The sequence below is a fragment of the Cydia strobilella genome, chromosome 25 (genome assembly GCF_947568885.1).
Source record: "Cydia strobilella chromosome 25, ilCydStro3.1, whole genome shotgun sequence".
Classification (NCBI taxonomy): Eukaryota; Metazoa; Arthropoda; class Insecta; order Lepidoptera; family Tortricidae; genus Cydia; species Cydia strobilella.
Window position 1 is genome coordinate 4,408,598 of NC_086065.1, and position 72,089 is coordinate 4,480,686.

General features: G+C 38.0%; 4 protein-coding genes and 1 non-coding gene across 6 annotated transcripts in view; 1 reads left to right on the top strand and 4 right to left on the bottom strand.

Moving 5' to 3' along the window:
• The first annotated feature begins 836 nt into the window (after window positions 1–836).
• On the top strand, window positions 837–1,997 carry LOC134752572 (cuticle protein 1-like). Its single transcript, XM_063688240.1, has 3 exons — window positions 837–880; window positions 1,355–1,545; window positions 1,892–1,997. The coding sequence occupies exons 1-3, from the start codon at window positions 866–868 to the stop codon at window positions 1,995–1,997; spliced, it is 312 nt and encodes a 103-aa protein (XP_063544310.1). The 5' UTR covers window positions 837–865.
• A 2,912-nt stretch (window positions 1,998–4,909) lies between these two features.
• On the bottom strand, window positions 4,910–6,995 carry LOC134752573 (uncharacterized). The gene is made up of 3 exons (XM_063688242.1): window positions 6,972–6,995; window positions 6,117–6,245; window positions 4,910–5,131 (listed from the first exon to the last, which is right to left on the bottom strand). Exons 1-3 carry the CDS (start codon window positions 6,993–6,995, stop codon window positions 4,910–4,912), a joined length of 375 nt encoding a protein of 124 aa, XP_063544312.1.
• Window positions 6,996–12,979: 5,984 nt separating this feature from the next.
• Window positions 12,980–25,754, bottom strand: LOC134752675 (glucose-6-phosphatase 3). Of its 2 annotated transcripts, XR_010128760.1 has the most exons (9): window positions 25,583–25,754; window positions 24,490–24,654; window positions 23,370–23,558; window positions 20,137–20,267; window positions 19,743–19,930; window positions 17,764–17,885; window positions 16,663–16,776; window positions 15,002–15,354; window positions 12,980–14,962 (listed from the first exon to the last, which is right to left on the bottom strand). XR_010128760.1 is itself a non-coding variant. In XM_063688351.1 (8 exons), exons 1-8 carry the CDS (start codon window positions 25,633–25,635, stop codon window positions 15,246–15,248), a joined length of 1,071 nt encoding a protein of 356 aa, XP_063544421.1. In that variant the 5' UTR covers window positions 25,636–25,754; the 3' UTR covers window positions 12,980–15,245. The 2 variants fall into 2 exon arrangements, 1 of the variants encoding a protein (XP_063544421.1); XM_063688351.1 differs by having other exon boundaries at window positions 12,980–15,354.
• Window positions 25,755–31,196: 5,442 nt separating this feature from the next.
• The window catches only part of LOC134752913 (WD repeat-containing protein 7), a 162,002-nt gene continuing 121,109 nt past the window's right edge, over window positions 31,197–72,089 (bottom strand). The window contains exons 22-35 of the mRNA XM_063688696.1: window positions 52,949–53,115; window positions 52,648–52,799; window positions 52,042–52,188; window positions 51,416–51,561; window positions 50,651–50,762; window positions 49,802–49,931; window positions 49,267–49,405; window positions 47,606–47,665; window positions 45,276–45,461; window positions 44,044–44,170; window positions 43,158–43,335; window positions 42,135–42,261; window positions 35,169–35,339; window positions 31,197–34,630 (exon numbers count right to left, since the gene is read on the bottom strand). Of these exons, the coding sequence (XP_063544766.1) occupies window positions 34,458–34,630; window positions 35,169–35,339; window positions 42,135–42,261; window positions 43,158–43,335; window positions 44,044–44,170; window positions 45,276–45,461; window positions 47,606–47,665; window positions 49,267–49,405; window positions 49,802–49,931; window positions 50,651–50,762; window positions 51,416–51,561; window positions 52,042–52,188; window positions 52,648–52,799; window positions 52,949–53,115 (2,015 nt within the window). The 3' untranslated portion in view covers window positions 31,197–34,457. The remainder of the gene's footprint in view (window positions 34,631–35,168; window positions 35,340–42,134; window positions 42,262–43,157; window positions 43,336–44,043; window positions 44,171–45,275; window positions 45,462–47,605; window positions 47,666–49,266; window positions 49,406–49,801; window positions 49,932–50,650; window positions 50,763–51,415; window positions 51,562–52,041; window positions 52,189–52,647; window positions 52,800–52,948; window positions 53,116–72,089) is intronic.
• Trnat-agu (transfer RNA threonine (anticodon AGU)) lies at window positions 49,516–49,588 on the bottom strand. The gene has a single exon. It is a non-coding gene; the product is annotated as a tRNA-Thr (tRNA).

Genomic DNA, 72,089 nt, shown 5'->3' on the forward strand with positions numbered 1-72,089 from the left:
TGTACCTTATACTATTGTAAATTGTATTGTTAAATGTAAGTACAAAGTTTCAGAGCAATCTAGCTAGTTGTTTTAGAATGGAGAATCGAGCTTGCTGGAGACTCTTAAATGAATACTTAGGGCCAGTTGCACCAACCACAATTAACAGACTGATCAACGTCAAGCAGCAGAGGACTATGAAATTTTCCATACAATAAAATTTAACGAACGCTAAAACGGTGACAGACGGTTTCGTGCAGCCGACCCTTAATCTGTCACTTTTAACGAAACTGTATACTTTAGTTAAGACCATATTTCCTATAAAGATATATTATCATAAATATTTATCAGTACGGTTTTTACTCACTATTATTTTTAACCGCCGCGGACACTCGTGCCTGAGGATGGATTCCCAAAGAATCCGAAACATGTCGCCAAAAGCGACTAAAAATAATAGTGAGTAGAAACCGTACTGATAAATATTTTGAAATATGTCTCACGATAGTTTAAGTGCGAATATATTATCATAATTTCGAAGTTCAACAACAATGAGAGAGCAAGACTAAAATAATTCTGCAGCGATTTTTGTAGCACAGACGTGCATTTCATAGAAGTTTGGCGTTTAAAATAACACGTGGCGTTTATAATAAGTTATCTTGGTCTGACTCTATGACATTATTACGCAAATAAAAACCATCTAATAAGACAAAAATGTAGTAACGGCAAACGACATAATTAATAAAAAACCTGCTTATCTAAAATTTGCTATCAATTAGGAGTACAAAGGTTTTAAACTATCATTCGAACGTCATCAGCAATATAAATAGCTCAATAATTGCGAAAGTCCAACAAGTCTCTCTCCAACAGTCGAGAAAACATTAGCACCATGTTCACTAAAGTGGTAAGTAAGATCATCCACACCCGCAATACTTACAAGTGTTTAAATGAAAAGAATAAGTAGTGTATCAGGTACCTGCTTTATTGCGGCAAAAACGAGCTAGTACAACACCATATACACAATAAAATGTACATTTGCTTTATATAAGTTCATGTGCATGTGCTCATCAGGGTCCCAGTATATTTCATATTTAAAGCTATATTAGCAACAGAGGTGACAGTATTGATGTGCAAACTTTTCACACTAATTTCGGGAACTTCACAAGTGGGTATGGGTACATATTGGTATGGGTATGGGTATCGACCTTTTCCCTTTCCAAAATGAAAGTTACTTAATTTCCTATAATGTTTTATGAAATTTCCGAGAAAGTTTAAAGCATTTTTTAACTCTCCGCAACTTGCACATAACTGACTATAACAAATCTAATGAGCATTAGTATTGGACGTTTACTAAGGTAAACCTAACCTCAATCTACAGTTGCTCGTCTGCGCCATCGTCGCCGTGGCCCTAGCCAACGACTTCCCCCACGGCATCCACCCCGCCATCTGCCCGAACTACCCGCTCTGCGACGCCGAAGTACTCGCCCGCTACACGCCGGACGGCATGCCCATCCCTGACTGGGACCTGCCGCTTGCCCGTTCGGCGGCTGCGGCGATGCCCGCTATTGAGTAAGTAAAAACCCAAACAATAGAATAGAATAAACTAAACTTAAGTTAAACAAGAAACATACAGAAGCAATTTGTTATTATTAAGCGTCACTTTATTATTATTAAGTCTCCAATAAGCTTAATGTGAAGGTACCTTCTAAAGAATCTCGACGCTGGACTTCCATGGAAACCCTTCCGATCCTCTCTATTGGTTTATCCTGGTTTCGTCTTTAGCTAAAACTTATATTTTGAATCTTTTTTTCATCATTTTCATATTTTTTTTATATCCAATATATTGTTTTAAATTGCTCATTTTCTATCTAGATTTTAATATAAAATTTAATATGTGTCATTATCCATATTGCAGAGCCCCCCGGTACCCCGCCGATTTCGACCCCGCCCTGTGCCCCAACTACCCGTACTGCTTCTATAACTACTGTGACGACATGCATCTAATTGTAGAAACGTGGTAGAAACCGTCAAAGTTCTCTAAGTTAACTTTACACTGACATGAATAGAGCAAAGTGAGAAAGTGTCATTACATATTTTTATAGGAATTTTGTTTTGACTCTAGTTTATACAAAATTTGGTAAGTGCACATTGCAGAGTATGGCTAAACATTGAAAAAACACCTTACCTCCCTAACCTACCTATTACTTCAAAGGTACAGTCAGCTGCAGAGAAAAGGCACCCCCCTGCATACAAAGTTCTGTAAATTAGTATGGACGTGGGATACCTTTTCTCTGCAGCTGACTGTACAAACATAGACAAATACTAGACTCTATAGTCTAGTCTAGTCTGTATTCTATAGGTATAATCCAGATTGCGTAACGCACAACCAATATTGTGTTCCGATTCAAACTAGTTACCTAAGGATCGACATTGTTCTAGATTTTCTAGAAATTTACTTGCGCTTTGAACACTACACCTTAATCGTTAGGCGATAAAAATGATATTACAGTGTAGACTCGCGAAATCCTTGATTGAAAGTGAGTTTTGGTTAGATAGGTATATATACATAGTTAAAATAGGGCGTGGCAGAACTAAAAAGGGTTACGTGCCTTTTCTAAACTGGTTCGTCTAAATTACACTACCGCTTTGTACAAAAGCTCGTTAAACACACACAACACACACACACCGAACACACACACATAACGAACACATGGCGCATAAGGCTACTCTGCGTGCGGCAGCACTTACAGATCGATTCACAAAAGCTGGCACGAATGGAATAAATTAGTGAATGAAAATAATATTATAAAATATAGGTATCTTAAAACTAAAAACACAATTTTTTATGGTTGCGATAACAACAAATACTAAAAAGTACGGAACCTTGGGCGAGTCCGACTCGCACTTGTCCGGTTTTTGTTACATCCTGTATAACTACCCAATTTCCGAAAATGGGAAGGACTAAAGACTACTGTTTTTAAATCTCTCGCTAAACGCAGCACCTCAATGTTATACGCCCAATTTGCCATAAAAGGCACACAGTGCAAATTAATTGAAGACAACGAAAAACCGTCCCAATAAATCACTTTCACAACACTGATAATAATTGACACCTTAATTCGCAAATATATAATTTACCGTTCATATCCTCAAAAATATACAAAAACCTGCCTACTTTCCTTACAATACGGTTGATAGGTAAGTTGAATAGCTGCAAGTTAGTAAAGTGGTTTGTTTTTGGCGGGAAATGTCATCCGTCCGCCATTTTTTTGCGATACGTTGTACGCAGCGCATCAGGTGGGTCCGACCTTGGGAAGGTCTCTTGACACGACAGGTTATCACTGATGGCATGATGCTAAACGTAACCATGTAAAACTGCCATAAAACTTAACCCTTAAATGGATGTTTTTTTTTTTCTTTTTGTTTACTGATTCTGCGAAAAATAATAAAAAAAATTAAAACATCGATTTTGACTGCTAAAACAGTGTTAGAAAATACGGGTTAATCATAATTTATGTAAATATACAATTATTGGTAAAAGACATGTAAATCGTCGGGTTTGGCTTAATATAAAAAATAATAGATAAAATATGTTTTACTGTATTTTTAATACTCAAATGTTTAAATTTATGTGTTTAATTTCTAAAAAAATACTACACACATTTTACGTGACAGCTACTTCATATAAAAAGAAAAAAATGACTGTCATAGGGTCCAGTAGTAGTAGTAGTAGTAGTAGTAGTAAACTCTTTATTGTACAAATATACATATTAAAAATTACATGGTACAAATAATAAGATGTACAAAGGCGAACTTATCCCTTTGAGGGATCTCTTCCAGTTAACCTTGTTCTTGTCTTGGTCCATCATTTGATTCGAGAGGTAAAGCCTGACCACAGATATATAATCAGGCGCCATATTGCGGAAATTCACTGGAACTATTTTTTTCATACTATACTGAACTGTCACCCTATACATGAAAATAACAGCGCCCTTTTGACAATGATCATATAATACTGGTCAGGCTTTATCTATAAAGACAATAATAAAATGCAAATGGTTTTGGTTCCTTACTACATAATGCCACCGCCCCATTTTACCAGCAGTCGGCGCTTCAATTACTTTATAGAGTATCGCTTCCTACATCGTTTTTTAATGGGATGGTGGGGATGGTATAATAAATTGGTTAAAGTTTTGTTATTAACTGGTCCGCATCGAGTGCATCTCATTTGGATTCGTTTTATTGCATTCATTGTTAATTATAGGTACAGTAGAATCCGCATATAATGACATCGAAGGGAAGTGACAAACACGTCATACTAAGCGAATGTCATATAAAACATAGTTGATTAACTTTTTATTTTTGTATTTATTTACATATTAACCTGAGGTTTTCATCAATTTTTGACAAGTTTTGAATCGTATCTCCTACTTTTGCACTACATATAGAATTATAAGACAAGCGGCTATCGGTTCTTCAATCTTTTATCTCCATTTTTGTGTATCGGATTGTGAAAAAAATGAATACTTATTTATTTATGATTGTTTTAAACATTGTCTAAAAAACACTTTTTTTGTATCTCGATTGCTGTGAAAGATCTTACTTATACGAAATCTACATATTTGGGTTCGTCTTAGACGTCTCTAGAAATTTGTCTAAGATTTTAATTTTAAACTAATTAACACAAAAGTTATGGCCAGAAAACCAGTTTTTTGGCCTAAAATTGTTCAATTTTGATGCCAAATATTTCGAAAACAATGAACTTTGAAATAAATATGGGATACTATATTGCTAAAATCCGTTGCTGTTAATATGATTAGCTACAAAAAACATTAGAAAACTAAGGGATTCAAATCGAAGGTCATTGGGGCATGGGATCCCCTTAATCTCAAATTCCTTTATGAGAGAATCTGAGTTTTATTCTACTAAACTACTAGTCTATAATAAAAGACACAGTGGGTTGCCGCTCCCCTAAATCTGGACACACTCTGTTCCTCTTTCTATTCTTCTTCCTTGTCACGCTCTCTATGAGCTGCATGCTGTGCTGCTCTAAAAGTAACCGTTTAAAATGGCCGAGGATTGCTGAAGTGCTGACGTGTCCTTCGGTAAGATTGTCAAGTTTCACGGCTATTGACGCACAGCTTTCTGAAGTCATCTGAGAAAACAATTTATTACTTAATTATTTATTTATTAGTTTAAGAAACAAACAGTATTTTATAGTTATTCATAACACTGGAAATTTTCTTTCTACAGTTTCCTTAATGAAAATATTATAACATCGTGTTTAATAAAGTTTCTACAGAGTAAAACAGAGCTATTTGTTCATACAAGAAAAAAAAATATAATAACAATAATGAATGAATAGTAGATTGTTAACCAAGGGATGAAAGGCATTCATTTCTGCCGAGGTAATTTGGCGCTCGAACGCAGTGAGAACGCCGATAATCCGAGGATAAAATTATGCATTTCACCCGAGTTAAACACTACTTTTCATTTCTTATATGAGGAACATAAAGCCCCCTCGACACTCGTGCGCGAATCGCGGCGCGAAGCCGCGAACTCGAGTGTGGAATCTAGTTCGCTAATCAGCGAAATCGACTCCACACTCGCGTTCGCGGCATCGCGCCGCGTAGTCTGGAGCGTGCTTAAAATACATGTGTTTTTTTTAAACATGGCTAAGCATAACTTTTTATAGCATTTCTTGAGGGTATTTTTAATTAACCATTTAGGTAAAAGTATTGGTATTTCTGGGAATGGAAAGTTAAATATGAGAATGGAAATTGTATAACAAATCCATTTATTTTATTTTATTTTATTCGGGATGCTTACTCGCTTCTTTGCTTCGGGATGATTTAAAATCAAACTTCAATTGCTTATGGTAAAAAAAAACGTACTTGGAAACGTGCTCTAGTGCAGAAACGTATCACGTTCTGCACATTTTTCAAAACAACAATGACCCTCTTAGCGCAGCGGGCCGAAAGTTGACGCTTTCCAAGCGGAAGGCAGAAGTAGTTATTTGTTTTACAAGGGGGCAAAGCTGTTATTCTAAAATTAAACCACGAGTGGCTCGAAATGTGGAATTCGGCGTTGCGAGGGTTTCAAGGTTCGGTCAAACATTCGAGGCGAACTACTATTTTTACCTTAGAAACCATAGGTTTGAAAACTTCTAGGTCTTTGGAATAGTCATGTTGCGTTTGCCTTGATTTCAACCAAGTATAGTTTCCTTCGTTCGGTTGGTGCATTATTGACTCCTTCATAAGAGACTCCACCTGTGGAACAATAGTATTTTGTGCAACAGGTACAATAGTGATTTTTAAAATTCAAGGACCGAAAGTTAAGGGAGGGGAACGTCAAATGTATAAATAAAAATAGCCATGTCAAATAAACGTCAGTCCATACATTGTGTATGACCATTGGCCGACTATTTTCGACAGAGGGAAACGCCTGTTAATGGCTACTCCGTTTGGTTATATGCTCTAAAATCGTTTAATTTAAATAATCACAATTACTTAGCAGTGGCGCTAGTGAGCATGTTGATGGGCTCTTAGAAAAGTTGTGCTTGGTCAATAAAAGTTTTTATTGGCTAAAATGAAGTTCGATATGTCAAAACACTTGCGCGGCTATAACTTATTTGACGTTGTTTGTCAACATGCGCGCTGCACAGTTACTCGCTCGCGGCACCATTTCTGTGGGGTATTTTTTTAGCTAGACCGTGCTCGTTGGAGGGTCTGCCATCTTGTGGCCTAAATCGAAAACACTTTTTTCCAAACCACATCGGTGGCAAACAAGCATACGGCCCGCCTAAAGGTAAGCAGTCGCCGTAGCGTATGGACGCCTGCAGCTCCTGAAGTGTTACATGCGCGTTGCCGAACTTTTAAAAACCTCTACAGTGTACACTCCTTTTTTGAAGAACCCCATACTGTAGACCCTGTAACTTGACATTGACACTTGGCGTTAAAGCTTGTGCTGCCCTACCTACAGTTAACGAACGCTACCTTGCGCGTTGTAGGTTCTGCCATCTTTATTTTATTTTATTTTCTTTATTTAGAAACAAACAGTCTCTTATATTAATAAGTTGTTACAATATAGGGTAATCAGACTAATAGACCTACAGTTTCCTTAAATAGAGTATGAAAACCATATGACTCACTAAACTAAACTACTACAATACTACTACATATACTAAACTAAACTACACTACTACATTAAACTACTGCACACACAAACATTACATACAATACAATGCACTAAATTAAACTAGAAATAGAAATTCTAAGTTGTCAAATCAATGTTACAAAAATACTCTTTCATTTTAACAAACAAAAATCAACAAAAATCTTATGGCGTAAATTAGAAATTTAAGCTAAACATTTGCATTTCGCGCCAATAAACAGGGGGATCCTGTCCTGTCCTACATGCACGTTCCCTATAGTTATTCCGGTTCGTTGGCTTAAACGGCCTCTATTTATTTTTCGAACAATTAAACACTTATTAGATTATTTTAAACCGGGTCACTCACGTATTATTAAGTCGAATAGCCCTCACACGCCGCGCCCTCGACCAGTGAAGACGTGTCGTGTCTCCGTGAAGACGGTCCTCGTAAATTGGACCGAAACATGTCGAGCTATTCGACTTAATAATACGTGAGTGACCCGGTTTAAAATAATCTAATATGTTTGTCTCACGGGAGTTTTATAGTTAAAATTAAACACTTACATATTGCAACAGGTCATTTTGAGAGAAACTGTTGATTTGTCCAACGGTGCTTTTGTCAAAAAACCTCATTGTGTTTTATTTAGCAGTTCAATTGTAGTTTTATTACTTTTTAATATTAAACCATGTATTTGCTCAATATGTCACCGAACGTGGGCTTTCCACCAAAATAATAAATCAAGTAATTCATAAAATAACTTCATAGATAAAATTCAAGTGGTTTTTAATTATACTTTATCATTCCATCCATCCCAAAGTTAATAAGCTTTTTCAATTTTGTACGATTTAATATTTATGTTATCAATAACAGATACCTAGTATTATGTTATCTCGGCCCCTATTAATATGATATGCTATTGCAGGAGTCATATTTTAGACCTTATTCGCACGAGAGCAATATTATATTAGAAAAAAGGGAATAAATAAATACTGCCGGATCACTTTTTAAATTGCTGTGTAAGCACACCTTTAATACTGCTATTTTCTTGTTTGCAGGAAGATACCTATGCCGATGGACCATATCCAGAGATTTTGAGAAAGAAGTATAAGGGCTTAGATATAATATTTTTCAAAAATTATGTTATTTTGAGCTATGAAAATACTTTGTCAATTAAACTAATAAAATTAGCGCTTTTACAACGCGCGTTAAAAAAGCGCTTGAATCAGCAGCACGCTAAATTCGATTTAACGACCAAGGCTTAAATCCGAAAATCCAACAACGCTTGATAAAAAGCTCCACTGCCATGGTGTGAATAAATAATAAATACACATGTATCCATTTGCGTTATTCAAACGCGCGTTGAAAAAGCGCTCGTGCGAATGAGGCCTTATAGTTCCGTTACAGGGAATTTAAGATATAAGTATAAGTAGGTCGTGGGTTCGAACCATGTACAAACCTCGGTTGTGATTTATTGAGCAGAAAAAAACCGTTCTCGAATAAAATATGAATAATTCACCTTAGAGGATATTGTAGTGTGTACACCTTACCTAGTGTCTACACCTTACCCACAAACACACACGCATAGGTGACTATAGTATTTAAGGCCATGTACGTGATATTTAACCCATTATACGTGTAAACTCCAACTTAGTCGTTTCCCTTAACGCCCAACCTCACATGGCGACCCTGCCAGGATCCAAACCAAACGGAGACGCCTTGTCTGTAATTTTCTGTACAAAAAAGTCTGCCGATTTCTGCGGGGGAGGGGAATGTTAAATGTATACGTAACGCAAAAATAGCCATGTCAGATAAACGTCAATCCATACATTTGCGTATTGACAGACTATTTTCGACAGAGGGGAACGCCTGTTAATGGCTACTCCGTTTGATTATATCCTCTAAGTAATTCACAGACAAAACTTTTTGCACTTACGTCCGAGTGTCTCCTTTTTATCGTAATGTATGTTTTTAAATTTTCCATGGATGAACATTATGCTGTCATTTAGGCAAAACCATGGCAAAACAGACGTCAAAATTAGAAGTGTCACAATAAATCAATTACTTAATGTAAACAATTTTAAAAACTAAAAATAAAATAAAAATGGACTAAGCTAATTCGAGCTTGTAAAAATAGACGAATTCCTCTTGAGCGAAACAATCATGATACAAAGTTGGATTAACTTATCGAAACTGTTTCCTTATGGAAATGGGGATCCTAGAAAAGTTATTTTTTAATCTCCGTCTCGTTTTAATACAATCGCTCTCATGCATAATGCCATTGTGCAGGTCTCAAAATCTATACGACCAAACCATTTCAAGAGGAACACAAAAAAACAATAGCAAAACAAGCTGCTCACAATTCGACCAGATCGTAAGCTCTATTTATGGCGATATACAACAAATCGGAGTGACGATGCCGTACGGGTATCAACGAAGCAGGTATCCTGTAAAAAAACAACCAGAAAATCATCGTAGCGTATTCACGAACGATATAGTCAATATGTCTCAAGTTCACTTCGACATCAATGGAAACAGACATTTATTTGCAAAAATTGCCTTGAGTATGGATTTAGGAGCTAACGATGCTACCACAAGCACGAATCTGAGCTATCGTAATAATGATGATGTTCGAGCATGCCTATCAAACCATAGAGGACGCTTAAATGTAGCGAAACGAGATTACAACAGCTCCACTGATGATTTTAGATATCAATACCCAGACCGAATTAAACGTCATCATGTTGACTTTACTCTAAACAGCCTAGATGAGGACGGAAGTCTTGTCCTAAACAATAATGGAACTATAAACACGTGTGACAGCTCATGTCCATCCCCTTCAGATGAGATGCTAACACCCTATCCAAACAAACCCAGTAAATTTGATTATTACGTAAGCCCTACCGATTCGAAACTAAGCAACAACAACAACTTTCGCCAAATACCGGAAAATATTAAACCATCTTGTTGTTGTGACCACTGCGTAAACCCATCTGAAGAGATAAAAAATAAAAGAGATGCATCTGTAAGCTCAAATAATAGTCTAGATGATTTTCGTTCAGATGACTCTAACAAATTTAAAAAAAAGTGGACAGAAAAAATTGCAATTAGAGAAGAATACAATTACAATTGCATTACGCCGTCCACTTCAAGCCTTCAGAATTCATCTACTCATCTTCATCCGAGTAATAAAGAAAATAAATATACAAATGACAAATACTGTAATAACTTTAGTTCCAATTCCTCAGATGAAGATAGCAAGTATCTTCAAAACTATCCGTGTAAAGAAATTATATATGATAGCAGAAATTATAATTCACATACTAATGAAAAAGAGAGTTCCTCTTGTGTCACTCCAATTTGTAAACACAACTTCCCTTCAAACAGTAGATCAATGCACAGGCATTTAATTTTTAACGAAGAGAGTGAAGACGAATTTTATCCAGAAAATGAAAGACGAAGGAATTCATACGACAGAGACTTCCCCAGTCAAATCCCAGGAATACTAAATAAGAGAACATGCCGTAGACCTTTTAAAGAAGTCAGAATCAGAGATGAAAACGACAGTTACTTAAACTCATCGCATATGGGATATCCACATGCACCTCCAAACACTGTTGCAATTGATAATGGTTTCAACCCAAACACGCCAAGACGTAAAGATTTCAAAATTGGTAGCAGTTCATTTATTCTATTTACATCAGACGATGATAAAGATTATCATATATTAACCCCAGCAAATAGTAGGCAGTTTCAAAAAAAATTAGAAAAAATAACCATGAATCAATGCTACAAATCTCCTCAATGCTGCTGTGATCATATGAAATATAACACGCCTACTCTCAGAAACACAGGCACAGAGTGTGATATCTATAACAATATAGATCAAAAATGTGTTTGTTATAAAACGTGTAATTGCTCGCATGATCCTAATAATTGCCAATGCCCAAGTAATCTTCAGAAAATGATTAATATTAATAATAAACGTATGGAGCAACGGAAGAGAACAAGTAGTCGCTTGCGTCATCCCACTGATGAAAATTACGTTATGTACGCAAGCGCAAGCACGGATCTTACAATGGACGAAAACCATAGTTCATCAGAAAACTTTTCTGATAAGAAAATAACTTCACCAGATAGATATATGTTAAAAAAATCTTTATCAACTTCTAGCTTAAATGAAAAAAGATCTATAGGTTGTCCTAGATCTGCAAGTTACATGTCTGCTTGTAACTCATGTGTATCACCAGATCGTCAAGATAGATACAACTACACTAATATCCCAGATTGTGTGATCAACCATTTGGTAGACCACAATGTTGCTTTTCATGTAGTGAAATTATGGGACAAAGATGGTTGATTACTTACTTACTCCGTTGGCTCAGCGATCCAAAATGAGACTTGGCCTCCGACACAAGACAGCGCCACTTTTCTCGATCCTGTGCGACCTCTCGCTAATTGGTGACTCGAAGCTCGCGCAGATCCGCCTCCACCCTGTCGCACCAGCGATACCTGGGGCGTCCAATAGGACGTCTTCTTGCTGGGCGGCCCAGGTATGCTCTTTTCACGTTCCGATCCTCATCCATTCTCTCAAGATGGCCCAACCAACGGAGTCTGTGAGCTTTAGTCTCTCCCATGATGTTAGGTTCAGCCACTAGGTCTTCAATCTCATCTCATCATCAGTGATTGATTACTGACTATTTATTCTTCGTAGGTAACTAACATTTAATAAAAACGTCCATGTTCTTCTTTAAGATATACACAAACATAGAGGAGTTATATCTATCTTTGACACAAATCATACTTTAAATAACCGCTTGGTTATGCGTAGCAAGTTTCAAATACTCTTAAAAACAAAATAAAAAGAGAATTTAGCTATTATGTATTTGGTTTAATTGTTATACCATCAACAGTATTTTAAATATACCTATACAGATGTAATGCATAATTATTTTCCATCGTATTTTCATGGAAACGTACGAGCGTGTCTTGCTATTTTAGTCATTCTCGGTACAAAAACGGGCAGATACTAGTTATCTCTAATATGATTATGACGAATAGTTAAAGGTTTACTTTTGCTATTAAAACAACGATATCAAAAGTAACGATATATTTCTGAGCGAACATTATCGTTTGATGACTTGATGAGCACCAGTCGAATGGTACAACGCGATTGGTTGATGAGTTCACATCACGCGCGCGATTGGTTGCAACTACTTGAGTTGGACTGCAAGATTGACTCGCATTCGCGTGCTCACCAGTGTGCTGGCCCCATTCTTGGTGCCCGTAAGTTACAGTAATAACATATACTAATCTATGCCCGTAAGGCCCATCTTTACGAAGATATATATGTCAATGCAACCGCAACAGAAAAAATGTCACAGAAACTAATAACGTGCCAGAGAGGAATGGAGAGAAGTATTTTAGGGTACACAAAAAGAGACAGAAAACGGGCGACGGAAATAAGAGGGCACAAAATTAGAAGATGTTACTCTAAAATCAAAAAATCTAAAATGGAAGTGGGCGGGCCACATGCTCAGGGAAAAGCAGAAGTGGTCAAGTCACACATACTGACTGAGTGGACCCCATGCTACAACACAAAAAGAAAAAGAGGCAGACAATACAAAAGATGGTCAGATGATTTAAAGAAAACTGCTGGTCCACTATGGACACGACTAGCCAGAGACAGAGAGGCATGGAAGGCAATGGCCTTTGTGTCAAAAGGACACGTTGAGCCGACGGTTGTTGCAAACACATAAATAAGTAAATAAATATTGTATTAAATATTATTAACTGTATGTTCGATAATAAAAGGCTTTGAAATTGTATATGTCAATGTATTAAAACTAGTGATTGTATTGCTTCCGTTTCTTTATTCATTAAGGTGCATTTAATATAAATAAATTCGCTAAATAAATATATCACAGCGTTTGCGTTGGTAAAGTTTATTACAAATGTTCTACCTTTACACAAAAACGAGTATATAATAAAAATTGTGGCTGCATTTTTTAAGGTTGAGAACCCTACTTGTATACCTATAGGTATTCATGTAGCACATGAGTCGCTTAACTTTAAACTCGGTTAAATCCATCTGTGCGTTACGCGATTTTTTTTAATCATTTATTTTATAAGCCAGATTATGCGATTTTAGTATTAGGAAAAGGTAACAGGGTAGATATGTAATATTTTAATATTATCTTCGGTTACCGCGATAGTTACTCATGAAATAAAAATATGAACGGGCGACGGTGACGGATGTCGGCGGTTGACCACGAACGCTGTAAAGGGTTCGAAACGTCGGGATGTATACTAAATTCAATCGATATAATCCGATTTCATAGTTTTATTTCAAGGGTAGATTTGCTGAGGGTCGAATGGATTCACCCGAGTTTGAAGTTAAGCGACACACATTTACATATAGGTAGATAGGACTAGTACTTTAGATCTTAGTGAAAAGTGCAAAAGCAACATCTTTGGACAAATAAATAAATCACACGTTCACAACACGATTGATATGAATTAAGTAATATATGTTTCAGTAAAAAAATCCGAATTATATTCCTGTATGTGACAGTTATTTGTGACGTCGCGTAATGTACATATTGCATACACATTTTGTATGCCATACATTACCGCTTGAAAAAAAATAAAAAATTAATTGCACTATTATATGCTATTATAACATTTTTCATGTAGCTTGAGTAAGGTGACACCTGTCATCTCCATCCAATTTATAACCTTAAAACGCAAAATTACAGCTGTCACCGTACCCAATCTATGTGAAAAATAAGTACTACGGTTAAAAGTAAATTAAGAAATTCTTAATCGTTTTATAGCACCGAAACCTACGCCGCTAAAATTTGAGCTTGTATTAAAAATACATGTGATACATGGCCTTTATTATTTTTCATCACACTTGCTCAAAAAAGATTTTATTTCATGCAGGTATACTGAAGGACAAAGGCTTATATTGTTCCCACGGGAGTTATGGATGGTGAAAAAAAAGCTGTTACTTAGTGTCACTATTGTATCACTAATTCATACGAACCAAGTAGATATAAAAAGTTTTACTTTTTAAATACTGACGTTTATAATTTATTTTCATTGTTTAATAACCGTTTAATAGTACTTGATAGTACATTTCGATGCTAGTGCGGAAAGTATGTCATTACTTTGAAGAAAGAATGACATTTCCGCACGTGTATCAAAAGACGTTTTTTAATACAGTTCCGAAAAAATAAGAAAAACAACAAGTAAGGAATAAAAACAATATCGAATGTTGCCTTTGGAAACTTAGCTTGCATTAAGAAAAAACGCCTCTTCTTTGACAGGCGTTTCGGCAGCTATTCCTACCTCTACCTTCCATAGCTATTCCGTTCCATTCAGACAACTTATTAAGAACGGTTTTTCAATCTTCAATATTAAAAAATAAACGTGTTATAATGATGAAAAGTTAAGTAATAAAATATGAAATATGTATATTTTTCGTATTCTTACATTAACAGTAGGTTTTTATGTTGGTTACGACGTTTCAAGGAAACTAATATTAACACTCATCAATAAGTAGTCATGAATTGGAACAAGAATAAATTAAAAAAAATTGGAAAAGTAAATAACACTAGTTCACGAATGCCAACTTTCCGCACGCTAACTAGCTACGTAAAGTAGCACTTTTTGAGCAACTGTATTAAAAAAATATTTTTACAAAATTTTCAAAATAAGAAAAACAACAAGTAAGGAATAAAAACAATATCGAATGTTGCCTTTGGAAACTTAGCTTGCAGTAAGAAAAAACGATGCGTAACCTGTCAAAGAATGACAATATGGCGGACGACTCTTTGAAATGTCATTTCAATCATTTAAGAACTATTTCACTTAATTTTGTTTTTTCTTCGCAAGTGTGATGAAAAACATTGTGTGTAACTCCGGGGGTAAGAATATTGCAAACTCGAGTCTATAACGCACTCCAATCTGCGGCTGTCGTGCATCTAAAGACCTCGTTTGCAGAATTTCACTTACCCCCCTCGTTGCACAATGTAATATTTAAACTGCATGAATAATAGTTCAATGGCCGCATACGATGAGCGTGGCGTTCAGAGGGTTGAAACAATAAGTTTGTCTAATCGATTTTATCCTTGGGGGTAAAAGGCAGCATGGCGAGGGCCGGAGTTAGCCGCAGCAGTAACGCCGGTTTCACTGTGTTCAGCACGAAGTGACTCGCGTAAAACCTGTTAAACAAAATAAGTATACAGGGTGTCCCAGAAGTACCACGCCACAGTGACACTAGAGTAGGGATGAAAATTCCGGAAAAAATCAAATGTTTTTTTTCGGGAATGTTACCAAATTTCGTTTTTTTCGGTTTTTTTCCAGTTCTATTCAGAAAAATTAAACACACACACAATGTCACTGATGAGTGATGACAGTGTCAATGCCATAAACAAACATTTTTTATATAATTTTTGTTTTTCCTATGTACCACAACAATGTTTAAATGTAAAATGTATCCACGAATGCAGTGTCGATACAAACCCGATAGGGTTTCACGGCACTTTTCTGTCTGATGTAATGTAAGACTTTAATATAGAATAAATAAATAAAAAATTAAAAAAAACAAACACATTAGACATTTAACCTACCTGTTTAAATTCCTAATTAAGCTTATTGAAAAGTAATTTTTTTTCGAAAGAAACTTGAAAAAAACGAGCAGTTTTGAAATTTTTCCGCAATTTTCCCGGTTTTTTCAACGCTACACTGGAGGTAGGTCAACTCAAGCAGAACCTAACATGACCCCAGTAAAGTTGCACGGTTTACGAGTTATTATCGAAATAAATAAAAAAACTGTATTTTCCCCTTTGTTTTAACATTTTTACTACCTACCAGCATCGATAACTCGAAAACCATGCAACTTTTACTGGGGTCATGTTCGGCTGGGCGGAATGCCTGACTGCATTACTCCACGTAAAAAAAAAACGCTGGTTAGGTTCCTCTTCAGTTGACCTACAGTACCGGCCAATAATATTATCACCTTTGAGTGTTTTTCTATGAACTTGTATAGAGTAAACAACAAACTAACCTATATGTTAGTTTGTAGATTGCATATTTTACTACTCATTTTATACAAATATATGATGAATACTGCAATGAAATACTGTGAATTACAATAGGATATACAGCATATTACAAAAAAAACTAAAAACTATGAAAAAACCACTACATGAGACCAATTTTTCTCATCGCCCGTACATAGGAATCCTACTAGACTACCTAAAGCAGTGAGGTGGAAGTCACTCACAAATATTTAAAAAAAAGTTATACCGTAAAAACATGGAGGTGATATATTATTGGCCAGTACTGTACCTTCGGTGTCACTGTGACGTGGTTGTTCTGGGACATCCTGTACAGTATTTATTTACGGATGGACAACAAAGTGATCCTATAAGGGTTCCGTTTTTTCCTTTTGAGGTACGGAACCCTAAAAATGACAGTAGCTCGTTTGGCCGTCCGGATTAAGGAAGTGCTACTGTATAAAGTTTTACCTGTAAACATTGGTCTTGTCAACATGTGCTGATAATTGTTGGAAGCCGTACATAATAACACCGGTTATGAATGATGATATAATCAGCGAGCGGTGTGGGGTATAATGACGGTATCTGCAAAAAAAATATATATATAAATATTAGGGACATCTTACACAGATCGACCAAGCCCCAAACTAAGCATAACTTTTACTATGGGTACTAGGCGACGATATAAACATACTTACATAGATAAATACATATTTATATACATGGAAAACAACCATGACTCGTCAGGAACAAATATCTGCCCTTCGTCGAACAAATAAATGCCCTTACCGGGATTCAAACCCAGGACCATCGGCCTCGCAGGCAGGGTCCACCCACTAGGCCAGACCGGTCGTCATTACATCACTACATAGTATAAAACAAAGTCGCTTCCTGCTGTCTGTCCCTATGTATGCTTAGATCTTGAGGGGCTACCTGAGGTTTTAATCGATTTTTGACAAGTTTTGAATCGTATCTCCTACTTTTGCACTACATATAGAATTATAAGACAAGCGGCTATCGGTTCTTCAATCTTTTATCTCCATTTTTGTCTACCGGATTGTGAAAAAAATAAATACTTATTTATTTATGATTGTTTTAAACATTGTCTAAAAAAACACTTTTTTCGTATCTCGATTGCTGTGAAAGATCTTACTTTTTTTTTTTTTATGTGATATTCAGCAAACGAGTAGACGAGCCGCCTGATGGGAAGATATATTTACTTATACGAAATCTACATATTTGGGTTCGTCTTTGACGTCTCTAAAAAAAATTCTAAGGTTTTAATTTTAAACTGATTAACACAAAAGTTATGGCCAGAAAACCAGTTTTTTGGCCTAAAATTGTTCAACTTTGATGCCAAATATCTCGAAAACAATGAACTTCGAAGTAAATATGGGATACTATACTGCTTAAAACTGTTGCTGTTAATATGATAAGCTACAAAAAACATAAGAAAACTAAGGGATTCAGATCGAAGGTCATTGGGGCATGGGATCCCCTTAAAACTACGCAATGGATTTTGATGTTTTTTTTTTAAATAGAGAGTGATTCATGAGGAAGGTTTATACTCACTCGGCCACTGCGGGGGACACGCTAAGAGCCCAACCCAACATGGCGGCGGTACTCTGCATCAGCGAGAACAAAGGTGTCGTGGTCACGTGGATCTCTGAAGGTTGCTGGCACCAACGGAATGCCTGAAAGCATACATTATTAATGATTATATTAATAATCATGTTACATAAGGTATTAATAAGAGGTTTTTTACAGCTAGTGTTTAAATGAACTGTAAAGGGGATACGCCTAACGAGGAGGATGATGTAGATATTTAAATGCACTTCTTTGATCTATACTTATATGGGGCATTTTCTCTTTTCTTTCTATGAAAAGGGACTTTATTGTCGATGGCGCTTACGCCGCACAGCGTCGCGCGGCATTGTATTTATATCGGAGCATCGTTTATAATGGCGTAAGCGCCATCGACAATAAGGTCCCTTTTTATAGAAAATACCACATATTATTTTGTCACAGGTTAGCTAAGTAACAATTAACTAGCCTAGATGGGTGCCTCTTCAGGAATGGCGAACACGCACCCCCGTTCCATTTGACAGGGCGATACGATTCTAAATTCAATTGGAATTATTGAAACATCAAAAAATGTTTAGGTACATATAAAATTTACAAGAAACTTGAACTATATATACTCGTCCTACAACATCGCTGGGGAGTACCTTAGCGAAGTTTTTTTTTTTTTTAGGCAACAAATAGTCATATACAAAAATGATGTAATAATAAGCAATGTGTAGACCTTGAGTGCCCTACCTTAATTAAATAATTTCTAATCTAAAGTAGCTAGTGTAGGAGCAGTAAGCTGAAAACAAAGTTATCATTAATTAACAAACTACGAAGTTGATCACATCAAAGACCTTGGAGTTACATTTGACAAAAAGATGACCTTTGTACCTCATATTGACGCAATTATTAAGAAGGCTTCTAAAATGCTAGGTTTTATCATAAGAACTGGTAAACAATTTCGAAGAGCAAGTACTAAAATCCTTCTTTATAACTGCTTCGTTCGTAACATCTTAGAATACTGTAGCACGGTCTGGCGGCCACACTTTTCAACCCATTGCCTCAGAATAGAGAGAGTGCAGAAGAGATTTCTTTGGCATATATCTAGCCACACACAACTAGCTAGCAAATACATATCTTATTCAGAGACACTACGACACTTCCAAATCAATACTCTTGATAAAAGAAGAGATCTACTAGATATCCAATTTCTATATAAACTTTTAAATAACTACATAGATTGTCCACAACTTTTGCGCAAAATAAGATTTAGAGTGCCATATAGATATCCTAGAAACAAAATAGACCTTCTGTCTCCGGTATTTAGGAAAACCGTCCTAGGCGCCAATTCACCCATTCCACGACTGTGTAGATTGTTAAACAAGCACGGCCACTGCTGTGACGTTCATTCTGACTCATTGCCCAGGTTCCGAAAATTATTAAATATTAACATAAAAAAATAGTATGTATATATCCTTCATTAGGTTGTTAGGTTAGGTTGTTATTTAGCCATTAACTGTTACTTTAAGTTTACTGTTTCCTTTTTTTTAATGCTGTGTTTACCTCTATTTAGTTATGCATCACTGAATGTTTCTTATGGTTTAACGTAAATTAAATGTCAGATGTAATAACTGTTGGTAGACCTTAATAAATAAAATAAAATAAATTCAAAACAAGACTGTTGCCAGCTACTGATAAAAAAGGCTGTAAAGGTTACAAACCTTCACAGAACCCTATTAGAACCAATCCCACCAAAAACATGTAATATTGGCGGCCAATTTTATCGTAAAAAAGTTACGAGATCTAAGCAAAAGTCACGCTCCTAAGCTCTAACTTTACTAACTCTACTTCTCGGTTAAAAAACTATGACTTGGCTATTTCATGATGTAGAAAACCATCAATAGTCCATCACGTTATATCTAGAGTCAGTGCCATGAAAGTAGAGTCAATAGCAGTAAGACACTAAGAGGTAGAAAACTCACCAATTTGACAGTCCACTGCGGATCTATCCCACATATCTTGAGGGCGGCGTAGGTGACTCCGCCGATAGCGGCCGCTATGACCGCGGCGGCCACGTGCCACGCCGCGCCGGACCGCTCCGGACCCGGACCGTACTTCCAGATGTACGGGTCGGATACATAGATGCATAGCGCTGGTGCCATGAAGGCACCTGCAATTATTGATAATAGTTTCATGATTGGTGCCGGTTTTTTATGCAATAGTGCACTTTATTGTAGGAAAGAGCCGGGAGGTAGGAGTCTCACATACCCACCCCCATAATGGGCCCACCTCAAGTCAGGGGGACGATGCGATACAGCATTCCCACATCGAAAAAAAAAAAAAGGTACTTATGGTGAAAGATAATGACAAACTCACCAACCAAAGCACCAAGCAGACATTGATGCGGGAAATGTGCCCCCACATACACCCTGGCTAGCAGGATAGAGCCCATCGCAGCGCTACACAGCGGATACATGAGGTACTTCCAGTAGCGCATGTAGAATTTACTATAAAAGAAACATTAATTAACCCAAACTATATTGACAAAAGTTATTGATTGTGGGAGATGTGTAGTCCAAGAAAAACTGCTCGCGAGTTTGGTAGCTGCACTAGATGGGGCGTATTATATGCTGTGGTAACTAAACTGTCAAATGTCTCACGATCTCGCATGATGTAAGATGTAAGATATGAACATGAGTAGTAACACCAACGCCGCGGCGCCGGCTGCGCTATGGCCCGAGGTCGAGGGTGATCCCGGGCCCGTTTCACATGATTGTTGCGTCTTTTTTAGAGTTTTTAGAGCGAGAAAAGCGCTATACACAAGCCATATATGTGTCTGTCCACAGTGTCTGTCCTACTCTAACATGTTGCTGTAGCAATAGTATTTAACCATACAAACTCACCGATCTCGCATGATGTGAGATATGAACATGAGCAGTAACACCAACGCCGCGGCGCCGGCTGCGCTATGGCCCGAGGTCGAGGGTGATCCCGGGCCCGTTTCACATGATTGTTGCGTCTTTTTTAGAGTTTTTAGAGCGAGAAAAGCGCTATACACAAGCCATATATGTGTCTGTCCACAGTGTCTGTCCTACTCTAACATGTTGCTGTAGCAATAGTATTTAACCATACAAACTCACCGATCTCGCATGATGTGAGATATGAACATGAGCAGTAACACCAACGCCGCGGCGCCGGCTGCGCTATGGCCCGAGGTCGAGGGTGATCCCGGGCCCGTTTCACATGATTGTTGCGTCTTTTTTAGAGTTTTTAGAGCGAGAAAAGCGCTATACACAAGCCATATATGTGTCTGTCCACAGTGTCTGTCCTACTCTAACATGTTGCTGTAGCAATAGTATTTAACCATACAAACTCACCGATCTCGCATGATGTGAGATATGAACATGAGCAGTAACACCAACGCCGCGGCGCCGGCTGCGCTATGGCCCGAGGTCGAGGGTGATCCCGGGCCCGTTTCACATGATTGTTGCGTCTTTTTTAGAGTTTTTAGAGCGAGAAAAGCGCTATACACAAGCCATATATGTGTCTGTCCACAGTGTCTGTCCTACTCTAACATGTTGCTGTAGCAATAGTATTTAACCATACAAACTCACCGATCTCGCATGATGTGAGATATGAACATGAGCAGTAACACCAACGCCGCGGCGCCGGCTGCGCTATGGCCCGAGGTCGAGGGTGATCCCGGGCCCGTTTCACATGATTGTTGCGTCTTTTTTAGAGTTTTTAGAGCGAGAAAAGCGCTATACACAAGCCATATATGTGTCTGTCCACAGTGTCTGTCCTACTCTAACATGTTGCTGTAGCAATAGTATTTAACCATATAAACTCACCGATCTCGCATGATGTGAGATATGAACATGAGCAGTAACACCAACGCCGCGGCGCCGGCTGCGCTATGGCCCGAGGTCGAGGGTGATCCCGGGCCCGTTTCACATGATTGTTGCGTCTTTTTTAGAGTTTTTAGAGCGAGAAAAGCGCTATACACAAGCCATATATGTGTCTGTCCACAGTGTCTGTCCTACTCTAACATGTTGCTGTAGCAATAGTATTTAACCATACAAACTCACCGATCTCGCATGATGTGAGATATGAACATGAGCAGTAACACCAACGCCGCGGCGCCGGCTGCGCTATGGCCCGAGGTCGAGGGTGATCCCGGGCCCGTTTCACATGATTGTTGCGTCTTTTTTAGAGTTTTTAGAGCGAGAAAAGCGCTATACACAAGCCATATATGTGTCTGTCCACAGTGTCTGTCCTACTCTAACATGTTGCTGTAGCAATAGTATTTAACCATACAAACTCACCGATCTCGCATGATGTGAGATATGAACATGAGCAGTAACACCAACGCCGCGGCGCCGGCTGCGCTATGGCCCGAGGTCGAGGGTGATCCCGGGCCCGTTTCACATGATTGTTGCGTCTTTTTTAGAGTTTTTAGAGCGAGAAAAGCGCTATACACAAGCCATATATGTGTCTGTCCACAGTGTCTGTGGACAGACACATATATGGCTTGTGTATAGCGCTTTTCTCGCTCTAAAAACTCTAAAAAAGACGCAACAATCATGTGAAACGGGCCCGGGATCCGGGGGTCCTACTCTAACATGTTGCTGTAGCAATAGTATTTAACCATACAAACTCACCGATCTCGCATGATGTGAGATATGAACATGAGCAGTAACACCAACGCCGCGGCGCCGGCTGCGCTATGGCCCGAGGTCGAGGGTGATCCCGGGCCCGTTTCACATGATTGTTGCGTCTTTTTTAGAGTTTTTAGAGCGAGAAAAGCGCTATACACAAGCCATATATGTGTCTGTCCACAGTGTCTGTCCTACTCTAACATGTTGCTGTAGCAATAGTATTTAACCATACAAACTCACCGATCTCGCATGATGTGAGATATGAACATGAGCAGTAACACCAACGCCGCGGCGCCGGCTGCGCTATGGCCCGAGGTCGAGGGTGATCCCGGGCCCGTTTCACATGATTGTTGCGTCTTTTTTAGAGTTTTTAGAGCGAGAAAAGCGCTATACACAAGCCATATATGTGTCTGTCCACAGTGTCTGTCCTACTCTAACATGTTGCTGTAGCAATAGTATTTAACCATACAAACTCACCGATCTCGCATGATGTGAGATATGAACATGAGCAGTAACACCAACGCCGCGGCGCCGGCTGCGCTATGGCCCGAGGTCGAGGGTGATCCCGGGCCCGTTTCACATGATTGTTGCGTCTTTTTTAGAGTTTTTAGAGCGAGAAAAGCGCTATACACAAGCCATATATGTGTCTGTCCACAGTGTCTGTCCTACTCTAACATGTTGCTGTAGCAATAGTATTTAACCATACAAACTCACCGATCTCGCATGATGTGAGATATGAACATGAGCAGTAACACCAACGCCGCGGCGCCGGCTGCGCTATGGCCCGAGGTCGAGGGTGATCCCGGGCCCGTTTCACATGATTGTTGCGTCTTTTTTAGAGTTTTTAGAGCGAGAAAAGCGCTATACACAAGCCATATATGTGTCTGTCCACAGTGTCTGTCCTACTCTAACATGTTGCTGTAGCAATAGTATTTAACCATACAAACTCACCGATCTCGCATGATGTGAGATATGAACATGAGTAGTAACACCAACGCCGCGGCGCCGGCTGCGCTATGGCCCGAGGGTGACCCAGGGCCCGTTTCACATGTCTGTCGGTTCTGTTTAAGCCGCGGTCGGTGCGAGGTGTAGAACGTGGTTTCTTGCACCCACCAGTATGGACGGTCTTCTAATAACCACCTGGAATTATATTTGACAACTTATCCTTTAGCGTCCCAATCGCCCCGTGGTTTTATTACTAGTACTAACTACCTCCGATGGATTTTAAATAATTTATAAATAGAACAGAGTTGTTTTGTTTGCTAGCCCCTTAGTTTGTAACTTTGTAAGTTGTACTTATAAAAGTATGCATTTATTCATTAAAAGCTATTTAAAAATTTTAAGCGGCGATGAAAAGCCTTTGCCCAGCAGTGGGACACAAAAACAAAAAATATTAAAAAAAAAACTATGTTATAAAGGAAAATGGAAGAAAAAACTATTGTTTCGGGCAAGATCTGAACTTGCGACCTTTTGGAATACCGGTCCAATAGCTCTTAACCGAGTTACCGAAGCTTACTGGGCATGCAAATGTCCCATTCCTTCCTTTTTATTTACGCTCCTTAAGGAGGCGGCGCAGAGCGACATATACTATCATAAAAATGTTCTATCTAATGGCACTCACAAAAAGTAAATAGCAATAAATTTACATTTACGGTCATTCCACAACAATCTCATTCCCCTGGTTATATATATTCGCAAATTCCCTGGAGATTCCACTAAATAAAGTTGTTGTCCGTGCTTGTTCACTAAAAAGATCGCTCCAAACTAGTAAAATCTCACAAATGTACTACTTCTTTTAGTACAGTAGTACACCGAGACAAAATGGGCATATAATGTAACGGAAACGTTTTGCGTACATTTTGTAAAATAAATAAATAAAAAATAATTAATTTCATTTTATTTATTTTTACATGTACTACACAAGCCTACCACTAAGCAGTTTTGGTTGTAGATGGAACTTGGTACAGGTTACACATTCACCAAACATAAGATGCTAATAAAGTGGAATTTCCTGGGAATTTGTGAATAGGTATGGTCAGGGGAATGAGATTTTTCAGAAATGACCCTTTACCATTTCATGACAGTGTTGAGCCAGCCCCCGAAGCTGAGGACCAGCAGCATCTGAGCAGCGAACACCGAGTCCACGATGGAGATGAGAGGGAAAAGGAACTCCAGCAACATGTGCGGGTTCGAAATGTCGTTCACCCATTCTAGGTAACTGTCCCAGTCACGGAACCTACAATATAAAAAAATATATATCAAGCATAATATCTGTAGGCTATACAAAAAATGTGACATTTTCAACCAAAAGGTACTGTCGCTTGTCGATAAAGTTGATTTCAAATTGAAGCTTTATGGAAATAGCGCCTTATTGACAACCTTTTGATTGAGAATGGCACAAATAAAGGAAACATGGAAAAATTCATCGCTTGGGGCAAAACTTGAACTTGGGATTTTTTGGAACACCAATTATGGAAATGGCCATCAATGGAAATGTGGATACACAAACAACATACATGTGGTGAAATATTATAAAATCAGGAATTAAAGGTCCCCTAGACTACTCATGAACTTTTTCATTCAGGGGAATGTAACCATGGCAACAAGAAAAAAGTTTAATTGCCCTTATTATATTTATTAGTTTATCCAATAATAACAGGATAATAAGAATAAATCTATTGCTGCACCAAGGTCAGCTGAATGTCATAGTTTTAGAACATGTAATTACAAACTGCCTACATCATCTTACATCACTGTTTAACTGTAAAAAACTTATTAAAATGTATATAAACGTGTTGAACCATAAATAAACATTAAAATAGTAATTACACATTAAGATTTCTTTGAATTACATCAGATTTTAATTGTTTATAAACCAATCTTGGATTCTTGAAGATATTATAATCCATGTGCGATTGATTTCATTTTAACAGAATAAAAGAAGAATGTGCTCATACGTAGATAAAAAGAGAATCCAGGAAACTTATTTTCTAAATGCCTCACTTAAAAAAAAGTGAATGTAAAATTTTACTTTTAAAATATGATTACGTACACGTATTTCAACATGTGATCATGATGCGGTTTGAAGTAAAACTAATGGTACATATTGTGTGCTAATGTAAAAGTAAAATCATAAACGACAACATTAATATTAAAAGGTTTACCAGTCTTGAACAAATTCGATTAAAGTAACCTCCAAAGCGTAGACTTGCTCCATCGTGAACTCCCTTGATGATAAACGTTAGAGAATCATAATATTCATAATTATCCGGCAATCACAAGGTCTCACAGTGATTTCATGTTAGTTTCTAACTAATAACCAATAAACCAAAACAAATCGAATAAATCGATATAATTATACTTGACGTAAATGACGTAATGACAACTGTCACTGTCAGTGTCAGTCAACTTGACGTCTACATATGGTTTACATCTTTTTTTTTAAATGCCGCATACAGACCATGAAGTTAGTGATACAGACCAAAATCCCTCCACACTCGTGCGCGAATCGCGGCGCGAAGCCGCGAACGCGAGTGTGGAGTCTAGTTCGCTAACCAGCGAAATCGACTCCACACTCTCGTTCGCGGCTTCGCGCCGCGTAGTTTGGAGCGGGATAAATAACGAAGGATATCATTCAGCGTTTGACCCTGACCGAATATTTAGTAATATAATTGGTCAAACCAAATGGGGTTGGCCCGTTGGCCGGTCAAAATAATTAGCAGATGGCGCCAGCATAGCTTGCCCTGTCAGTCATGGTGACTATATAAAGGAGCCAAATCTTTATGTATGAAAATGTCCATCAAAAAAACAGTAATTAGGCGGCGCCACCATACACCGAAATACTACCAAAAACAACCTACGTAATTTGGTCGGGTTAATTGTTGCCTTATATGGTTCATGTTATACTCATGTCCCAGAGCCTAACTAGCGCCACCGGAGAGATTAGGAACTAATTCTGAAAGCGGTCAGTTTTGCAACAATTCTGCCATAAGAGATTGGCATCCTTTCTATACCATCCATACTGTCAGTCCCTAGAATTGTGTCAAATTTTTGTTTTTTTAATGCCCTGGATGCCAGCCCTTTAAGCCAAATCTCATGGAAAAAGGGGCAAGCTATGATAGCGCCATCCAAAGAGTAGTGTAATGCGCCATCTCTGCAAACCTTTAACAGTTGCCAACCCCATTGACAATAAATACTAAAACTATACATGACTATACTCTATACTCGGATGTCTGTGTACTCACATTCCGGCCTGTTTACACATTGATTGACAAAAATGACACTGAATATGCAGTAGGTGCAAAGGCGAACTTATCCTTTAAAGGGATCTCTTCCAGTTAACCTTTGCGAGGTTTATTGCGAGTTCATATATTCGCCACTAAACGCAAATAGCAATTTTTATATTTCATACTTTTTACCTACATTTCAGTCTACCATCCATGATAGAAACGTAACTTAATGGAAAAATCTATCCACTTGGAACCCTTTTTGAGGGTAGTTATACTAAGTTTTTTGTCGTCGAAAATAAAAAACCAGACAAGTGTGAGTCGCTTGCAAACAGAGGGTTCCGTACAAATTTAATTTTTAGTATTTGTTGTTATAGCGGCAACAGAAATACATCTGTGAAAATTTCAACTGACAGTGGAGACAGCCAGTGGAGTCTTAGCCATACTTGTTATGAACAAAATGCTGCACTTCATGATAAAAGCAAGCCGCTTTGCACAGTGATAGTAGGGACCAAACTAAGCGATTTGACCCGCAGCAGCGGCAGTTTCACCCCTTAGGAACAGAGATGGCGCCACTTCTTTAAAAAATATTTCAAAAAATTCTACAAACTAAACCAATGAACCGATTTAAATATTTAATATCTCAAATGAAAGCTCATGATATACATTACATTTAAAAAAATACATAAAAAATATATACTGAATACTTTTGACAAAAAACGGCATCTTAAGTTTTTTTTTTTCTCGATTGATAGTTTTTACTTGATTTCTCAAAAAAAATGTATGGAACATGAATAGTTTAATGCATGTATATATTACTGAATAAATATCAAGTATTATAAAAAAAACTCGACACCGATACCTCTCATACTTCACGAAATGTGAATGTTTGAATGTGAGTGTAAATTTCTTCAAAATATATTTCAAAAAATTCTACAAGGTAAACTACTTGACCGATTTCAATATTTAATATCTAAAATAAAAGCTCATTATATACGTTACTTATAAAAAAATACTCAAAAAACATATTCTGAATACTTTTGGCAAAAAACGGCATCTTAAGTTTTTTTTTCTTACTCGATCGATAGTTTTTACTTAATTTCTTAAAAAAAAATTATGGAACATGAATAGTTTAATACATGTATATATTACTGATTTTAACAAAAGATAAACATAAAAACTTATTCTAGTATTTGCTGCTTGCTTATTTTTTGTAGATCTGTTTGCCAATCGGCAAAGGCCTCCTCCAACCTTTTCCATTCCGATCTTTCCCAAGCGACTCTGTTCCACGTCGCTCCTGCCACCTGTCTAATATCATCATCCCATCTTTTTCGTGGTCTACCACTCTTCCTTTTGCTGTTCCTGGGGTACCATCCTGTCACTTTCTTACTCCATTTATCATGACCTCTAATCATGTGCCCTGCCCATTTCCATTTGAGTCTAATGTTACTAGGTTAAGTGGATCTGAATAAAAGGCTATATTATTATTATTATTATTATTATTATATATTACTGAATAAATAACAAGTATTATAAAATAAACCCGACACCGATACCTTTTATTCTTCACGAAATATTTAAGTTCAATTATGCACGCTCTTACAAATAAATTTATTTATTAGAAATCTTCAACCGCAGTAAGTGCACTGATTTTAATATGAAATGTGTCATATGAAAAGAAATCACCCAATTTAGTTTACTAAATAAAAAATAAATAAATAAAACCTGAATAAAGTTTTTTCCTGGTGCTGAATTACAAAAAAAAAATATAACAAAATAGAAATTATTTTTATTTAAAGTGACTACATTCGTAAAAAAAAACAAATGTCCTCTTCGGGTTCACCGGTAGATGTAGAACTGAAAAAGAAAAGTCGTTTTGAAGGACTCGTACCATTCCAATACTACAAAATCACCGATCATACATGAACTGGTTGCTGTAGATTACTGTTGAATTATTTTTGTGCCTAGCTGATTACCATTAAACCTATAATTTTGTGCCAAACCTATAATCAGTGGTCAGCAACTCAGCATGCAAAATATAACCCTGGATTGAAAATTACATTAACTTAATTTTGATTTGTACAGCCACCTTTGCATGATTTACACTGGGCTGTGCATGGTAAGCTGACGCGACGACAGTCGACACCCACAAGTCCCACAACGCATAGTTTAGCAGCCAGATTGGGAGCCACAATGGTCCAAGAGGCTTAATTGCGACCAAATCGCTGTAACTGCAGACAATTCTGCAGTGCAACTCTCTTTTTCCTTAGTCCATCCCTAAGAAGATGTACATGGTATGGAAACTTCTGGTTCCAGAGGAGCGTTTCCCCATATATGGCCCGCTTGATAAGCTGCTCGAAGTGCATGTTTATAGAGAGCAGCTGATGTAGGTGGCAGGCTTGTAACAAGCTTGTTTTTTGAAATTGTAACTATAGCAAAACAATAACACAAATCTAGGGTTACTTTATACTAAAATTAAAATATGTAGGTACACATCTAACAACTGACAAAATCAAAAACTTAAAAGTTGACGTACTCCTATTTTCCCGTCTTTTTATAGTGGCCAGAGAAAGGCAGCTTGATCTGAACGAATTCTTCCAGTACGAAAACCAAATTTGTCCACGTTCGTTGTCAGTTAATGGAGGGCTTCGTTCAGGGAACAAATCTCTCGGCCAATTTTAAAGCAGATGATTTGGCCGAGAAATTGGAACCTGCCTACCCTGCCACCTACATCATGCACTTCGAGCAGCTTACCAAGCGGGCAATATATGGGGAAACGCTCTGAAACCAGAAGTTTCCATACCATGTCCATCTTCTTGGGGATGGATTAAGGAAAAAGAGAGTTGGACTCCAGATTGGTCGGCAGTTACAGCGATTTGGTCGCAATTAAGATTCTTGGACCATTGTGGCTGTAAATCTGGCTGCGAAACTATGCGTTATGGGTGTCATCGCGTCAGCATACCATGTACGGCCCAGTGTAAATCATGCAAAGGTGGCTGTACAAATCAAAAGTAAGTTAATGTAGTTCTCAATCCAGGGTTATTTTGCATGCTGACCACTGATTATAGGTCTGGCACAAAATTATAGGTTTAATGGTAATCAGCTAGGCACAAATATAATTCAACAGTAATCTACAGCAACCAGTTCATGTATGATCGGTGATTTTGAGTATTGAAATGGTACGAGTGCTTGAAAACGACTTTTCTTTTTCAGTTCTACATCTACCGAAGAGGACATTTAAGTTTTTTGTTTACAAATGTAGTCACTTTAAATAAAAATAATCTCTATTTTGTTAATATTGTCTTCGGTTACCGCGATAGTTACTCATGAAATAAAACTATGAAAACGGATTATATCGCGTATATTGAATTTATAATACATCCCGACGTTTCGAAACGTCGGGATGTATTATAAATTCAATATACGCGATATAATCCGTTTTCATAGTTTTATCTCTATTTTGTTATTTTTTTTGTAATTCAGCACCAGGAAAAAACTTTATTCAGTTTTAATTTATTTATTTTTTATTTATTAAAATAAATTGGGTGATTTCTTTTCATATGACACATTTCATATTAAAATCAGTGCACTTACTGCAGTTGAAGATTTCTTTTAAATAAATTTATTTGTAAGAGCATGCATAATTGAACTTAGATATTTCGTGAAGAATAAAAGGTATCGGTATCGGGTTTTTTTTATAATACTTGTAATTTATTCAGTAATATATACATGTATTAAACTATTCATGTTGCATAATTTTTTTTAAGAAATCAAGTAAAAACTATCAATTGAGTAAGAAAAAAAAACTTAAGATGCCGTTTTTTGCCAAAAGTATTCAGTATATGTTTTTTGAGTATTTTTTTATAAGTAATGTATATAATGAGCTTTTATTTTAGATATTAAATATTGAAATCGGTCAAATAGTTTAGCTTGTAGAATTTTTTGAAATATATTTTGAAGAAATTTACACTCACATTCAAACCTTCATATTTCGTGAAGTATGAGAGGTATCGGTGTCAAGTTTCTTGTATAATACTTGTTGTTTATTCAGTAATATGCACATGTATTAAACTATTCATGTTCCATACATTTTTTTTAAGAAATCAAGTAAAAACTATCAATCTAGTAAAAAAAAAACTTAAGATGCCGTTTTTTGTCAAAAGTATTCAGTATATATTTTTTGAGTATTTTTTTAAAAGTAACGTATATAATAAGCTTTCATTTGAGATATTAAACATTTAGATCGGTTCATTGGTTTAGCTTGTAGAATTTTTTGAAATATTTTTAAAGAAGTGGCGCCATCTCTGTTCCTAAGGGGTGAAACTTGCGCTGCTGCGGGTCAAATCACTCAGTTTGGTCCCTCCTTTCACTGTGCAAAGCGGCTTGCTTTTATCATGAAGTGCAGCATCCGGGCAAAAAATGGCCATAACAAGTATGACTATCTTAGTAATAGGGTCCTGTTTTTACCCTTTGGGTACCAAACCCTAAAAAAGGTCATAATTGGTGAATATGTTAAAAAACACGTTTAAATAGCAATAATTTATTATAATTTGTAACATTAAAAACATCAACTGTGTCGCTTAACTTCAAATTCGGGTAAATCCATTCGACCCTCTCAGCAAATATCTACCTTTTTATCTTTTCTTAATACCAAAATCGCGTAATCTGACAGATGGATTTACCTGAGTTTGAAGGTAAGTTAACATAAATGCCAACAAGGAGAAATAGAAGTTCTAAATATCACACGAACCATTTGATCGTAGTCGGGACTGCTATGCGACCTTATAACATTCACATAAGGTTCATATTCACGTAGCAGTGTATAATATGAATTGCCAATCGCTCAAAAGGTTAAAATTTCCAAATAAAATCTTTAGTGATAGATGATTACCCAATTTTTTGCGGAGTAGAGCAACCAAACAAATGTCTACATAATAGCGACAAAGTCTAACAGCGCCACAAAACGTCATATTTTTGTAGGAATTTAGCGCTTCCTATTACACTTTGTCGCTTGCCAAGTCTGAACAGGGACCTAGCCAAGATGATAAATGTACTCGACAAACGCCAAACGAAAAGAAAATGGATGACAGATGCTACGAAAAGTCACGTGACAAATACAAATGGTTAATTCGCGGGTTTCCGGCAAGCTCGGTTCTCCATACAAACGTAGTTCCGCTCTCATTTTAAAATGACCAGCTAGATTGCTCTGAAACTTTGTACTTACAACAGGATAAGTTATATCTATGTCTGTAATTGGTTTATGTAGCTTCAGATACCATAGTTAAAAAAATACAGCGAATTTAAGTTTTTCATACAAAACTTGTTTTTGCTCTATTTCGTTTGATTTATAAACTGGAGCTATATAATTTCAGACCTAGATATACCTCATGTCATTGTATGTGAAAATTTTCATTACAATCCAATACGTAGTTTTAAAACGAGAACGTTACTACGTTTGTATGGAAAGGTGCAATACGGCCGAGATTGCCGGGCACTCTTTAAGTAGGTACAAAATTGTTCTGCATATTACACCTTTTCTGGCGTGCGAATATTAAATTGATTGATTGGCGTTTTCTATCAAAATTGTTATCTTAGCTAGGCCACCTGGGCTGGTTTAGGCGGACTCTACTAGCTAGGCGGGTTTACTAAAACAGTGATACAAAGTAATTTTGCGAATCGTTGACCGGCGTAATTACCTATCACTATTTAAACTTATTTGGGTTCCGTAAAATTGAAACTAGCAGGTACATTACAATACATCAACAAAAATACTCGTTAGTTATAGTTTGATTATACATCTTTACATAAGTGCTAACGATATTAATATAGTGAAAGATAATAAATAAAATTAAACCTAGGTTTTTATAAGTTCTAGTTTACATCACATTTTTTATAATAATCCAACAATAAATATCATAAGGACCGATGTCACAAATTTAATAAATAATATTTAATTAAAACCATCCAATAGATTTAAAGTTAGGTTTAAAATATGATTACAATGAAATCAGTAGCTATATATTTATTTTCACTAACTATTTAATGGTGTGTGTGTTTGTGTGTGTAAATTTCTGCATATTAGATCACATGTTACATAAACAATTTACAACGATTAACATACAAGAGAAAATATTATTATTCATTAAATACTAATTGGAAACAATCTAAGATAGTGTGCATTAATTATTAGTTACATAATACTTAGATAAAACAGTATTGTCACCTTTCGATTCTTGCTGACAAAATACAGTATAATACTTTTACTAAATAGGTGATATAGGATGGATGTTATTGCGTGGGGCAATAGAACATGTGAAATGCCTACAGGTTTTTTAAATATATAACATGAAACAAGATTTGCTTAAGAGAAGAAACGTCAAAAAAAATTGTAATATTCCCCGAAGATGTGGTTACTGCTCAAAATGTAAATCAATTTAAAAACAAGTTAGACAAGCATACCTCTACATCTACCATCTAATGATAACTGGATACAGGCTATATCAGTTGTCACAACTGCCTGCCTGCTTACTGAATAATAATATTCTCAGATAGAGAATTCATATAAATTGCAACTTCATGACAGTAGTGCCTTATTGACAATTTATGTATAGAAAAAGTATTTTTTTATTTTATATTCCAAGACTTATTTTATTCGGGGTTTTACTTTTAGAAATATTTATAAAACACTTGCAATTCGGTGCCGTGATCACGATTACTATTGAAAAATTGCTTTTTTTATTGCGACATTTTGTTATAAATGTTTTTCAATGGATTTGATTAGCCCAGGGGTCGGTAAACCGCAGCTCATGAGCGGATTTACAATTGCTACCCGAGCACTTAAAATTTTTAAGATTGGGTTTATAGAACAGACAAGGGAGGTTTTAGCTTGTCTCTTTCTGCCCCTTAATAGACTGGCCCTGAACGTCATTTTATATAAAAACCACTCATGTCAGTACTTTTCACAAGTATTTGTCGTAGCTGTCATACAGATGAATAAGAAGAGTCCAATCAACCTTTGTGGCTTTTTATCTGTCCTGATACTGATAACTTCTACTGTGGTTGGCTCTCGTCTTCTAAAGTTTGCAATTTAACTACATTTAAAGTTCATTTGGGGTTTTACAATTTTGTGCCCTGACCAGGATACTATTAAAAATTTTTTTTATTTGTTTTATCTGTTTTTGAGTGAAATTGGTGGTCGTCGCTACTTGTATGCTTTTAATAAGTTTGGCATTTTCTAGTTCTTTATACAGTAGTTACAGTTTGGTGCCGTGACCAGGATTCTTATTGACAACATTTTTATTTCAAAAACTTTTTAACAAATGCTTAAGCATAATTTTCAACGCAAGCAATGCCGGGCAACGCAGGTTGCACTGGCATTACTTGCATTGTTACACTTGGTGAAAGTTATTCTCTAGTATTTTTTTGGATGAATCTGAGTAAGAACTCATCCCGTTTAGACGTTGAAGCGCGTCTCGGAGCCGTCGGCGTGCATGAGCGTGACGGTGCGCGAGTTGGTGGTTTTTATATGCCTCTAGTTAGCTAGCTGCTTATATGCTTTTAATAAGTTTAGGATTTTGGAGCTCTTACACAACAGTTACAATTTGGTGCCCGTGACCAGGATAACTATTGACAAATGTTTGTTATGAATTGTTTTAGACGTCGAAAAGCCTCTAGTTAGATAGTTGCTTAAAAGCATATACTATACTAATTAAAAGCATATGCTTTTAATTAGTTTAGGATTTTGGAGCTCAACTGTTACAATTTGGTGCCCGTGACCAGGATAACTATTGACAAATGTGTTTTATGAATCGTTTTAGACGTTGAAGCGCGTCTCGGAGCCGTCGGCGAGCATGAGCGTGACGGTGCGCGAGTTGGTCCACACGAGGCGCGCGAGGCGGGCCGGGTTGAGGCGCGCCACGTCGGCCATGGGCGCCGTGCTGTAGCACTTCACGCAGCGGGTCTGCGCCGCGCCGAGCCCGAACATACCTGGAAACAAAACAAATATAGTTCACACATTAACTGCCAGCAACCCGCCAGGTGTTAGTAGGCGCTATTCGCTACAAAGCGAAAAAAACGTGTTATCGGCTACGAGAGTAGCGCGTAGCTTGCGCTGACAGTAAATGCGTTAATGGAGCGCCAACTTTGGTCCGCTTTTCAAACTTATGACATTATTTATAAACGCTAGTTTAAACATTTGTGTTTGTTAGAAAGGGACAAAATTTAACGGAGGTTTGCTAAGTTTATGAATAGGGGGGTTGCTTTTTCAAATTATTGATGGTGCAGGAAATATAAACTGTCATTGAAACCACTGAGATAAGACCTAATTATGATATTTTTGTCTATCATTCGATTCGATTTTTCAATCCTTAAAAAGGAAGTATGTGACACTTACCATCGCGGCGGATCGCGACCGTCGCGGAGCTCATACATGGCGAGTTGGCCGGTGTGGCTGCCCACTGAAACTACTTGCTTGCCTAGTGAACGTTCTGTCGATCAATATCAATATCTCTTAAACAACACTTACCAGCGGTACTCTGCCAGAATGAGAGCCGGTTATCCGCAGTGGCGTAGGATACGAGATAGCGTCCATCAGGGCTGAAGGCGCAGGCGGTCACAGGTCCGCTGTGGGCCGCGAGGGACTGGCAGCGACCGGCGCGGAGCTCGTACATGGCGAGTTGGCCGGTGTGGCTGCCCACTGGAAAATAAATAACATTTTTTCTTAGGGTTCCGTACCCAAAGGGTAAAAACGGGAGCCTATTACTAAGACTCCGCTGTTCGTCTGTCCATCTGTCTGTCTGTCACCAGGCTGTATCTCATGAACCGTGATAGCTAGACAGTTGAAATTTTCACAGATGTTGTATTTCTGTTGCCGCTATAACAACATATACTAAAAACAGAATAATATATATATTTAAATGGGGCTCCCATACAACAAACGTGATTTTTTTGCTGTTTTTTTTTTTCGTAATAGTACGGAACCCTTCGTGCGCGAGTCCGACTCGCACTTGGCCGTTTTTTTATACCACGTCAGTGGGAAAACAAGCGTACGGCCCGTCTGATTGACGCTTGCAACTACGCAGATGCTACATGAGCATTGCAGACCGTTTACAGACAGGCCTTGCCAAGATGACAATCGCTTGCGCTACGACAACTAAACGCTTTGCGCCTATCACTCTTTCAGCCCGACACCTATTCGCCACGGGCACATTACACCTGCCAGGCTCGTGGTCGTGTTTGCCATTTCCGTATTGGCTGACACGGCAACGAAAAACGTTGTCTCCTTACCTGACACTGCTTGTATGGTCTGCAAAAGACTCGAAGGCCAATGATGACACAAAAAGATAAGATAGGAAAATTACATGGGTACATGAGAAAATCGGTAAACACAATTAAATTCTAACTTTGTCATGTAGGCATAAAGCAAAACTACATATTAAGGGTGGTGTGGATAAATAATAAATAAATATTATAAAACATTAATACACAAATTGACCAAGTCCCACGGTAAGCTCAATAAAGCTTGTGTTGTGGGTACTTAAACAACGATATATGTAATATTAACAGCAAAACACACTAGGTCTTGAGTAAACGATTTATTTTAACTCGATACACAACAATGCTTCACCGACGCTTCCGTAGATCCGGCGCCAAGCCATCTTGACAGCTCGCGCTCATGACAACCGGCCTGTCAGTTAGGGGCGCGTTCCGAACTCTGCTAACAGTCGGCCATCTGACCAAATAACCTTCGCCCTCGAAGGTGTCTTCCACCCGTGCCACGCTGAACTTCACCACCACACTTCACAGCTCAGCAGCGGTAGTTAGCTCACTAGCTCTGTGAACCAATCAAAACAATCTGAATGCGTAGCCCGTACAAACCGTTTTTGTTTCAAAAGCCTTTCCACTAACTTTCTACATCAACTATTAAAGTCTCTAATGAGTAATAACCTATAATTTTATCTCTTTTATCACGATAAAAACAGACTTCCATAATTTACTTTTACAGTTTACATACTTTTAGAAACTTCCCTTAGTCAACTTCAAGACTTTGAATAATAAATGTCAGGTACTAAATCAAATTTATCATATCATTATTAAATTTAGATCCTTCTAAAATGATGCACGACTTGCGTGATCAACTGATCGCAAAACAGAATAGGTATGTACCACACTGCTTTATTAACGAGAAAAAGGAACGGGCTCACATCTGACGTCAGTGTTGTAGATGATGCGTGCTCCACGCAGGACCAGCACAAGAGACGGTGCTCGCTCGGCTCGCTGGGCCTCGGCCGAACAACAAGCGCACAGCTCCACGTCCATGGCCGCCTCCAATACAGCACATGATAAAAACCTGGCATCACAGCCTCTCCAACTCTGTAATACATATTAATGATCTAAACGTTCCGTTGTACAACAAGGAACACTATGCCTTCAAAACAAACTGTGTCTTTCGTAGTCCAACCTACAAGGTAAAACATTAGGTATTACAATTTCGACATTTGCACCTTCTAAACAGGCTGCATAACATTTAAACATTTCATATATCATAAAAAGACCACAGTGATCTGATTTCTAATAATATCAATGTTGTATTCATCAAAACTCAAATTAAGTCATTAAGCCTTGCTAATTATTACTCAAACATGATTATAGGTCATCTAACCTTGCTTGTACTTTATATTATATTTTGCCTTACCAGCATCAACTTTGTTACCATTCCTCGATGTTCATCTCAAGCCTAGCCATAGGCGTGAGGGAGTTCGCAGACATCATCACCGCACCATGGCAGCATTCCCTGGTCACTTCGTCAACCAGTGCGGAAAGCACCGTTGTCCACGTCTCTCAAGTCTTGCACGCAGAGTAGACACTGAACATTTCCGCCCGAAAGCGCAGTAGCGTCGTGAGAACAGGCATCACCGCATAAAGCGTCGTGAAAACAGGCATCACCGCATAAAGCATCGTGAAAACAGGCATCACCGCATAAAGCGTCGTGAAAACAGGCATCACCGCATGTAGCGTCGTGAAAACAAACATCACCGCACACAGGCGTCGTGAAAACAAGCATTATCGCACACAGGCGTCACCGCAAGAGGCGTCGTGACTACAGGCATCACCGCACACAGGCGTCGTGAAAACAAACATCACCGCACACAGGCGTCGTGAAAACAAGCATTATCGCACACAGGCGTCACCGCAAGAGGCGTCGTGACTACAGGCATCACCGCACACAGGCGTCGTGAAAACAAGCATCATCGCACACAGGCGTCATTGAACCAGGCGTCACCGCAAGAAGCGTCGTGACTACAGGCATCACCGCACACAGGCGTCGTGAAAACAAACATCACCGCACACAGGTGTCGTGAAAACAAGCATTATCGCACACAGGCGTCACCGCAAGAGGCGTCGTGACTACAGGCATCACCGCACACAGGCGTCGTGAAAACAAACATCACCGCACACAGGCGTCGTGAAAACAGACATCATTGCACATGGGTATCGTGAAAACGAACATTACCGCACATAGGCGTCATTGAACCAGGCGTCACCGCAAGAAGCGTCGTGACTACAGACATCACCGCACACAGGCGTCGTGAAAACAAGCATCATCACACATAGACATGTGAAAACATACGTCACCGCAAGAAGCGTCGTGACAACAGGCGTCACCGCCCAACGTCGTGTGAAAACATACGTCACCGCATGGAGCGTCGTGACCACAGGCATCACCGCCCAACGGCGTGTGAAAACATACGTCACCGCAAGGAGCGTCGTGACAACAGGCGTCACCGCCCAACGTCGTGTGAAAACATACGTCACCGCATGGAGCGTCGTGACCACAGGCATCACCGCCCAACGGCGTGTGAAAACATACGTCACCGCAAGGAGCGTCGTGACCACAGGCATCACCGCCCAACGGCGTGTGAAAACATACGTCACCGCAAGGAGCGTCGTGACAACAGGCATCACCGCCCAGAGGCGTGTGAAAACAGGCTTACCCTCTTGCGAGTCTGAAGCTGACGGCTTACTGTTCAACTCATCTCATTGCCAACCGCAATCATGTCTTCGAGCTCAGGCCACCGAGTAGCCTCATTTCACATTATGCCGCATCAGCCGTGTCAGCATTTCTCGCTAGCAGCAATACGCCGAACACATGACACTCTTGCATATGTCCCTCTGAAAACATATTAAGGGCAGTAAATTGGTTCATGCAACCACGTAACACCGATGGCTTTATGCAGCTTTATGTTGTTGCATACCACTCAATCATGTTCCATTATATAATTATTACTCATCTTTCCAAATAAACATATTTTAAGAAACTCCCAAAGTACAAAAACATTTATTCATACTTCAATTTAATTATTTTACTGGACTAACATGTCAATCCTAAACTCAGTTACTCTAGCCACATAATCTCAGGGCTAATCGAAAACTTAGTAAACACACCCTTATTTTTATATTTTCTGAAGAAATTTACGAATTGCAGATCATTTTTTTTTCATGTTGTTGGTGTATACTACCCATGATGTAAAACATTGCAGTTTTATTACCATCATTCATTACTCCCAAACACTATTAACATTAACCTCCCTTACTCATAATTCAGGTAAAGGTTGTACTTTAGTGAGAGTAATAGACATCACCATGATTTGTAAAATTGTTTGTCAAAATCAGACTAACGAACACTCACCTGATTCAATTGCTCAGGACTTAAAACCCTTAGGTATACATCTCACCATTATTATCTATTAGTCAAACATATTTGACATGTTAACAACTTCTAACAAGTAGTGGTCAACTTTGCCCTTAGTTTATCTTGTGTGAACTTTAAACAATAACCCACCAGCCAACACCATGCTTGTGTTGCGTAAGCCAATACTGTAATAAAACCCTTATGCATATCATCATTTCTCGATGCTAGTAAAAGTCATTTGAGATGTGTTAACAACACCCGACCCGGTAGTGGTCAATTTTGTCCTTTTACTTCCTCTCGTGTAAACCAACCAACTATAGGATATATTAGCATCACACTTGTATTAGTTGTGCAGGTCAATATTCCATCACATTTACTATCTGTGAACATAATGTTCAGTTCATCTCCACAATTTTACATACCCCGTTGCAATTATTGTACATGAATAAAATCTTATGTGGTATCTCAATATTCTTTTCAGCTTGTAAATTTCATTTGAAACCTAATCTGTCTTTACTTTTTCTTTGTGAACCAACCAGCTATTACCATCATATTTGTATTAGTTGCACAAGCCAATGTTACATCATAATAAGTATCTGTGAACATAATGTAAACACACACAGACACACAACTCAAAAACCATATAAAGAGTAAGTATATTTAAGACCACTTAACACACTTTACCATCAGGTGGGTACACTAATCCCGTCATACCAGTCATTTAAATAAATGACAATTTAATAAAATGACTAATTTAGTCACCAAGAAATACCGATCAAGAGATCAATTGAAACTCAGATGAGATCATGACAAAATTACAGTTAACCATTCAATCTAGGGTAAAGACACCAGTTGGTACACCAGCAAAATCACTGTGCTACAGAAGCTACCAAACTCTGCTTAAAAAAGTACTTAACAATAATTCATCACACATTTCTTACCATAAAGAGAATGTACTAAATATCATTTGAAATTAATTTAAATATTATTCCAATACTTTTTCCCATTGATAGGCATTAAGCTGAATGATCTTATATGACCCCGGTGAACATTAGCAATATTACACCTTATATTACCTAAATGGTAACTAAAAATTCACTCAATACAAATGATTGCTTGTCTCAATCATGATTAATATTGAATTCAGCATTTTTTCAAGACACCAAGTACATTTATTGTACACTATATTTAAGAACCTCAAGATTGAAGATGCCAAGACTGGTTTCATGACTTGAAATAAAAGTCATGTGTCATGTCCCATGGGTCAAAGCATATCATGTCCTATTTTGATTGCTTATATACTTTCTCAATGGCACAAACTAGACTATGTGCATAATCCAATACCACACTTTGAAGGTTCAGGTAACCATCCACTACAACATATAACATATTCAAATATACTTACACCTTTCAATTTAAGTATCACAATATTTATTACCTGCTTAGCTATCATAAGCAAACCACTTTGTTGTATTGTAACTTTGTTTCATATGGGCCATCTACAATCTATAAATTTGTCTTGCCCGACGGTAACTTCAGATTAGTTGCACCATCAAATGCAATTCATTTCTGCTCTGGAAATTAAACACAAGCACACCACAGCCACACTAAGCCTAGTGTGGTATTACAATAACAATGCATGTTGTGGATACAGTTATCCAATAATAAAGTATAAGTTCCATACAAATAACACACCAAAGCAGTCAATACCATACCAAATGATATATAATGCACATTCATGTTATGTATTTGTTTATAGGACATAATGTCCATACATTAAAGATCAAATTCCAATATCATTTTACGTGTAGGTTATAAGTGGTATTACGCACTTTTACTCACACAAAACGTTCAGTCGGTTTAGCAATTCGACATACCTGCATTCAGGATTGGCAGAAACCATTTCCAAATAGTTTTTAAATACTAATAATGTTTCATTTACCACTGGCAATCGTGATAGAGTTGTTGACTCGCCTCGAGCGCATAACTTACCGGCAGGCGGTAATATTACTTACGCACTTTTTCGAAATCGTATGATTTCTAACATTTTACTTCTTTGTTAAATAGGCATTTGTACAATACATATTTCAAACACTTTGCGACCCAAAACTTAGTGCATTTTACCAAAATACGTACGCGTCCATTTAGTGCGTACTTTGATGCTACTTCCAATATTACGATTTCGTACGCGAATCAATTTATTTGATGGAAATATTTTGTGAGCATGCATGTTTCATATCCCACTTCTGAATTATTAACAGCAAAACACACTAGGTCTTGAGTAAACGATTTATTTTAACTCGATACACAACAATGCTTCACCGACGCTTCCGTAGATCCGGCGCCAAGCCATCTTGACAGCTCGCGCTCATGACAACCGGCCTGTCAGTTAGGGGCGCGTTCCGAACTCTGCTAACAGTAATAATATATATATATATATAGGTACTTAAATACATAGAAAACACCCATGACTCAGGAACAAATATCCGTGTTCATCACTGAAAATGCCCTGGCCAGTATTTAAACCCAGGACCATCGGCTTCACAGGCAGGGTCGCTACCCACTAGGCCAGACAGGTCGTCATAGGTCGTCACAGGTCGCGGATGTGAAACAAGTAACCCTATAGTTCTATTTACATACATTTAAGGCCTTGGCTATTCTTGTACAAAACCGTTTGCGTTAGGTAATTTTCGTGGTGCGAAGTCGTACGTGTAGATATAATTTTTCTCGTGTAAATGTCCGTTAACAACGTCGAAAATATTGTGTTACACGACAAAAAGAAAAGGTGCGATTGCCTACCTGCAATTCTTCTAGTAGCGGGGCAGTGGGACACTTGGTTGTACCGGCAGATCGCGGGGAACACCTCGTTGAGACCCTTGCTCTTTAAGTGAGACTGGTCCACACAGTGCAGAATTATATCCATCACCTGTAAACAAATATAAAACAATTTCATTAAAATAACTCCTCTCATGCATTTTAAACTGACTATTTAGTGGTTAACTGTAGATCTCGCGATAAGCTTCATAAGCTTAAGACCGTTCCGTCGGTTTGCCGCTGTCGTCACATTTCGCAAGAAAGAACGGGAAAGATCATGCGCGCCAAGTGTCAATTTTGATCGAATTTTGTCGATTTTTATTTATTTTAAAAACGTTACCTTACAATATCGAAATTCGAAAGCTATGAAATGATTATTTAAGTTAAGATTGTTTTTTCTTCTTTTTTTATTTATAGTATCATATAATAAATAACCGAGTAAAGTTGGATTAAAAGTCCGAGTTAGAGGTTACTTTGGGAATTAATTGTATCGAGCGAAGTGTCATAATTCGTGTATCGGAAGCTATGATATTAAAGATAATATAGTCAAGAACTACATATATTTACAAATGTAAATATTTAAAAAAATATTGCTTCGTTGAGACTTGAGTCATTACCACAGCTAATTCACAATGGTCTTAAGTACCATAGACGCTTATGGCACTTAAGTCCTTTAAGCCAATTTTCACCATTTTGAACATTTTCAAAAAACACGAAACGACAGAAAAATTCTAACTACAGAACAAGCTCAAAAAATTTCACGAGATTCGGTTTAAAAATGCGACCAGTACGCCGAGCACATGATTGACGCGACAGTATCTCGCCGCGAGATAGACTACCCGTCTTTTACTAACTGTATGAATTGAAGGGGGACGGGTAGTCTATGTCGCGGCGAGATACTCTCGCGCCAATCATGTGCTAGCCCGGCTGCAGAGGAGAACATCCGAAGTTATGAAAGCATTTTTGCCTATAGAGTCTTATACACCTATTTCAACTATTTCTACTGACCTCAACCAGCAATTCAGCAACCTCATTATGCATTCTATCGATAAGTAGCTCGATGCCCCTCAGGACTTCGGCTCTGCCCTTCTGCAGAGCGTGGTAGGCGGGCGATGGTTGCCCGGACTGTTGGGCAGCGGCGCAGCGGGCGACCTCGCGGGCCATGGTTGTTATAAAGGCAGCTGGCCTGTATATAAAACATATATTTGAATATGTTACTTAACTAACTTTTGGGACAAAAGCACGTCTTATATAAGGTTTTTCATCCAAGTGCGGCAGTGAGGAAAAAATATAAACTACGAGATTTTTTTAGGAACCATGAGGCCGATTATAGCCTCGTAAAGCCCACCATACAAAGTTTCTCTATTCTTAATTTTAACCTTGTTCTAAGAAGTGACGCTGGATGTGAGAAAAGTGGCGCTGTCTTGTGTCGGAGGCCAAGTCTCATTTTGGGTCGCTGAGCCAACGGAGTAAGTAAGTAAGTAACCTTGTTCTATAACGTAAATTGTAATGAATTTCGATTGTTTAAAAAAAGAATGAAACAAAAGAAATGCTTCTTTATTTGGCTCATGAAAGGTTCTAAATAGATTGCAGCGTATATTGGGTCATACGAGGGTATAGATACCCTAAGAATGAAACAAAAGAAATGCTTCTTTTTTTTTAAACAATCGAAATTCATTACAATTTACGTTATAGAATGCATTCAATTTTTTTTAAACTTAGATAAGTAACATATATCCTGGAAAAACCTGGAAGTGAATAATCTAAACTTTAAAATACAGCTGTTATTGTGGTACCATGTGTCAACGACTAATGGAAACTGCAAACTTCGTAATTTTGTGAACAGTCGCCATCAGATATATCGGAGCGACCAAGATGTTTACAAATATGTTACCTAGCGGTGGCGATGAGAGTGAGCGCATGGCGTGCCGTGCGGCAGGAGTCGGCCTGGGCGGTGAGCGGCAGTCCGTAGCTCATGGACGGCACGAGCTTGTCCGCGTCCGAGCACATCTCCAGCAGACCTAGACACGAAAGATCAGTTATCAAATATAGTTATACACCGCTATAGACAACATAAGATTTAATCCTTGTTTTTAAATTCCAGATACAATAAGTATAGTTACATTTAATATTGGTACAAATACAGGAGTATTAGAAAAGAATAGAATAGAATTTCTTTATTTGCCAGAATACGTATGGCACAAGATGACAACAGAAAAGGTTTTACAGGTTTTTTAGGTTTTGGCTGCAAAGTATAATTACAGAGCTTACTCGTTAGTCGTGTTAAAATTTAAAGTGCAGCGAGTTGACACTTATCAGACGGTTGCGCCAACCACAACACTAAGTTCAATCTTTTCACCCTTTATAAGACATAAGGGTGTCAGAAATTATGCAAAATTGAACCCTATCACTTTGAAACAAAATTCAAAATCATGTGGGAAATATATTCATTCCCTCTGCCTTACAAAGGCTTAAACATTAATACATCTTAGTCAGTGAGTGTTACAATTTGATGCCGTGACCAGGATATTGTATTTTTTTTTTTCGTTAGAACTAGTTCTAATCATTGTTTTTTATTACAGATACCATCATCCATGTCTCAAGAACGCAGTAATTACAAAAAAAACAATAGGCTAGATGACAAATTTTCATTAATGGTATCAATAGATCAGGTTTATTTTTAGGATCAAATGTCTATATGGGACCCATTGCATTTTTGCTATACAAAAGTCAGAAATGATAGTCAAAGTCCGACAGTCGTACTTCACTCGCAAAACGCTCCAAACAAAACGATAAGTGAACGTGACGTCAAGTTCACTGAGAGCCCATTTTGAATGTATGGACAAGATAATTAAATTGCGTTTTTGTCGTTGAAATATTGCGGTTATGTATATAGTTGCTGTACAATTTTTTTTTTGGATAAAATGTAAGGAATCGAATTTCTTTTTTGGAAGTTGAAAAATTACTTAAATTTTGAAACTTTCAGGTTCTGTATTAATGTATTATTTCCATATATTATTTTAATATCCTCATTATTATGATAAATTGGTCATTTGCTATCTATGTTACTAGATTTTGTTATAACATTCAACATTTGTCATCATCCCTATTGCATTAAAACGTTACCTAACAACACGTGGCTGACGTCCAAATAAGGCTCCCACACAGTGAACCCTCGTCCTAGCAAGTCCACGGCCGCGCGCCGCAGTGGGGTATGTGCAGGGAGGCGCGCGCACGGCGGCGACAGCAGCAGGTGTGTGAGCGCGAGCGCCGTCAGGCGCGCCAGGTTGTTGGAGGCTGATAAAGTGAAGCCTGCGGAGAAAAAAACACAATTAGAGTTTGCACCGACATGAGAGTAATAATGTATAGAATCGATATACTAAACGTAACACTTGGCGTGAAAACTTAGTATGGTCGGGCGGGCATAATCGAAACGCACGCTCCGAGAACGCTTGACGATGACGCCAACTGCTATTCATGGTTGAAACAAGTGTGTAGTTTAAGAAGTGTAATGCTCTTACGGTAGATGTCGCTACTTCGCTAGACGCCTTCCTAAGGCGCATTTTTTTTTTTAAATACAGCAACTATCCTTACAGGTAACCCTAATACAATAGTGTCTTAACCTTAAATTAAAAATAATCCTTATTACTACTTAACTAAATAATTCAAATTAAAAATTCAATTTATTACAATTACTTACAAACACAATAGTCAATTAGATTTCAATATGTCATTACACAATAATTCAAATTAAATTTCAATCCATTACATAACACAATACATATAAACACGTTTTTGACAATTCCCACATAGGGCAATAAAAAAGATCTGTTTTGTCGGCAACGAGATTCAGAACGTGTGTAGTACGGCTGAGAGGTGCCTTACGGAGCAGATGAGTAATATGGTGGAAATATTCGCTGTCATCGAGTGATATCTCGGTAGCTCAGTTGGCAGAGCGATGGGCTAGTGATCCAGAGTCGCGATTTCAGTCTCGCCCGAGACACTGCATTTTTCCACTTTTCATTTATTTTTAAGCTTTGTGGTATCGTTCGTAGACGTTTCTGCTTAATAACAATACATTAGTTGCTTTCCCCAAAAAAAAAAAAAAACAAAATTAAAAGTGTATGGCGATCATCAACGTCGAGTGTGCACGCTCTGAGCATCAGTGGCCCACGGGTAAGTGCCAGTTGCACCATCTGCACTTGACAGACTGATCACCGTCACCCGGCACGCCGCGGCGATTTACTATGAAACTCTCCATACAATAAAATTTAGCAAACTCTTTAACGATCACAAACAGTTGGTGCAACCGACCCTAAGACTTTCGTCTCCGATTGAACGCTGTACGCGGCATATAGCACCTGTATTTTGACAGCATAAGCGTCTAAATCATATGTGGTATTTTCTATAAAAAGGGACCTTATTGTCGATGGCGCTTACGCCATTATAAACGATGCTCCGATATAAATGCAATGCCGCGCGACGCTGTGCGGCGTAAGCGCCATCGACAATAAGGTCCCTTTTCACAGAAAATTCCCCATATTATTAACGGTCGCTATACTATGTCACAGGGCGGACACGCTATACATCAAAAATCACTTGCGTTTCTGTGTGAACGGCACGTCTGTACACGCGTCATGCGTCATAGTGTGAGTAAGTTGCTTAAAAACAGTATTGAGCGGTCGGCAAACGGCCGTCAATCTGCTGTCGCGGGGCGAGGTCATTCGAATCGGGGCGGGGCGGTGCGTAGCCGTTCTGTATGATAGTTATAGTTTGTCAAAAGACTGTCTCATTTCAAACATAGACAGAGAGAATCATACTATCTTTGTCTTACACTAGTACTAGCACCCAAAAGAAAAGGATGAGTATAGTTTTTTTTGTTCTTATTTACTACCAATTTGATTTGACCAACAATAATACTATTACTTATTCTGTGCGGCGGTAGCGTGGAAGCGTTTTTATCGCCTGTCACCATGCCTGTCACGTTCTAACAACTATGTAAGTGCGAAAGTGAAGCATGACACGACAGGTGATAAAAACGCGACCATGCTATGGCCGGCGCAGCTGCCGTGTTTATTATTTGTTCTTGACGTTCTGCCCGGCAAATACGTGAAAGTAGCTAGAAATGAACCCGGTATAGCATCCGTAAATACTCATAAATAGCGTATGAAACATTAATGATTTAGTGAATATTATCCTCGTGTCGCCCATTGTACATTACGATGTACACTCTTCTTTCAATGGAATTTCAACTTTAATAAAAACTTACAAAGAAGCATTTCTTTTGTCTCATAAATTTTTCTAACAAATGAAAAACCCTATTGAAAATACAACTAGATTCAACTAGCTTTAATTTTGTATGGTGGCCGACACGAGGTTATGTGCTTAAAAACTTGGTCGAGATGCTGGGACACACTGAATTAAAGCAGAATATAATGAAAAGCAAAAATCCTCACCTTCGACGACGGAGCTCTTTCTGCTATCTCCATCCTTGCGTCTCTTATTGCCCGCTGCTCCTAAGTCCAAATATGCCAATTAATGAAAATAAACAAGCGTAATGTAAGGAAAATGAGCAAAACATACGCAAGAGAGAAGTAACTAAATTATGTATAATAAAGCAAGAACATCACACACATCTGTACAGTCAAGGGCATAAATATACATACATTCCCTGTTTCGAAAATATGTGTACGCTCTTACACCTTAGACAATAAAGTCGTGTTCACATATTTTTGAGCCATTTGCCTGGATCGATATTTTTGCCTTCGACTGTACAGTTTTCTGTATACAGTCGAATTAAGAAAATGCTGAAAAGTTTTTTAACCGATAGAATTTTAAACAGATTAATGAACTTCAAGCGTCAGTATGCTATAGGTACATATTTTTCGTTTGACACGACAACGTATTTATTATTTATATATTTTTTAGGGTTCCGTACCCAAAGGGTAAAAACGGGACCCTGTTACTAAGACTCCGCTGTCCGTCTGTCTGTCACCAGGCTGTATCTCATCAGCCGCGATAGCTAGACAGTTGAAATTTGCACATATGATGTATTTCTGTTGCCGCTATAACAACAAATACTAAAAAGTACGGAACCCTCGGCTCGCACTTGTCCGGTTTTTTATAATTTTGACTCAGATATCGGATGTTATTCTGATACAAGTAGGTACTTCGACTGTACACGAGTGTCACACACAGATTTTGAAAGTTGTCTCCAAATAATGTGCATTCGTGCTGTTAGGATTTGTATTGCTCTCCCAACCAACAGTGTAATAATTCAACTGTGAATATATGTAGACCACTGACTTACTATCCCCGTAAAGCCCTGTGTATATTACAAAATACAATATACACTCAGTTTCAATTGAATGGAAATCTTACTTTCGTGGGAATAAAGTAGGAATTCTCTAGTTACAATTTTCTAGGACAATCTTTCGGATTCTATGAAAACTTAGGCATTTTACACATTCCTACTGATTAGATCTCGAAGGTATTTTATTGGATAATCATACGTTTTCGTAGGTCGGCCTTAATTAATTCAATTTTAATGTTAATTTTAATTTGAGCTGTAATTTTATTATTTATTGTAATGTGATATGATCCTAAGTTGGTCGAAATAAATGATTTTATTATTATTATTTGTATGTATTTACCATATCACGGGACCATGGGGTCCCGGACCTTTGGGAGGCGTACGTGGGGCCGAAGCCAACAGCGCAGAGTCCCTTTACGACACTTTAATCTAAAAGCAATGTGTCCCATTGTGTTGGCGCCGCACGCGCCGTGGCACGTGCCAACACACAATGGGACACAAAGGCCGACCGCTCGCACAAAAGAGACAACGGCTTTTGTTTAACAGATTACCGTTTTAAACGTAAAAATCATTTGAAAATATAAAGGCTATAAAATCCTTTAATCACTGTATCCTCATGGATCATGGATAGACGTTGAAAGATCTGGGGGGCTACAGCGAAAACCGAAATTCGCAAATTGCGGGGATCTTTCTCTTTTACTCCAATGAACGCGTAATTAGGGTGACAGAGAACGATGCCCGCAATTTGCGAACTTCGATTTTCGCGGTTATAGCCCTGATTGTATAACTGCGAAATGGTCTTACCTTCACTAGTGATGTCTTGACCGAACTCAGCGCCGATCACGCCGAGTAACACTACTGCTGTCGTCTGCTTGCGTTTCAGTTCAGCCAGGGAGGAGGGCTTGCGGACTATCTCCTCCTCTTCCTCCTCAAATTCTTCCTCCTGGTAGAAAAATAATAATTAAGTAAAATACGAATAAATTAAATTTGTATCAAGCAGAAACATCTGCTTATCATTAAGCTTAGAAATAAATTAAAAGTGGAAACATTCACTGTCTTGGGTGGGACTTGAACCCACGACCACTGGATCACTAGTACAGTGCTCTACCATCTGAGCCACCAAGACCACGAAGAATTGTAACACTCTTACGGTAGATGTCGCTAGAGCCTCCCCAATGGCTAATATATAAGATGATTACATAAGATGTGTGACGCTTGTCTTTGCTAAAAGAATTAAACTTAACCTTACCAGAAATACTTTTACAGTCATATCTATTGCTATTCGCACAATAGTTTGGGACGACTTAAGGCGTCGTGAGCATTCAACTGTTTAACTTACAGCTTTAGCGGCCTTCTCAGCGGCGGGTTCCTTGTGCGCAGCGTGAGGGTTGATGCTCTCTGTGTGCGTGTATAGTGGCAAGTACTGGGCCCAGTTATCTACCAGACCCTTTCGACCTTTAGGGCCCAATCTGTCAAAAGAATAAGAATAATAATAATTTATTTGCAAGAATATGTATGTACAAAGGTGTCCTTATAAATAGTGAGTAACAATATTCAGCCATTTGGCATATTTTGGGAGATTTTTGAATGAATACTCTCATAACACTTTGCCATACAGATACTCTTTAAAAAAAAACAGATCGGTCAAGCTGGCTTAGAGACGAGGAACATACATAAAAAAACAGGACAAGTGCGAGTCGGACTCACCGAGGGTTCCGTACTTTTTAGTATTTGTTGTTTTAGCGGCAACAGAAATACATCATCTGTGAAAATTTTAACAGTCTAGCTATCACGGTTCATGAGATACAGCCTGGTGACAGACAGACAGACGGATAGGGTCCCGTTTTTACCCTTTGGGTACGGAACCCTAAAAACCCTGAGGAATATAAAACCTCCTTCTTCGAAATCTTGAAGTCAAGAACAAAGACTGAATGAAGAACTCATTTCAGGGAGGACTGTAGAATGGTTGACTGGTAAAGAATGCCTTATGACATTAAGTCCGCCATTTGAACATTTTTCGTTTGTGCAATAAAGTTTAAAGATGATAAAGGCCTGCCTGTTAGTGGCTATCTTTAAAAAATCCTGGGATGCAAACTGGTGCGTTCGCGGGAGTAAACTAACCAAATTGGACTCTATGGCTTTAACAATAAACAATATTGTACTCTTCGCCAATAACAATAGAGCTTACCTTCCAAGCTCAGCGAGAAGCAACGCCTGCGCCGCCTCGCGCACTTCAAGGCAGTGGTGCTGCCATCTGCGGGCGAGCATTTCAACTTGCGGACGCTTGAAGCTCTTTGCCCCTGCAAGAATAAACTTTGTAAAGATACACGAAATTCTAAACCGATAATTCCCAAGTCTACAAATTTTAAAAGGGTTCTATAGCATGCAATCCTTACGCACGAGAGATTATATATTATAATTAATAAAACCGGCCAAGTGCGAGTCGGACTCGCCCACCGAAGGTTCCGTACTTTTTAGCGTTTGTTGTTATAGCGGCAACAAAAATACATCATTCGTGAAAATTTCAACTGTCTAGCTACCACGGTTCATGAGATACAGGCTGGCGACAGACAGAAGGACAGCGGAGTCTTAGTAATAGGGTCCCATTTTTACCCTTTGGGTACGGAACCCTATAAAAGGGTTTTGAAGAGCTCCGCCGACCACTTTCTAATTTGAAACACGGGTTCTCTTGAGATTTTGCAATTATCTTATAATCAATACAAGTAATAACTGTTTGCTTATATTTGAAAGAAAGAAAGAAAGAAAATACATTTATTTGACGCCACAACATAATACATAAAAAAGAAAAACATGCAGACAAAAAAACACTTGGACGCCAAAAAGGATCCCTCACTCAGCATAGTGCCGCGGCAAACCGTGGCGCTGGTTTTTTGTATTTATGTTTTTTTTTTTTTTTGTATTTTTTTTTTTTTTTTTTTGTTATTTTACTTACCAGCAGCCACCACTTTATCAGGCAGCAGTACACAATGTAGCGTGGCCAGGAGAGACCAGCCCTGTTTAATATGCTGTTGCTGAGCGGCCAACTGCTCAGCCCTTTCTTCATCACCGGCCCATGATGATGAGCTTCTGGTTGAAGGCCTAAAGCGTAAAATATCACAAATTATTACTTGTGTGGCCAAAACATTAAAATTAGAGTCAATATAAAATCTTACAAATGAAGTTGCCGCATAAACAAGAAAAATAACTTTAAAGTCACGATTTCAATATGGTATTGACAGCACACACTAAGCGCCACTTGCACCATGCCACTAGCCGGGGTTAATCGGTTAAACCGTTAACCCAGTGTCAAATTGTAATGGTAATTATGGTAAATCCAGGTTTAACCGGTTAAGCACGGGCTAGTGGGATGGTGCAAATGGCGCTAAGCAACATCAGGGAAATGAAATGAAATGAAATGAAATTTATTATTAATAACAGAGTTACACGTCAATATTTTAAATATCACAATATTAATAACATTCCGCACTAACTAAGCTTCGAAAAAAAAAGATAACAAATTGCATTTGAAGGAGATGATACGAGTATAAACAACATTCTGACTCGGAACACAAGACTAACCTGTGCATCCTTCGGTTAAACTCCTGCTCCGGTATGAAGGTGGCGTTACTCATTGACATGAGAGTGTTGGCCAGAGCCACGATGGACAGCAAATGATTGGTGGTCAGAGTCGTGCTGAGCTCCCAGTGTAACTTCGATGAGAACAGTCTGTGAACAGTAGGAATGATTATATCAATTACAAGTTGTTGTATTTAGATCAGGGCGCTTTACCTTAAATAGGTTTTATGTGCTTAGTTTAACACCTAATACTGAATATTGCATAGTTTACAGTATTCGCAGTGATGTTCAGAAACGCTACAGCCGATATACGAACATCCGAGATGCATGGACATTTTTCAAAGCAATTTACGAATTGGACCAGCAGCTTGCAGAATTTTATAGAAAAGATCTCGTTCAGAAGTGTAAGGCTATTGACGCAGAAGCTCCTACTGTCGTATTTCTGGAAACAAGTCCATGGATCAGGTGTTTAGAAGATCTGCGCTACTCAATCGTCTACTGTTTTTAATCGAGTTTAAAATGGAAGAGGTTCTGTCAGGTTGAAATGGCCGGTACAGTAAATGTATGATAACTGGGTGAGAAAGTTTAAAATGAAGACCTGATACAGACCTGGTAAGCTCCTCCTGCCTTAAAAGTTCTGGTGGCAAATCTGACTTGAGGAGTTGAGGATCCTTTACGCCAGCGGCGACTGATCCAAGTCGAGTTGGCAGCTGTACCGCCATGTGACCGTGACGGGATACCACACCGAAACAAACTGGGACCTGGAGAAACAAAAAATAGATAGCTGACGTAATCACCTTGCAGACATCCCCCTACCCCCATGTGCCCTCCTTTAGTGCTTATATCTTGGCCCCTGCTTATAGGATGGCCCCTGATCAATACTATGTAATTCACAGTCTTTAATACTCACCATAGGTCTCAGCAGCCCCAGCTTAGCCTCACATACTCTGTCTAGGTCAGGATCTAGCCCCCAAGCGTGCAGCAGCGATATCAGGATCTGGGCAATCTGCATGGTGTGAGGAGGCTCAGCTAAGGTCATATCGGCAGGACGCTTCTTCTGACCCTGGCTAGATTGGTCTGGAACAATAGAAGGAGTAGTTTCGAAAAGGTTTAACACTGTTAAATTAAAAGCTAATGAAGTGCAAAAGCTTAGTGTAAATGTTCGAAGGTTCAATACTGTTAAAAGCTAATGAAGTGCAAAATCTTAGTGTAAGTGTTCGTTACTATACAATTTAGTACCGTGGGGCACCATTGCGCTCGGTACAATTAATACGGTTGAGGGGTGGGGAAAACTGCAAATAGAAATAATAGAATGAAGATATTTATCATGTTCACGTCGTAGTTGGGTTTTAGAATTAATTGATTGATTGATGTACTCTCGTTAATTGAAGAACCCCATACTACACCTATTAGTCATTTGGGAATACTTCATTCCATAGACGCAACGTCGCAGATGGGCCAGTCATCTTAAGCCTAAAAAAGGGGTCAACCTCGGAATCAGAGATAATAAGCTGGAAACTCGTATACACCTTCGTTATGACATATTAAAGGTTCTCTTAACTAACTCACAACTCTTTCCTATGTGTAAATCGCAGCTATAGAAAATTTGATATCCGCGAAAAACCGATTTGTATGAAACTTGACCTTGAATAACTTCTGACGCGCACACGATTTACGCGTCGATTTTTAAGAGAACCTTTAATACATAACGAAGGTGTATACGAGATTCCAGCTTATTATCTCTCATTCCGAGGTAAAACCCTTAATTTAAATGGGCCAAGAAGGAAATTCCTCTGAAACCACACATTGTGCGACCATTCATCTACGTCGGTTTTGTTGAATATTACTGGCCCATGACTTATCACCGGCCATTATCGGTTCCCCTTGGGCATCATAAGTACCGAGACAAAACCGATTACAGTGATCACGTATTGACTATTTCGCACTAGAGAATGACGGATTTGTGGTGCGCCCTTGACACTATTGTGCAGTCCGTCTCAAACTGCCCCACCACGCATAACAGCCGTAGATGTCATAGGAAATAGGATATATAAATAATATACCTAGTAATGTTAAAAATATTATTTAAAAACAGGACAAGTGCGAGTCGGACTCGCGCACGAAAGGTTCCGTACCATTACGCAAAAAACGTCAAATTAAAAAAAGTTGTTAGTAACAGTGCCTTAGTCTACATTAGCATACATATACAACAAGTAATAACAATTAAATTATTATTAGTTAAATGAAAATTGAAATAATAATTAAGTAATACAAAAGAACAAAGAGTATGAAATATATTTATAACAGCACTACGGCTTAGAATAAATAATTTTTTTTTTTCATGTAATAGGAAGCAAACGAGCAGACGAGCCGCCTGATGGGAAGCAGTCATCGCCGCCCATGGACATAAGCAACACCAGAGGAGCCACTTATGCGTTGCCAACCTTTGAGAACCCTAAATACCTGCTTCTTGAAGAACCCCATGTCATAGATCATAATATATAACAACTTATAATGTCAAGATGCTTAAACGATCTACTTAAGGCCGTTGCAAAGCTTGGGGCATAACAGAACCTTCTCATCTTCTTTCTTCTTCTTCCTACCCTTATCCCACGTTATGTGGGGTCGGCACAACATGTTTTTCTCTTCCATTCTCCTCTATCTTTCGTCACCTCAGCACTCACTCCTTTCTTTCTCATATCCTCTTTTACACAATCCATCTCATCATCTCATCATGCTATGCAATTTTAAACCCTAATCGTCTTTCTCATATAATGTAATTTGCATATATACGAGCTCATATATTTAATTACAAAACTTCACACTGTTTATAAATTGTCCTATTAAGTTATAAATTGTTTAGGTTTGGTGAGTAATTAGGTTGGCTATAGGTTAGGTTAGGTTATAGTTATTCACAATACAAGTGCGGAAAAGAGGAAATTCGAAACGAGTGGCGATAAATTAAAACACGACCGCAGGGAGTGTTTTAAATCGACACGAGCTGCGAATTACCTATTCGCACGTGTATCGTACAACGTTTTACAGTATATATGGCCCTTTAAACTTTCGACATATGCACGAAAAGTGCTCTTTACGCACTAGTGCGAGAAAGTATATATACTGTAAAATACCATATGTACTGTAAAATACTATTTTCGTATCGCTACGTTTGTTTTGTGGTTGTGTGTAATATTTTGTTGTAATCGTTTTTACGGATAGTTTAATCTGTATTTTTTTTTTAATACCGAAACACATTAACGGTTACTGCCATGGCTTACAATAATTTGTGACGTTTTTAACCAAAAGGTACCACCACATTGTCGCTAGTCGATAAGGTTGATTTCAAATTGAAGCTATATATGGAAATAGCGCCTTATTGACAACCGACAATAAATGCCCTTTTGGTTGAGAATGGCAGATTTAAAGCTACCTAGGTGGATAACAAAAACTGTGTTTCACATTCCGGCTGTTTAAAGACATTAAACTTTTGAAGGTTTTTTAAGGGTAAGCCCTTTCACTTCCAGTTTCAGACAGAAAAAGACATAAACGTAAGGTTGAGCTGTTAGTAATAATTGATTGAAACAAATAAATGAAAAAAAAGGTCATAAGATTAAATAACCTTTGGGTTTGTATGAAATATTTGCTAATAGGGTCTAAAAATACTCGTATAACATTTTAATTTAGATAACATAACTACATTTGAAAAATAGTAGTCGATAAAGCAGTCAAACATCGATAGATTATAATAAAATAAAAATAATAACATGTTGTGTAATAATAACAATTATAAACATGAGAATAAGAATAAGAATAAGAATAAGTTTGTTGTAACATGACATCACTATTTTTAATCTCACATAGACAATTTACGCACACACTCGCATTTCATTTTTGGTCGCACTTTTGAAGTTCGACAGTCGTTCATTGTTGTCTTCTGTGCAATTAACAGTCCTAAAGGGAGGTGCTTGTCGACCGCCATCTTAGTGATATCGAGTCGCGATATATTTTTTTTGTTTTTGCTCTGATATGCAGTAAAATAATAAGGAAGTGTGCGGATAATGATGAATTAATCTAGATACGAGTTTATCCACCGTTCTGGCGTCAACGCCAAGTAGCTCCACGTGGCCCTTGTATGTGACGTTTTCAACCAAAAGGTACCACATTGTCGCTTGTCGATAAGGTTGATTTCGAATTGAAGCTATATGGAAATAGCGCCTTATTGACAACCGACAATAAGTACCATTTTGGTTGAAAATGGCACGTATAGTCCTGCTATCGCTTTACAAGAGCTCATAATACAACTACCGAACAACGTTGCGCTCTATGAACATTTGCACAATTCCTATTACCAAATCAAAATACGTCGTCATTGGCAAAATCTTTCCTGAACCTACAAGAGGGGAAAGCCACATCTTAATTTAAAGAAAACAGTCCTAACGAACTACTGCCCTAGACTCAATGACTCTCGCTAGATGTATAAAAAAACTCGGGATTTGCATGACTCTTACTAATATCCAGTGGCGTAACAAGGGGGCCCCGGGCGCCATCCAAGGGGGGGCGCCAAAATGGGCAAAAGGCAGCAGCGGGGAAACTTTTGTCAGTCGTCAGGGGGCGCAAGTTTGGTGACTGCCCCGGGTTTAGGGTTCCGTACCCAAAGGGTAAAACGGGACCCTATTACTAAGACTCCGCTGTCCGTCTGTCTGTCTGTCCGTCTGTCACCAGGCTGTATATCCTGCTAATATCAGTTGAAAAGTTTTAAATCACACAGTAGTCTAAAATAGTTCTCAACTGTAACTGGCCAACGCATAATCAAGTGCAATTTGAACCCAGCTAAGGTCGACTGGTTCGGACTAGTTAATTATATTCAATTTGATTACTCTGAGGAATGTGAGGTTGTATCAATTGTTATTTTGAAAGCTTTTGATGACTTGATGTAATTTATTAAGAATATTTTAAGTAAGTAAATACTGTGTGACAAAGATTGATGGTTGTGACAAAAAAACAGTACCTAACAATTTCTTCGATTTGTAACTTTTACGACCTTTTTCTGATGGAAAGGTGCTTATGCACACGAAGGAGGACACTTCTCTGATGGAAAGCCACATTTTGTTGATGGTAGAGATAAAGTAACATCGGCCAATAATTAGATCAGTAAAAATGGGGCACAGAATTCCGTCTGTGTGACTGTGACCCGATACAGGTGCGTTATAGAGCATTTTCTATAACTTACGATTTAGGTTAAAATAAATACTAAGTAAAATGTATTTAATTTTTAAATTCGAAACTACACAAAGACGAAGTTAAACATAGAACAGAAATGTGAAATAGAGCATTCTATTTTGAAATAGTTTTTAGGGTTCCGTACCCAAAGGGTAAAACGGGACCCTATTACTAAGACTCCGCTGTCCGTCTGTCTGTCTGTCCGTCTGTCCTTCTGTCACCAGGCTGTATCTCATGAACCGTAATAGCTAGACAGTTGAAATTTTCACAGATGACGTATTTCTGTTGCCGCTGTAACAACAAATACTAATAAGTATGGAACACTCGGTGTGCGAGTCCGACTCGCACTTGGCCGCTTTTTTAGGGTTCCGTACCCAAAGGGTAAAAACGGGACCCTATTACTAAGACTCCGCTGTCCGTCTGTTTGTCTGTCTGTCTGTCACCAGGCTTTATCTCATGAACCGTGATAGCTAGACAGTTGAAATTTTCACAGATGATGTATTTCTGTTGCCGCTATAACAACAAATACTAAAAACAGAATAATATAAATATTTAAATGGGGTTCCCATACAATAAACGTGATTTTTTTTGCTGTTTTTTCCGTAATGGTTCGAAACCCTTCGTGCGCGAGTCCTACTCGCACTTGGCCGCTTTTTTATAATGTGACAACCATACAGATTTGACATCAGAATGTTGACCCCCATCTTATCATAAGTTATCAAAAAACGTTTTGCAATTTATTTTTGCAAGCGCATATTTATGTTCGTCATTCGTGCATCGTAATGGTCAAGTTTCGATCTATTTTAAGAGTCACACGAACGTTGGACGCACGTATTGATTTCATAAAAATAAGCATAGAATAATTTAGGGTTTTATATTAAAGGAAAAAATGGAAAAAGTTACACTTCCGGCAGGATTTGAACCCGCAACCTCCGCAATCCGTGCGTTGCTCTTAATCAATTGAGCTACGGAAGCCTACCAGAACCTTGCAAATCTTTCCATTCCTTCCCTTATGTATACACGCCAACGCACGGATTGCGGAGGTTGTGGGTTCAAATCCTGCCGGAAGTGTAACTTTTTCCATTTTTTCCTTTAATATAAAATTTGGAGTATCGCTCGCAGACGTATCTGCATGTTAAAAAAATGAAAAAATAATTTAGGGTTTTTTATTTCTGGACCTACATCTACAGTGGCGCCAACTGGTGAACACAAAAACGGTAGCCCTCATTGTCTGGTACTCGTTGCTACATATTGTAATTTATAAGTACAAAGAAATTAAAACGAGTAAAAGTGTTTTTATATTAAAGGAAAAAATGGAAAAAGTTACACTTCCGGCAGGATTTGAACCCGCAACCTCCGCAATCCGTGCGTTGCTCTTAACCAATTGAGCTACGGAAGCCTACCAGAACCTTGCAAATCTTTCCTGCCGGAAGTGTAACTTTTTCCATTTTTTCCTTTAATATAAAAATTTGGAATATCGCTCGCAGACGTATCTGCGTGTTAAAAAATTGAGTAAAAGTGTTATAAACAAAACTTAATGCCAAGTTTCATGTCGTTTTAATACGAGAGCGTTACTTCAATCTTCAATTGTATGGCGGCGGCTAGGTTCATGTGACTCTTAAGATTACTCGTCCACATTTTTTTAATCAATGATCTAGTTATTGCTACAGATTTGATATTTAATCGAACAATGTATAATCTACATCTGGTATCTTCATATCTTCACGTGCTTTAAGGCCTCTCTGATGCAACATTGCCAAATAAAGTACAAGGTCTAGATTATAAGAGCCCGGCAAGCTCGGCCGAATTGCACCTTTGAGACGCAACGGATATCACTGAATGACATATTTCCAAATAGACCACATTAAACTGTCTTTTGGGGTGTAGGAATCTGGTACAGAACAATCCAAGCTGGACCCTTGTGGATACCCTAGTTCGATTCTGCCAACCTCGCTAGAAAAGTTTTAGTCTCAGCTTTCCGAGTCCGGTCCGGATACATCCCTACAAACAAGTTTCTGTGCATGATGGGTGTTAAATCGTCACCACTGTGTGTAAACTGTCAGAAGACTGATGACTTGTCTCATGTGTTGTTGGAATGCGTCCGGAATTCGGACTTGAGAAAAAGAGTTTTTGGTAGTCTGGCCTCCATGCACAATGGACAGATCAATTGTTGGTTGGCAGAGCCTATATCAGACAAAGCATAGAGTAACTTATACTAGAGCGGTACTGTCATAGTAAATTTTGTAACCCCAGTAAATTCACTGCCATCTGTCGACACACTTTAAAACTAAAAATGAAGATTTATAAAATACGATAGAATGTATTTAAATATAGATAAATGATTTTTTTTATTTGCATTAATTATTTTTATGATTTTGACCCATGTTCTTTCACTGATATGCGTTAAAATTGTTAAATAACAAACGAAACCGTCAACGCCATCTATACGACTGTAGGCCAAAACTAGTAGCGCCCTCTGAACGAGAATCAAATTTTCTTGATTTTCTAGGCACGTTTTTTCCTTAGACTGTATCCATCTATTACGGAGTTATATCTATCTTTGGACAAAGCAATCAGTGTTTACCACTTTATTGAGCTCTCCCTTGAGTAGGGAACTATGTAAGCACCCATGAGGCTGACATGTTCACCTAGAGTGTCCAAAGCCTCAATAAAAACCAGATAAAAAAAAACTGTTTTGACTGAACTATTATTGCGTTGAACTATTATACCAAATATTGCCAACTATGGTGAATCAGAAAAGGAAATTGAGAAATACAATAGACAATATTAGCAGAAAAAGATGAAAATTTATAAGAAAAATATCGGTTAGTCACCAAGAAAATTTGAATATAACAAGACACAAAAATATGACAGTACGGCATGTATTATACATCCGTTAGCATTGCCCATTCTAGTACAGAACATTGTAATTAATTGTCGCAATAACAGTGTATGAACAGAATATGAAATGAGCTGACTCACTATGTCCTTACCGGTTCTTGTAATACTTTCTAAGGACATGGATGACGTCATATAAGAACGGTTACAAAACTGGGGAATCTGGGCCCTCCACCAATGTCAAGCAATGGCAGGGAAATTCAGATTTCTGACATTTCAATAACGTTTCTTTTTACACTTGTTTGTAGCTATGTAACTGTATTGTCTTGGTAACATTGCATGTTCATATGTAACTAAGTATGTAGGTAGACTAAATACTAATATCTGGGAGACCGAGCTTTGCTCGGAAAACATATAAAAACTCAGAAATGCGCGTTTTCCCAGAGATAAGACCTAGCTAGATCGATTTTTCGCCCCCGAAAACCCCCATATAGCAAATATCATATATAGATACCTATATATACACGACCGGTCTGGCCTAGTGGGTAGTGACCCTGCCTGTGAAGCCGATGGTCCTGGGTTCGAATCCCGGTAAGGGCATTTATTTGTGTGATGAGCACAGATATTTGTTCCTGAGTCATGGGTGTTTTCTATGTATTTAAGTATTTATATATTATATATATCGTTGTCTGAGTACCCATAACACAAGCCTCCTTGGGCTTACCGTGGGAATTAGTCAATTTGTGTAAGAATGTTCTATAATATTTTTTATTTATTTATACAAGAATTGCTCGTTAAAAGGTATAAGATATATGTTATGGGTTGTCTTTAAAATTTGCAAACCTTTTTTTATTTGAGAATTTTAAAGTTACCTACCTATACTACTACTCAGAATCGCGAGCGCTTTCGATCCTAATAGGAGAAAAAAAGTGTCCCACAATTTCCATACATTTTTCGTTACTTCCATTTCGTTATCTTCATTATCCCGTCAAAGATAGATATAACTCCGTAATAGATGGATACAGTCTAAGGAAAAAACGTGCCTCGAAAATCAAGAAAATTTGATTCTCGTTCAGAGGGCGCTACTAGCTTTGGCCTACTGTCGTATAGATGGCGTTGACGGTTTCGTTTGTTATTTAACAATTTTAACGCATATCAGTGAAAGAACATGGGTCAAAATCATAAAAATAATTAATGCAAATAAAAAAAATCATTTATCCATATTTAAATACATTTTATCGTATTTTTATAAATATTCATTTTTAGTTTTAAAGTGTGTCGACAGATGGCAGTGAATTTACTGGGGTTACAAAATTTACTATGACAGTACCGCTCTAGTATAAGTTACTCTATGGTCCCATGATTCACACTGAGCTGTCGCCGCATTACAGCTGTCGTGTAAATCGATAACTGTCTGTATAACTAGTTTACTATATAAAACTACATTCATAATAATCCAGAAGAACGTCCAGACAAGATCACCCTAAACCGGCGAGTGTATGAGGAATGTTATGAAACTGAAGAAAGCGAGAGGTATGTCAGGATCGTAGCAAGTGGAAATCCGTGGTCTCTGCCTACACCTCCGGGATCTAGGCGTGATTATATGTATGTATGTATAAATATTACATTTTCCAATATTCCTATTTTACTGTACCACCCACATATCTTATCTTTTAATCCTAATGTTCATTCAAACAGTTCAGCCAGTATTACACCATTCAAACATGATCTTACAACTCGCTATAAAGATTTACAAATTAGAGCTAACAGATTTTCAACCTTATTTGGTATGCTGTAAGTCGAAATTAAGGTAGCGTTAAGTGCTGCTACAGGCTTTACCAATAATATGATTTGTGTTTATGAGTACGCATATCTAAGCTATACCTTATAATAATATTATAGATATATTTGTATTTTAAATATAGAAATGTTAAGTAGTTTCCTAGCTGGTAGGTTTGAATGATTAAAGAATGTTCCATATTTGTATAATGTCCAAAATGTCCAAATGTCCAAGATGTCCAAATGTCCAAAATAACGAAGTCCGTGTAAGCTCTCCACAGACGTGATAACTAGACACTATTAACGCTATATACAGTGTGGAAAAAAATAATGGGCCCTGAAGGGAAAAGTACCTTAAAACCTTAAGTTAGTTAAAAAGAAACAAAACTGCATTCAATTTTTTTTTATTTGCTTCCCTCGTCCGGGAATCAAAACGACTAAAAATTAAAAAACAACAAAATATTAGATTTTATGAATATTTTGTACGATAGACGAGTGTAAGACCTAATGTTTCTTGGATAAATTTTAACATTAACATGAACTGTATCGACTAGTGGAATGAAATAGCAAGTTTTTTTTATTTTTAGGCGGTTCGATTCCCAGGCGATATATAAGCGAATTAAAAAAAAATGTGAATGCAGTTTTGCTTATTTTCAAAAATAAAAGAATGTTTCCTTTAAGTTAAATGAGCTAACTTAAAGTTTTAAAACACTTTCCCTCCGGCCCATAATTTTTTTTCCACACTGTTTATTTTCAAAGAATTTTTTCCACAATTTGTCACCGCAAAGTCTGTAAGAGGTAAGAATAAGCTTGGTCGGTATCTTTTGCTGCTCTATTCATCACAATTTACCGTACCACACTCATACATACATACAAGTCATATTTCAAGGCTGCATCATATCTAGACCGCGCCTTACGGGCTATGTTCCTCGAACAAAGAGTTTCGAAAGCCGCTAATTTAATCAGTGCGGTGTTAACAAAGGATAATAATTGGTTGCAATGTTGTGTTCGATATTAGAAGTGCTGGTCATTCATATTTAGTAGTAGTGTTAAGCTCGAGGCGAGGTAGATTTGTGGGAGATATCCCCATGTTAAGTACGCAGCAAGCTCGGTTCTCCATACAAACGTAGTTACGCTCTCATTTTAAAACGACTAGCTAAATTGCCCTGAAACTTTGTACTTATAATAACATAAGAATAATATATATCTAGCTTCAGATACCATAGTAAAAGAAACAGCTAATTTAAATTTTTCATATAAAACTTATTTTTGCTCTATTTCGTTTGTTTTATAAATTGGAGCTATATAAACTAATTACCTGTATTTCCTGAATAGATATACCTCATGTCATTTGCAAAGTTTCATTATAATCCAACACGTAGTTTTAAAATGAGAACACAACTCCGTTTGGGGAGAAACACTTGCTGGGGACTTAATATTAGCAAAAACATAGTAAAGTAAGTAATTATTTGCGTTTCGGTAAATGATATATGTATAATATACATACAACTGCAAAAGGGACTAGCGATTTTTTGCGATTTCGTGGTTGGTCCCATAGTAAAAGTTGCTCAGTATAATCCGAAACCTCCCTGGCAACGGGAATGCACTTTTTTTTGGCCACCCTGTATGTATATAGTCATAATAACTAGTAGTCTACAGGACATTTTTAGAACATTAATTTCGTTCAGCAACGCATTTAATATAAATTCGATCACATTTTTCAATGAACCGGAACTTTTTAAGTGACATTAAATGTCACTTATCGTCCTACACCAACAAACTACATTCAGGTTAGCCCGACGGTTGAAGTAGACTAGTTGACATTGCATTTTGAACGAGATATTTGTTTGCAATTGCTATTTAGGTTTTTAAGTGTGAGCATTTTGCATATATCGATATAACTACTATAGCAGTACTATACTAGTAGCAGTGTGTGAGGATTGCCATTTTTTTTTCGTTGGAAAAATGCTTTATGCATACCCACACCCTCGGGGGAGAAAGTGCGGGTTATGTGGGACTCGGCAAAAGGCGCCGCTACCCACTAAAAAACCAACGGTATGCCTGCGCGCCGCCAATGGGGCGTGGCGCCATAAAACAAACCTAACCTAACCTAACCTATCTATAGGATAACCTGAGGAAAATCCTGAAAAGTTAACGGTTTCAGAATTATGACTAATGATAATATGACAATCGTTACATTATGACTTTCAATAATTATGTCTTCATATGCCAAGGGACCCCCAGTAACCCTCTATCCGATCTATTCTCTTTGCTCCAACGTACACGGTAATATGATTTGTAGGGGAGTTATGTCAGAAGAACACGTAAGAGAGCATTTAGAACTTCGCTTATAGAGCTCAGGTAACAGGTTGTCTGGAAGAGATCGCTTTAGCGATAAGACCGCCTGTTGTTACCTAGTCTTAAGCTTGTATTTCGCTGTGTATTTTTTTTTTTACTTTATGGTGCACAATACAGAATATTTATTTACTTACTTAGGTACAAACTCAGGTAAAAACCTTACAAAGGATACTGAATAGGTTTTTGAGTAGGTAGTTCGACGTCCTATACCGGTAAGCGGTAGTACACGTGACGTAAGCGATCTAAAATGGCGACCGGATAGGGCAAGGTGACAGTATGTTGCGGGCTTTGCGGGCAGACTTGTAGCTTGATCCGGCGGTGTTAGTGCTGCCCTTTTTATCGATAGATTATGGAATAAACTATAGATTTAGATTTATTTATTTCATAATACAGATTACATTATAAATTGCAGGCATATGGCATATATCCGTATAAAGGCTCAAATAGACGGTTCAAGAACTCGCATGCGATTTTTCTAACATTTCTGACTACAGAGGCACAATCAATTCAATCGATCGATCAAATACAGCAATGTAACGAAGCTAGCATGAGATTTATCTCTCCGTGTAATACCGCATTAGACTACAAAGCGTGAAGTGCATAGCCCAAACTTTATTAAGCAACGAGAAGTCAGTGCCCCGCAGTTGGAGTATAAAGGCTAATGAAGATATGGTGATAATAGTCAACGGGAATGGCAAAGGTTCCTTTATTATGCGGTTTTCATCGACTTTCTTTAAGATTTTTTTGCTGAATTTTATTTAAACAATCAAACACGGTTTGCCGCGGCTTTTTGCTGAGTCCATCCTTTTTAGCGTATTATGTGTACTTTTTTGTGTACTATGTTGTGGCGTCAAATAAATGTATTCTCTTTCTTCTTTCAAGTGGCTTTGTTTATAATGAATAAATGTATGGCTCCGTCATTTTAAATAATTTCCAAAAACTATTTCGACATAAATATTATATTATATTTAAAGTATTCCGTAAATAGGATTACTTTTACTTATAACTCTGTTCTCGTGTAAGTGACTTGTATGTCTTTTATAAAAACAAATATCTTTAAACCTATATTTAATCATAAAACATGCTCACAATATTTCACGAGAATCGGTTGAGAATTGCCACTTGTATAGGAGAACATCCGGGCATACGAAAGCATTTTTGCCCTGGCTGAAACGGAGACCTTCAGTAACGCAACGCTAGGTCACTTAATAATAATAAAAAAATGTACGAAAATTCGGCCTAGTACCAGTATGAAACATAGTATTAAAATAACATACAGACACAGGGGGAAATTCACACAAAATCTTGTAGTTTAATATATCGATAAGCGATAATTCCTAGTTTATCGACTTTTCTCACCCATAACTAGACAGAGTTAACCTTGTACTTAAGGAAAGTTGTCACGGCCCGCCCTACGCGATAAATAATAATCGGCTTTATCGTTATATGACGCATTACGCAGATTCAATGGTATGTGCAAACCAGAAATATTATAGTAAGGAGGTAAGTAATGCTACATTTATTCGGCTTTATCGTTATATGACGCATTACGCAGATTCAATGGTATGTGCAAACCAGAAATATTATAGTAAGAAAGTAAGTACCTAATGCTACATTGTGTATTTAGGGCGGTAAATAAGAATTAAGAAAATGAGTTTGAATTGAAACCCGAAGCCGAAGGCGACGGCTTAATTAACACGAGTTGATAATTTATTTTATCGCCCGCGGCACACACAATGTTTTTCATCACACTTGCGAAGAAAAAATGGGAAATAAATAAAACTTCTGCCTTATTTCGTACGTACATTACAGCTCTAAGTCGAAATTCAGAATTTACGGACCACATCGCCTAGCAAGTGTGATGAAAAAATACATTACAGCCCTAGGTCGAAATTTAGAATTTACAGAACGCATCGCCTACGTGTAAATCTTGTAATAACACCTTTTACGAGCAAGTGTGATGAATAGGATCGTTTATCATCATCATCATCATCTCAGCCGAAAGACGTCCACTGCTGGACAAAGGCCCTCCCCCAAGGATCTCCACAATGAACGGTCATTCGCTGCCCTCAACCAACGGTTTCCCGAGACTTTATAATTAACCAGATCGTCGGTCCGTTTAGTCTGGGGCCTTCCCACGCTGCGTCTTCCGGTACGTGGTCGCCACTAGAGAACCTTTCTGCCCCATCGGTCATCGGTTCTGCGAGCAATGTGGCCCGCCCGCTGCCACATAACACACAAAAGGATCGATACATTACATTTATCCTCTTTAGTAAAAAAAATAAACGTAAGAACTTCTAGTAATTAAAAATATATCATATCATATCATACAAAATCAAAAAAAAAATCGTTTATTGCATACATGTGTTACAATAGGTCTTTTTTGTAGTTTAGGTTACAACATGCACCCGTCAGGGCATAGCAACATAAGTACTTACTACTTAATCCTATACTTAACATAGGTATACCTAATAGTTAGCATGCAAATTTTGTCATTATTTTAACATGCGTTTGTGATTCTAATAACATTACTTATTTCTACAATTTTATATTCATGATTTTTTATTTTTTATTTTTATTTATATAATCTTTATTATAATCGGCTTTATCGTAATATGACGCATTACGCAGATTCATTTGGTATGTGGAACCCAGAAACATAATACTAAGGCCTATAAATCCCGGTCTTTTTAAGGGCTTGCGTGGGGATATAGATCCAACACGTAGAGGCCCCTTGGAGAGCTTTAATGTCATGTAGAACGCCTGCTGGAACCCGTTCACAGGCGCAACAATAGACACCCATGAACCGGTCGCAGCAGGCATTGGGACTATTGCAGAAAAAGTGAACAGTATACCGGTCTATGGATTGAAGTTTGGGTGGACAATGAGACTGGGCTATTGTAAAGAACTCCGGACACCTGCCATAACAATGTTAAAACACGTTATCGAGGCAGGTGGTGACTTGCCGCTGACTAGATGGGCCCCTGAAACTGCCGTCGTGAAGACGACCAGGAGCAACACCGGTGTGAGCGGCTCAGGGGTGTCGAGAGGTGTGCGCCGCTTTCTACCCAGTGGCTGTTACCAGCCACTGTGCCAACTCGCGTCTTATGCATCTTTCACTTCCACCCCTGGAGCATATAGCTCTTACGACTCCCCTCTGGACGGCCAATGAAGGCAAGCCAGAGCTGAGAGTCCTGCGGGTCCCCTTGGGGTCCACTCCGACCGACGAAGACACGCCGGAGACGGAGACCCTGACCGACTCTCCGGAGCACTCGGGTCCGTGGGGTCGTCACTCCCCAACAGCTCGCCACAAGCTGCCCTGCGGGCTTATTATTATTATTATTATATAATACTAAAGACCTGAGTAAGCCGGTATAATATAAGACCAAGTTAGTTTGACGAGTAGATATTGATTTTGATTGATTGTTCTCGCGGCGCCGTCTATGCCGAACTTTTTTTTTTTTTAGAGTTCCGTACCCAAAGGGTAAAAACGGGACCCCTATTACTAAGACTCCGCTGTCCGTCTGTCTGTCTGTCACCAGGCTGTATCGCATGAACCGTGATAGCTGATGAAATTGAGATTAAGATGAATGAAATTGTTAAAGAAAATAAACATTTTTGATTTTTTTTTGATAGCTAGACAGTTGAAATTTTCACAGATGATGTATTTCTGTTGCCGCTATTCCGTATTCCGTGAGTCCGACTCGCATTTAGCCGGTTTTTTATTATAAAGTTGGTAGTACCAGCGGCCCTCGCTACGGATACGGGCGACCGTTGGTCATTGTAACATTGTAACTGAACATGAAGGCTCTTGTTTAAAATACGAGCAGCCTTTGAATTAAATCTATGTTTACCGTGTCAAATACAATAATTTTATATAATAATTGCAACAATACATCAGCATTAAACTTTACAATGATTTATTTACGATATGTGTTTTGTTACAAATCTATTTATACTATAAAACATAAATTTAAAGAAAACTGAAATTAAATTGTATGAATAGCTTTTCATAGTTTGATTTACGATTTTATGAATGGTGGAGATGCTGGGTTTAATATTACTGAATATTCTCTCTACAATACCTACTTTCTATATTACTGTATTTTAATAAAGATTTTTTTATCAGCCCGCGCTGTAGACGGTTATAAAAAAAAAACAAGTGCGAGTCGGGCTCGCCCACCGAGCGTTCCGTACCTTTAAGTATTTGTTGTTATAGCGGCAACATGAAAATTTCAACTGTCTAGCTATCACGGTTCATGAGATACAGCCTGGTCACAGGACGGACAAACGGACAGACAGACGGACAGTGGAGTCTTAGTAATAGGGTCCCGTTTTTACCCTTTGGATACGGAACCCTAAAAAGTGATGGCAGTGATTGCAACGAATTCCCGGCCGAGTACTACTCGCACGTAGTCGAATAAATTCTCTGTTGATACAGGTACATGAACTTTAAAATAGCACCAGGCGGCCTAACCAAGGTGAAAATCGCTATCGCTTCGCCATCGAATCGCTTTGTGTCTCTCTATCACTCTTCTATATTAGTGTAACAGTGACAGTTGCGTCTCGTTCGCTACGGAGCGTTAGCGATTGGCATGTTGTCTACGGAGCCTGAGCAGCTTGTGGGGCCGTATTGAAATTGAAAAGTTCTCGATTATCTACCACTAAAGTATTGATCAGAGATAATCAAAAGATTAGACATGATTACGAAACAAAGCACACACACAAAACGGATCAAATCGAACAGTACAGTCGAAGGCAAAAATATCGATACAGACAAATGGTTCAAAAATATGTGAACACGACTTTATTGTCTAAGGTGTAAATGCGGACACATGTTTTTGAAACTTTGGGAATGTATATACATTTATGCCCTTGACTGTACCTACGACAACGTCTGCAAAGGTTGCCGTCAGTGCCGAAATTAAAGATTCGATGCGAGATAATGACATGATTGCTGGACGCAAGGTAAAACTTACTTCGTTATTGTATTGTCTTAGCATTGGCAATAGGAGTTCATATCACTAATGTGTAATATCAGTTGTAAGTACTTAAATTTCCTGCTACCCAAAGGTTGTCTGAAAGAGATCGCTTTTTAGCGATAAGACCGCCTGTTGTTATCTAGTCTTAAGCTTGTATTTCGCCCTTTGTGTATTGTTTTAACTTTATGGAGCACAACAAGGGCCTAACACTCTTTGATAGAGAAAGATAGTCTTATTGCGATTCCTATAAGAGGAAAAAGAAAATAGTGCCATGCTGCCCATGCTTTGTCCTTATCACCGACCGGGTTTTTTTTCATGGTCGGGTTATGGCAGCATAGGTAGGAGGCGATGGCGAAATACCGAAATTTATAAGAGTGAAATAGAAAAAGGTTTATGCTGCCATACATTAACCTGTCAAACTTAGTATGTCGCTGAAGGTACCCATATATTGGGTATACGGAAACTCTGGTTGTCAAAAATTTACGATTGACGATTCAGTTACTACACATAACTTATGGCGCCGTAAATCTCCATTCAGTTCGGCTGTCAAACGTTTTTATTATAATACCAAAGATAGATATAACTCCGTAATAGATGGATACAGTCTAAGGAAAAAACGTGCCTCGAAAATCAAGAAAATTTGATTCTCGATCAGATGGCGCCACTACCTTTGACCTACACTCGTATAGATGGTGTTGACGGTTTCGTTTGTAGTTTAACAAACATGGGTCAAAACAAAATAAAAATAATAAATGCAAATATTGCAAATAAAAAAAACCATTTATCCATATATAAATACAGTTTTTGATATTTTTATTTTTAAATTTAATGGTGTGTCGGTAGATGGCAGTGAATTTACTGTGGTTACAAAATTTACTATGGCAGTACCGCTCTATCCTATTATATGCTCTTTCATAATACCTAAACCATAACATTCATAATATGAACCGTGAAATTATAAGTTTTTTCATACAAACTCAAGCGCAAAAACGTCAAGTAATGTTGATATAAATGTGCGCGGACGTAACGGTCTCAAGTGCAAGTTCGCGTTGCGCAATATTATGCGCGACTTGCGCGAGTTGTACAGTCGAAGGCAAAAATATCGATCCAGACAAATGGCTCAAAAATATGTGAACACGACTTTATTGTCTAAGGTGTAAGATGGTACACATATTTTTGAAACTTTGGGAATGTATATATATTTATGCCCTTGACTGTACCTACCGAGCGGACAAAGAACTTTACTAAGATATCACACTGGTGCGGATTAGTGTTTTTTATTTCATTTATTAAACAATACAAAATAAAATAAAAAATAGTGTTGATAGGAACTCTAGTCTTTTGAGTCTAAGTTTGTGCCATTTTCAATCAAAAGGGTACTTATTGTCGGTTGTCAATAAGGCGCTATTTCCATATAGCTTTAATTTGAAATCAACCTTATCGACAAGCGACATTGTGGTACCTTTTGGTTGAAAATGTCACAATTGAAGAAATTAGCCGAGTAATTTTTACGAGACTGAGCCAAATAACTTCCGAATCGTTTTTACGTCCTGAATAACTAAATACTGAAAAAAAATCCTCACAAAATACTAGATCATTTCATAACACTTAGGGTCTAACAAGTTGTAATGTAATAAACAAAAAAAACCGGCCAAGTGCGAGTCGCGAGCACGAAGGGTTCCGTACTTTTTAGTATTTGTTGTTATAGCGGCAACAGAAATACATCATCTGTGAAAATTTCAACTGTCTAGCTATCACGGTTCAGAGATACAGCCTGGTGACAGACAGACAGACGGACAGACGGACAGTGGAGTCTTAGTAATAGGGTCCCATTTTTACCCTTTGGGTACGGATACCTAAAAAACAAAATCAGCAGTTCTTCAGATACCTACTCGAGTCGTTAAACGAAGTATTTCATACAAAAGAATTTTTAACCAGAACGAATGCACTAATGTACTAAGATATGATCTTATTACATGACCAAATTAGGTTTTTTATAGGCTGACCGTATTTTAGTAGATTACGAATTGTTTCAAGTATTCTCAAATGGGGGAGTATAGTCGCCATCGGATATACATGTATGCAATAATAGTTATTTGTGCAACAAGAGAGGAAAGTTGGTTTTTCTTGCGAGTGTTTATTTTGAGTCCCGAGAAAGCGAAAGATTCTATAATTGAATCACGAGCGAAGCGAGTGATTCTAAGGTAGAATCTTGAGCGTAGCGAGGGACTCAAAAACACGAGATGTAAAATAACTTTGCTCTCGTGTTGCACACATAATTTTTCATCTCAGTAGTGAGAACATATTAAAGGTTAAAATGTATTTCGAATTACACAGAATAAACAGAAAAAAAAGTATTATAATATGTACGATACGATAAGATACGATACGATACGATATGATACGATACGAGACGAGACGAGACGAGACGACACGAGACCGGACCGGACCGGACCGGACCGGACCGTACCGTACCGTAAAAAAAAATGTAATAAAAGTATGAAGTTCATGGCCTTCACTAAATTAAAAAGCTACATTGTTTCACTTCCTGGAGTAAGGAAAGTCGCACTTTCCTCACTCCAGGGAGTGACGAAAGTAGGCTTGTTCGAGCTGCTGAGGTGAAAATAAATTATTATGATTATATCTGAGTGCATCTTTAACAACTTGATATAGAAGCTTTGTGCGCTCATATGTATCTATACAGGGCGTCCCAAGACTATGCAAAGACTTTGTTATTTTGAAAAGTTAGAAATCTGCATTCAAAGATTTTCTAAAAATTACTTGCTTCATCTGGGAATCGAACCGACTTAAATGTGAGTAACATAGTATCTTAAAAGAAAGGAATCCAGGAATGGATCCTGGCATGTCAACTAT

Excerpts from the sequence above, each read along its gene's own strand:
- LOC134752572 (XM_063688240.1), top strand. Across the intron at positions 1,546-1,891 it reads GCGGCGATGCCCGCTATTGA|AGCCCCCCGGTACCCCGCCG; the intron begins GTAAGTAAAAAC and ends TCCATATTGCAG.
- LOC134752675 (XM_063688351.1), bottom strand. The coding sequence starts at position 25,635 with ATGGAGCAAGTCTACGCTTTGGAGGTTACTTTAATCGAATTTGTTCAA. Across the intron at positions 23,559-24,489 it reads CTCAACACTGTCATGAAATG|GTGGTTATTAGAAGACCGTC; the intron begins GTAAAGGGTCAT and ends ATATAATTCCAG. Across the intron at positions 16,777-17,763 it reads GTGTCCCCCGCAGTGGCCGA|ATACCGTCATTATACCCCAC; the intron begins GTGAGTATAAAC and ends TTTTTTTTGCAG.
- LOC134752573 (XM_063688242.1), bottom strand. The coding sequence starts at position 6,995 with ATGGCAGAACCTACAACGCGCAAG. Across the intron at positions 6,246-6,971 it reads CAGAACCTACAACGCGCAAG|GTGGAGTCTCTTATGAAGGA; the intron begins GTAGCGTTCGTT and ends ATTGTTCCACAG. Across the intron at positions 5,132-6,116 it reads TCAAACCTATGGTTTCTAAG|ATGACTTCAGAAAGCTGTGC; the intron begins GTAAAAATAGTA and ends TTGTTTTCTCAG.